This window comes from Haemaphysalis longicornis, unplaced genomic scaffold (genome assembly GCF_048455015.1).
Source record: "Haemaphysalis longicornis isolate Haplotype H1 unplaced genomic scaffold, Haemaphysalis longicornis Haplotype H1 scaffold_13, whole genome shotgun sequence".
Lineage (NCBI taxonomy): Eukaryota > Metazoa > Arthropoda > Arachnida > Ixodida > Ixodidae > Haemaphysalis > Haemaphysalis longicornis.
Genome location: NW_027526233.1, coordinates 96,593,418 through 96,665,506, shown reverse-complemented (window position 1 = coordinate 96,665,506; position 72,089 = coordinate 96,593,418). Strand labels below are relative to the sequence as shown.

General features: G+C 49.1%; 2 protein-coding genes and 1 long non-coding RNA gene across 3 annotated transcripts in view; all 3 read right to left on the bottom strand.

The window, feature by feature from the left end:
* Positions 1-199, bottom strand: part of LOC144164429 (uncharacterized) — a 3,079-nt gene extending 2,880 nt beyond the window's left edge. Inside the window, exon 1 of the mRNA XM_077694968.1 lies at positions 1-199. This exon is cut by the window's left edge and continues 2,880 nt beyond it. The gene's annotated coding sequence lies outside the window, so the exon portion shown is untranslated.
* A 19,638-nt stretch (positions 200-19,837) lies between these two features.
* Positions 19,838-42,977, bottom strand: LOC144163962 (neprilysin-1-like). The gene is made up of 5 exons (XM_077694602.1): positions 42,925-42,977; positions 41,413-41,554; positions 29,826-30,170; positions 23,259-23,960; positions 19,838-21,158 (listed from the first exon to the last, which is right to left on the bottom strand). Exons 1-5 carry the CDS (start codon positions 42,975-42,977, stop codon positions 20,106-20,108), a joined length of 2,295 nt encoding a protein of 764 aa, XP_077550728.1. The 3' UTR covers positions 19,838-20,105.
* Positions 42,978-67,012: 24,035 nt separating this feature from the next.
* Positions 67,013-72,089, bottom strand: part of LOC144164428 (uncharacterized) — an 8,643-nt gene continuing 3,566 nt past the window's right edge. The window contains exon 3 of the long non-coding RNA XR_013321195.1: positions 67,013-68,591. This is a non-coding gene — a long non-coding RNA (uncharacterized LOC144164428). The remainder of the gene's footprint in view (positions 68,592-72,089) is intronic.

The following is a 72,089-nucleotide window of genomic DNA, read 5'->3' as shown; positions in this document are numbered from 1 at the left end:
GTTTTCTTGACTGCGGTTCAGAATGATTAAACAAGAACAAAAGTTCAGCAACAAAGTCCGTTTTCTTGATGACAATTACTAAATTAAATCTAGAATTCAAGAAATTCAAGACTTTTCAAGGACTTGTAAAAAATTCAAGGTTTTCAAGGGCCTTGAAAACAGACTTCTGGAATTCAAGGGTATTCAAGGTTTTCAAGGACCTGTGCGCACCAAGCAGAAGTCACGCTAGATGCTTACGCGCTGAATCCATTACTAAAAAAGAAAACGATGCGTGCGCAGCAACCGACCACTAGGCATGTCTCATACAAGACGTTGCACAGTGCATGCAGCTTCTAAATGCGTACGCTTACTGCCGCCTAGATATTGTACGCGATAATGTGACCGAGTAGCAAAAATGCTTGTTAATACGTAGCATTCCAGGGCGAGTGGTTAGAACAGTCAAGCGTATAATAGCCACAAGAAATGTATTATGTGAAGGCGCAAAATAGCGTGCGAAAATTGTGCGCGCGCAAAGCGCGTGCTGTTTCCCCGGTTTACGCCGTAAACACGCGCCTATTTACTAAGCTCGCGCAGTTAAACGGGAGAATCTGGAGGCACAGTTAGACACGGAAGTTTTTTTTGGTCTGTCCATCCTCGACGTACGTATGTAGCCACCTCTAGTTTAGTTCTTGGATTGTTTACTATAGTTGATGACAGGGTAAGAATGCAGCTCCGCCCACAAGCGTTGTTTGGCCGCTAGCTGACTCTCCGCGGTTAGAAAAAATAGTTCGTTATATTGCAGCTGTTTATACCCATGATTACTAATATGAGCGGCTGACAGTATAACCATCTGATTATGATGTCGTTTATATATGTTTCATTCCGAAGAACGAATGATTTTCACAGGAAAAAGAAAAAGTCGTCCTCATTGAAAACTGGCTCAGGAGAAAAAAATTACCCACTAAAACAAAGGTTATTCTTGATGGAAACTATTTCCGGTGTATTTTATGCTTAAATCAAAGCTATCTGTGATTTTTTTTACTGTTCTACAACAGAAATAAACATATAAACAACGCGCACACCATTTTTTGGGTCTGAATAGTTCGAATTTCGACCGCTGCACGTCGCTTAACCGTCGTCTGCTTGGAGAAACATAATGAACATAATGGTCGTCGTTATATTTTGTCGGGCTCGTCGCAGTTCGACTATTTCTTCACTTCGCGTGTGCAATCATTGTCAAGAAATGTAGTCGGTACAATATCTTCCACAGCCATCATCACCGCTAAATCAAGCGCCATAAACGCAGGGTGGAAGAAAGGGGCGGTTCGTCGCCGCAATGGCTGGATGCAGTGCACGGACTGTGTAAGCCCAGGGTGAAAAGGAAAGCAGCGGCGAAAATTCATCGGTGTCTTTCAGAAATCGGCCGCGATATGAACGGGCCACGCATTGTTCTATGCGACTGTTTCGAACGTAGTGACGCACTGCAAACACCTATCGCGGCGACGCACGTAACCGTGGAGGTCGCGATGCCGCATAACGTGACCTGCCTTGCGAAATCAGCTGTAGGTGCGAAGAAACAAGCGTTATTTTATTCCGCTTAAACGAGACGACAACACCGTATGGCGCGAGCAGAGAACTGCGGGATGTGAAACGTTACAAGACTAAGCATTTCTACTTCACGAGACACGCGAGTGGCAAGACGCTCTACGTCAGTTGGTTAGACTGACAGTATACAGTGTCATGCTTTCAATCCAGGCGACCATTTCCGAGGTGTTTCCCGGCGATGTAATAAAAGAGCTGCCGGCGTTTCTTTAGTGTCATATCACCACCGCGCAGTTTAGAGTGGAATGATAACGCAGAGAACCCCAACTGACGGTGAAAATTGATAGAAAAACACCCTTAAGCACTAGCAGCCGCCTAAAAAAATTACTGTTGCGAGCTTTTATGGAACAAAAACGAATAGTGACCTATAAATGCATCCGTCCGAAGTTCGTTTTCAAGTTGTGCTACATTCAACTTTCATTGGCTTTACACTGATGTGCAGCAGCCTACCGTGAAGATATTTTTATTGTTGATGAGGCTTTTGAAATAGCATACATAAAGGAAATATTCGGTTCAACATGTAGTTGCTTTGCAGCCATGTCATGTCAAGCTTTTGTGGAAGCATTTTAATTCCTGATAATCTTCCCGAAGCCAATAATCTTCCCCTATGTACACCAAACAGTGACGTCGAACACTGACTGCCCCATGCGAAACCTGAACGAACAGCTATACAAGTGCACTCAATTCTTACTCCACCTATTTAGACAACCACACTCAACAGGCCCAATGATATGAGTATGAACGTGAGATCTAAGTGAATTATTTAAAAATGTGCTGACATCTCCATGCAAGCATTTCCATTTTATCCACTTCTGCAACCAATCAAGCACCAAACTGGAACAGGGAGAAGAAATATTTAATTCTCACTGCCCCTTGTCAAGGTGTCATGGGCTACTGCACAAGCATTTTCTATTCTTACCACACTTTCCAGTCAGCAGCAGCAAAGTGGCACCCTGAAAGCCTGACATTGGATCCATTTTGATTTGCTGCACCAGTGTTTTCAATGCCTAATGCAGCTCTAAAGCCAAAAGCAACAGTGTGTACGTGAAAAGCAGCGACTTCACAGCGTGAAGGTGTGGCATGAATTCATTCTAACGTACTACATAAGCATCTTCAACTCTCACCACAACTTCATGGCCAGAAACTACAATGTGTGTGCGAGAGAAGCAGCGATTTCATAGCCTGAAAGTGTGGCATGAATTTATTCTAACGTACTATGTAAGTGTCTTCAACCCTCACCACAACTTAATGGCTAGAAGCTACAATGTGTGCATAAAAGGCAGCGACATCACGGCTTGAAGGCCTGGCATAAACACATTCCAACGTATTTTATTAGAGCTTTCACTTCTTACCATAGCTTTCTAGTCAGAAGGAACAGTTCAACCTTGCAAAGGAGTTACATAGCATCTTGAAGAAGTGACGTAAAATCGTTGCGACCTGCTGAGTAAGTTTTTCCAATTTTTACTGCGTCTGAACCAGCTGGAAGCAACAGTGCGCACAGAAAGCAGCGACATGACACTCTGGAGGCCTGAAGTTGAACCATTTTGATATGCCCTATCACTGCTTTCTATTATTCTTGCAGCTGTATAACCAGAAGCAACAGTGCATGCTTGAAAAGTATGAACATAGCATTCTGAAGGGGTGACATACCTCATTTCTACATGATACACAAGTGTTAGCAATTATTACTGCAGCTCTTCAACCTGAACCACCTTCAGTCACTGTTTGAAGGCTCTCCACAGTTGCTGGAACAATAACATCTAAAAGTGGGAAGCGGTGTTGAATCTAAATTAAAGTATGCTCCATGATAAGACGTTCAAACATGTCCTCCACTCTGTATAATAACAGTTTATCATGACAGAGACACTGGAAATCTGAATGTCTGCCAATACACTGTAATCCCTTTGTTGAAACTTAAACTGCACAAGCACCAAAATGCAATCAGCCATCACTATGAAACACAGCTGCAATAGACAAATTTTTATAACTCATAAAGCCCATCACACAAACTGCATGAAAATAAAGGGAAGATAAACTATTGGTTCATTTCTACTAAACGCATTCAGCTATTTCAAAACAACTTTAACAGCTCACGACACTTATGAGAAATTCCACACTGCACACGAAATACGCAGCCTCAGTACATGCATAGTCAGTTTCTCTGATGCCACTCAGTGTAGCGATGGGAACATACGCACCATAAGCTTAGCAGGCATAATAAAAAGCTGCGCGCGTGTGTATTTTTGGCAATGTATAAAAAAACTACGTGGTCATGTTGCGGGGCCACACATTTCCGGCTTCCTTCAACGACGTGGTTCAAAATCCACCAATCATGCAGTTCCGATGTTTATTTAGCCCTCTTATACGTTTCAAAAATGCTACTGATGATTAAGACCAACCAATGAGTCAAGAAACGAAACGCAACCACATTTGATTACCTCAACAATACTCGCACTCGTTCATACTTTTGTATGTTCGATAATGTGCCCATTGGCACAAACATAACGCCATAGGCACCCGTCTCTCACAGGAAGGCAGTTTCATACCGATTTTCTTAAAGGGGCACTGACACAAAATTTTGAAGGCGAGATAACTTCGGAGATAGATTGGTGGGAATACATATACATCATCTGCAAAATATCAGCGGTGAATACAGCCTAGAACATATTTAAAATCAATTTTGAAGTGTGCGATACGCAACCGAGCGGCCAGCAGAGGACCACGCGCAAGTGTAAATAAACAACATCCAAACACGTCACGAGTTTGTGTTTGCCGCTTCCGCACTGCCGGCTCGCCGCTCCAATCGGAGGGCCGGAGGGCGGAGCTTCTGCTCTCGAGAACGAACGACCCGATCGTTGGCGGCGGAGGCGCCGTGATTTCGTCAGTTCATCGGGCAGCTGGCCGCGACCAAAGTTCTACAGCGGTTCCAGGCACTCTGTTTCTATTACTGTTTATTACCATTGGATGCGGAAACGCGCCGGAGGCACGAAAAGCCCACTGAGCAAGCCGCACGGTCGCTGTGCAGGCGGCGGCCACGGCCGCGAAGTGGCCCACGCCGGCTCAGGTAGCTCGAGTGATAGCTTGTTACCGCTGCACGAAATTGTCCCCAAGTCCCGACCATGGTGGCTTACATGAGAAAGGAGTTAATGATGCCATGGCGGGTTGCATTAAAAATTGTCATCTGCACCGCTTACGAGAGCGACACTCGAATATCCGCCGCAGTGCTAAGCCGAACACATCTGTAGGCGGACCTGTAGGCAGACCGGCCGGCTGCTCCCAGCGCGCGTCTTGCCACCCACCGTCTCGAGCGGCGCGCGTCGTTCGTTAGCCGCGGTAGCATTTGCACTCGCAGCGCCTGCGTCACATCCACGGTCGCTTTTTAATTAGGCGCTTCACGAGATCAGTACGGGGGGGCATTCGCAGAAACTGCCGTCGATGCGGATTCGACAGTGCTACGGCGGCTCTGCTCTGTAACTGTGATATCCCTCCGACGGTCACGTGGTCAGCTTTGTTCACACAAAATCCACAAAATCCATCGTTTCGCGGCACTCGCTGAAACCGAAACTGCGACTGGCCGCATTGAAAATGCCGCTAATTAAACAACCGTCGCACGCTGAAGCAAATGAGGTTTCTACACGTTATAAGTAGGTCACTAGCTACTTATCGCAACAAAAAAAACAAGATGCAAAATTTTTGTGTCAGTGCCCCTTTAAAGCTACCCAACCCAGTCTCGGATTATTGTGCATGAACGTTTACTTCTTCGCGAGTCTCTGCAATAATGGTTTAATCATACCTGTTTACGCCAGGGGGAAAAAAACGCCACACCGCTGCTCCGTTCGTACCCCGGCTGGCTAAAGCAATGCGCGAATCGGCAAGGAAAGATAAGATTTAGCAATCGTCTTAATAACGTGTTCGGCTGTACGAGCGGCCGAATCCGGCCAAAAAACACGCCGCACGCGTTTGCACGATCCGCGTCGGGCCGGACGGACACCACGTAGGCCTGCGCTCAACATCGGGCGCAGCCTACGGTCACAGCAACAAACGAAAACACTTGCAACTTGTCACCGCTACTGCCGTAGACGAAAGCAAATCGCATTATTTCTTCACAAAGGTTGCGTTACACCGACACAATTTCCACAATCACACCAGCAACAGATGCAGCTTCGACGCTTTGCCGTTCTCAGATCGAGTTCGTTGACGACGTTCCGAGTACGTAAAACAGCCCACCAGTGCCGCCACGATTTCCTCACGTACGTACAAACCACGACGCGGCAAGACACACACGGGCCAGGTGACGATAAGCGGCTTCTTGATGCACTACAGCACATTCGTAACACAAACCGCCTACAGAGCTGTTGGTTCTCGGCAACCTCGTTGTCGCTCGACAGCGCAGCAGCGGTAGAGTGTACTAGAAGTTTTAGAGTGGCCCGAGCGGCGGCCTCTCCCATTGCTCCGCCGGGTCGACTTTCGCGCAGAAAATAAAACCGGTATAGCGGCGGCGCTGCTGTCGTCGACAACTGAACAGCCGGCGCTCCCCGGCACGCTCCCAGCATGCGCGCGGCAATATTCGCGTTGCTCGCGGCGGTGTTTTGCGCTTGCGAAGGTGATTTATTTTGGATTATCGCTACACAGGCGATGAGGCAAGCGGTACTGGGGGGCTTCGGATTAATTTTAACCACATGGAGATCTTTAACATGCGCCGAAATCTCGAAGACACGGGCGTTTTTCGCTTTTATCCTCCATCACAAAAGCGGCCCCGCCGCGGCCGGGAATCGAACCTGCGCCTTTGGTCAGCTGATTTATGAAGTAGACGCAGAAACGTTATGACTCCGCTTGAGCAAACTTTAAACTAGTACGACCCGACATAAAATTATTGACCCCCTCCCCCCCCCCCTTCCCTAACGATACTTTCTCAGTTTTTATGCGTTTTCTGAAAACGTTAATTTCTGATATACAGTAACCTCTCGTTAACTCAAAGTCGTAAAATTAGCTGAAAATTTTGAGATAAGCGCAGAGTTTCGAGTTAAGTCAAATGCAGAAAATTTGTAGCCAGGTCCCTAGCTGAAATAACAGCTAGTGGTGCTAACAAAAGCACTGTTGCACAGCGAAGATTTCGTAATAAAGGCAAAATAATTCGCAGGAAAAAGAAACTTTTATTATTGCAGAAGAAAGAACTGTGTTGCGCTCGGCTGTTTCGCGTTCGCATCTGCACCCCCAGAAAAGCGTACCCGAGCTCCTCAATGCATCGCATGGATTGCTGGTCGCCACCGCTACATTTTACCTTGTTATAGAGCAGACGCAGCATGTATGTTGTTTCTGCCGTTGTACGCACGCACTTCTCGAGGCTCCTCCTCGTCCGCATGATCAGCTGCGTCGTCCACAGCAATGATGTACGCGCCAGACAGCATTCCAGTAACGGGGACGCGTAGTCCGCGTAAGCTACGTTCGGCGGGAGTAATCATTTGAACGGGGACCTTATCAGCTGCCAGCCGCGGACTTTGCCTTGTGTCCTCTCTGCCAGGATTTCAAGACATCCGTGGTCCTCCGAAAAAACGTTTTGAGATAAGCGGGCAAATGCGTAGCGCTGATGGGAAGTAAACACACGGTGCGAAAAAGTTTCGAGAAGATATTTTGAGATAGCAGAGTTCGAGTTAACGAGGAATTAATTTGACGGACAGGCGCCAGGAATGTTTTTCCCTTCCCCTTCTTGATTCAGCGCATGAAGCAAAAGCGGCGGGCGCACATTCTATATAGGCTGCAAAAAGTTTACTGTTTTTTTACGTTTCTATTTGAAACGAAAATACCAAGAGCCTTCTTCTGGGCTACCCCTGCCGTTGATGCTTGTGCTGTCGTAGTGGGCTTTCTTATTTTATTAACCTGCTATGTCGCATATTGCAGGCACTTGGTAAGGAAGTGTGTACTGAAAATGAAGTGCCAAGTCTGCATGACCAATCCTGCATGCCAGGGGAAGATACCGCTGTGTTTACTACCTCTTGTATTTTTTTTTTTTGGGGGGGGGGGGGGGGGGGCTTCTGAATCCTTCCGTGCATTTTTGAAAGTTTATTAGCGATCTCTATGGATGTGCCGCAGCCCTTATTCACAGCACACACCTTAACGGTGTTGGTTGCGACCAGCACGTGAGACCTTGACAGCAAATGTGGTTGGGTTATGTATACATTGTGACACAGATTCATTTCTATATAAAAGGTTTAATCAAATTCCGTGATTACATGCGACGGTGGGAGCAACACCCTAAACTTAGCCATCACTAATGATCGAGGGCGAGTTATGGAAATGCGTTGGCCAAAAATGTCAATTTAAACCCCCATGTTAGCGTTATTCCTGAACCTTTACCTGTGTAGACTTTGTGCATGATTTCCCGGGTTACATTTCATTTTCTGGGCTATTGAAAATGAAAACTAAATGTGTATTTTGTTCCAGTTCCGTTTATTTGAACCTCCATGGCGTTCTTGAACCTTTACCTCTATAGTAGACGTGGTCTATTTCATTTTTGTCGCGGTCAATATATTTTCTGATCTATGTTTTGCATTTGTTTTATGTGCGTGTAACTGTACCATCAGCATACTTGTGAATAAAATTTGCGTTAATTTGATTCAACTCCTTTGTAGACCTAATCAGGCGAAAGGTGGTGCGATTAATAGAACGTTGCGGGAATAGTTCAATGAAAGACGGTCATTGGGACAACTGAGCTAACCACTGGGCTAACCCCCTTTTAGTTAAAAAGTTATTTCGCTTGCGCGTCTCATTTTCTGTTCGGCCACCACGATGACCCGTAATTATCCCAAGCGGGCCACTGCCTAAATACTGCTATAATAACAACTCACGCAATAAAAAACAAACGCAACTTATGATATTAACCCGCATAACTGCAGTCCGAGCGTAAATTGCAAGACAATAAATAAAAAATTCTTCTGAGAAGCTATCATCCCAGTCCTCATATATTTTTTCATGTCATTTGCGTGGACCAACTATGTCCATCAAGCAGCACAATAAGGACACAATCATAAAGCAATCATGAACTGGTTCATACCAGGCAATTTCATGCAAAATACTTTTTTATGGGAAATCGGAATAGCGAAAATGTCGCTGCAATTACTTTATTTACAATCCGCTACGAATGCTGCAAAGGAAAATCCGTAATTTTCCTTGTTGTTGTCGAGCGGGAAAGGCAAAACTAACGCAAAATGAGCTGCAGCGTTTATTTTTCATTTCGTTACCCACAGTCCACTGTACCTACAGTATATTTAAGCAGTTGGACGACCGGCAGAACAAATTTCGAGCGCTCCGCGCGCAAAGAAGCAGCGTTTCCTGGCCCGCGCGCGGCCGTGCGCGCGGCCAGCCGCCGCTTCCGCTTTCAGTTGTCGTTGACTACAGCGCCGCCGCTATTTTCTGCGCGAAACGAGCACCTCTCCGGGCGGCCGGTCGGGCTACTCTAAAACTTCTAGTACACTCTAGCAGCGGTGGGGAAACGAGCGCGGCCATATTGGAAGTAGTTCTCCTTTCAAACGTACGTCGCAGGCGTCACACGAACGGCGAGACGCCATTGGTTGCGGATGAACACAAAATCCCTTTGATCTTGAAAAGCCGCTGCAGAGTTAAGCTGTCACCAACTATAGATGGCGTGGCTACCTCTAGTTTAGTTCTTGGATTGTTTACTAGATGGCGGTACTTGTATATGATGAAAAGATGCGCTTGGATTGTTTACTAGATGGCGTGGCTACCTCTAGTTTAGTTCTTGGATTGTTTACTAGATGGCGGGAAGCGTTGTAATAAAATCTGTTTGCTGTTGGCGCGCGCTCGGAGTCGCCCGATGGATAAGGCTGCAGATGTGCGAGCACGCGAGGCAGAAGCGCTCCGTGAAGCTGCGCGACGCCACCGCCAAGACAACGCCGCCTGTATTAACATTGCCTGACGCGTCGCGCGCTTTTCAATGGGAAGGGTAGGGACGCTTAGTTCAGGTACTGATCCGCTATGTGGCGCGTGCCGGCGGACATCTCGCCTTACGTCACTGCTCGCGAGTAGCGAACGCTGAACCCACTTCTACGACGTGTGTCTGTCAGCTTGCCTGTTGGGCTTCAAGGGCCGTTTCGCTTACATCTTAGCCGCGACGGGGCGCTAGTTCTGTGGCGCACTGGGGATCTCGTTCAACGTATCGCTCGCTTCATACTTGCTGCATTTTCCCAAAGATAAAGACGGAGGTGGACTGAAATAGTGTAAGAACATACTGATTGTCGGGCAGACATATAGCTAACAAAAAAACGATATTTTCGGATGGCGCAGCCATTATTTTACTGATATTTTTCTTTCTGGAGTATTTAGAGAAGAAAAAATTGCGTGCACGTTTTTTGTTCAGGCGCTCACTTCTACGATTACTTTCCAATAATATCACGTGCTTGTAAACTATAGAAAATTATAGGAAGCAAAAGGATAAGCAGTTGGAATCCCGCCACGTACGCTGTCCGGGCGCTTCTACAGTACAGTCCTCAATTTTAGAAGTGCGTACCGATGCGGAGTGCGAACAGCGGGGTCAAAACAATACCTAAATGCGGAGGGGATAGAGGTGGGATGCCCCACTCAGAAAATTTCAGGGCCTGTGATCCGAGTAGATAAGCGCGCAAAGCCCGCATCAGCCTGCGGCAGCGCCAGGGAGTTTGCTTCGTGACAAAGGAAGTTTTATCAGTGACAGACCAAGACAGACAGGCATGGTGAAAAACAAGAAGGCGTAGGAGCGCCGCCTCGGGAACGCTAAACAAACTTTCCACTATTTTGCATAGTTTCCGAGAAGCGGCGCTGGCTGGAGGACACGAAAGCACGCTGGAAGGCTACGGAGTGGGGAAGGGTAGGAGAGAGCAACAGGAGAGTGGCTGTTTGGCCATTTTTCGCTCACGCGTTAGGCACTGTTTATACAGGCGGCGTTGGCCAAGATCCTGCCGTACGAGAGCGGGAGGCCGAAGCGTGTCGTCTGGCTGCGCGACGCCGCCGCCAAGATCCCAGCGTTCGAGAACGAGAGGCCCAAGCGTCACGGCAACGGCGCGAGGACCCTGCCGTACGCGAAGCGGCACGGCTGCGGCGCGAAGAGGATCTCCAAAACGTCAGAGAACGGGAAGCGGGGAGAAAGCGCGCGTATCGGCAGGCAGACCCCGATGCAGTGAGAGCTCGTGAGGCGTTGCAAAACGCATCAGGCGAGCTCAGCCCCAAGGTGCCGACGCGCGGTTTAAGCGAGACTTTCTAGACGTTACGTTCGGACACAGATGTAGTGGGCGAAGTTTCACTGAAGAGTCACGGTTTTACCGATGATTTCCCCTCAGGAGCTTAATTCGCCCACTCATCATCATTCACCCCGTGGATATGCTGTGAATTTTTTTTTTCGGGGGATGGTACACATACCTGAAGTAACATGGTGTCTGCAGGTTGCAGCTCTGGGAATTTCGAGAAAATGGCACTCTTCACATCTTCGAGCGAAGGTTCCAAAGGAATCATTAGTGGACGATAGAAATGTTCAAAAAAAAAACTACACATTTCAACATTTCAGAACAAAGGAACGAGGATTCAGGAAATAATTCTATGAAAAACAGCCGAACAGTTAGGCAAAGAGGCCAGGACAAGTATGTGAGCGGTTTACATATGGAGACAGTCGTTCCATTTCACTTTTTCTAACCTAGTCGCCGAGTCATACCTCAACTTTAATATTCTTAAACAGGAGTTTCTGGTAATAATTCTAAAGCCGTTTTGTTTCTCTAGCTTTTATTTCTGATATTTAGTAGTTCAAGTTATAAGGATCAACCTTTTCAGGTTGCAAAGCCGACTGCGGAATCGGATGCTGCGCGGCCTTGGAGGAATATGCGTGGTAGATCTTATCGTCCCGGTTGCGCATAAGGAAGAGTGGGTCCTTCCACAGAGAGAGAGCGGCATGTCGTCTGGGGATGGAGGGTCCATTGAGGATGCGAAATTCTGCTGTGGAGCTCCTACGGTGAGCAGCGTTCCTGGTGGCCGCTGCTCACCAAACGGTTTCACAAGGTCTGCTTGTTAAACTCACCCGTATTTACTGCATCAGATGGCTTTGTTTATCTATTTTATGGCATAAAGGTTTATAAAATACCGCAAAGACGAACTCCGTAGTTTAGAACCTGGTGCGTAAACACTTTTCGCCTCCATTAGAAAAGTGGCCACCATGGCTGAGAATCGAGCCCGCTGTTCCAACATTGTTTGTAGACGTGACAAAGAGGAGACGACACGAGGTGCAGCTCAAACACCACATTTATTGCATCAGCTTCGGTATAAAACTACTGACAATGATAGCTGTGCCGTTATTCTACAGCGATGTGGTTTCTGGGGATAATCTCAGTCTTGAACCACATGCATCTTTGGGCTCAGTAGCACAACGCTTCGGCCACTGAGCCACTGTGGTGGTTAAAAAGCTGTCTTTTATGCGTGGCAACCAGGCTGCTTCCTTCGGTGACCCATGTGAAGCCTTCTAGAGTTATTTGACTCAAAACCGTGGTCACAATGATTGTTTTCAAACTGCAGCAAGTTGTCCCAAACCATAATGAGCAAGTTGTGCCAAGCCAAAAAACCGTTAGGGTTTTCAGCCTACTGAAGAAACTAGCGAATTGTGATGAGCTCAGAATTCAAAAGACATTAGAAGGTAGTCTAAATTTTGATATCGCATTAATATTTTCTGTGTTGGTCATTGCCTGTGACATATATATTATCCCCTTGCACGTGTCACTGCACTGCTTTTAAACAGTATGATGCCGAGTGAAACTCTGGGCTTCCTCAGGTCTTACAGCCATAAGAAAAGAGATGTCGGGAGCTTTTTCATGCTTGAAAGTATTCTTGCTGTGGTAGCCTTCAGCTTAAATTCCGCCTTCAGCTCATCATCAATTTTCAATAAAGTGATGCGGTTAGATACTTTGGGTCAGAAGTTTGTCAAGCAGATTAGCTGACAGTCACACAAATCCACAAAGCTTGGCTTTTCGATGTTGGTGGTTCATGTTTCAGGCAGCCTTTATGAGCTTGGTGATGGAGCCAATACTATGTTCATTGACTTAGTGTTACAAAAGGTGTGTGTTTGCTTTTTGGAGCACTGCTTTTGCAGCAGACATTTCAGTACCCCCCCTGAAATGTTGCACAAACATGGTGATCATGTTTTTCAAAAATGGCAAAAAGCAAGACGTACTTGAGGGAAATAAAATTAAATCATGTGCATCAAATTTTTATTTTCTGCATCAACAGTTCTGGATGTTTGCTCGTCCTACAGCTTGCTAGTCCTTCCAATACTGCACTCGTTTTCCGTTGGCAGTATTCTGGTGCTAAACTTGTATGGATCACACGACAGGATCAGGGTACCTTCTTGCAAGTGCTCCCACCACTACAGGGTGAGAGGACAGCAGATGCCCCAGGTAGCACGTAAGCATAGATGTGCAGCAAGTGTAACTTCATGATGTCCCGTTTGAATAGCTACGTTCTCGACGGCCCAAACGCACGTATTACCCGCCTGAAATGAAGTTTGTTTAATTTCCCGGCACGCCTCTTGGTGGCAAATCCAGACGGGGGCTCTGGGGGCTGGGACTCTCCCTCAGATGCTTACCACCCCCCCCCCCTCGGCCCCCTTCAGTTTCCCCTTCTATGCCCATCTCCACATGTTTATCTCCACCAGTCCGTTTTATCAGAGAACAAAATGTTCTGTGCATTAAGTCAGGCTGAGAATAGGCGTTGTCGTCTTCGCACCGCCTCACATTTTGTGCGCCCCGCAGTGGCTCATTTGTTCTCACTCTGCCGTTCTCGCTGCCAAGCGCTCTTAGAGCAGGGCACGGCTCAGCAGCACCGATTTAGCCAACAAAGAGTTAGCAAAAACTAAATGGCCAAAATCTCTGCAACTCCTTATTTCGTGGGCCATGTGGGATTGTCATGGAACAGCATTTTGCGCCTCAGTGCGTCAGGCTTCTGCACCATTTTGGATCTGGTTGCAGAGCCGGACTGGCACATGGGCCATGGCCCATGGAGCAGTTGTAGTCCCTAGAAACTTGCCTGATCTGGCATCCGAGGACCGCAGGTCATTTTTCTTTTTGCTATGAATGCCTTGTGCGAACACACTGGTCGAATGCGGTGCCCTTTCGCTCTGCTGACAGTGTCTGCTAGCGAGACATTTTTCAAAAAAATTTAGTTGTTGTGGTAGCTGTTTGTCATGCAATTATGTGCCCTGTTACTTTTTCTTGGGTCAATATTTTTTCAGGTTTTAAAAGTAAACAGTATTGTGCACGCCTGTGATCCCGTTCACTGCGGTGTGCAAACGTTGGAGCTGAGCGTATCTGCATGCGGGGGGTAGGGGGAGAGAGTTTTTTTTTCTTTTTTAACATAGCGCCTGATGGTTAAACCAAATGGCTATTTTTAACAAGACAAAAATATACAGTGCCAATTTCACTGGCACTAAATTTTTTCAAAAAATATCTTGCATTTTGTGTGTGCAAACAGAATTCCTTTAACGTTTAACGGTGTGCTATGTAATCCACATAGCTTCTCTGGGGGTATGTCAAGCTTGTACTTTTGTAAAAATGGTTGATATGTAGCATTAGAGGCAACTGTTATATCCGTACTTTCGTTTATGCTGAAGCGCAGTGAAGTGTTGTAACTGCTGCACTTTACGGAAAGATTTCGTGCAGGAAAAGGCGACTCTAGTGATTGCAGTAGGCTGTTCATTTGCTATTGAAATGCAAACAAAACTGTTGTGGCTTGTCTTGTAGCAGTTCAAGCATGTATGTTGACGGTTACATCTACCACACTTATGCAAACATTTCTGCTTTGAAAGCTTGTTTAGAAGTTTGCACTGCGATGCTAGGTTTGCAATAATGTTCTTAGCCATAAATTTTGATAACAAATGCTGTCTGTGATATTGTATTTCCAAGGATTGAAGATGGCGAAGGCAGGCGTGTGAATGAACTTTTTATGCCAGACCCCACAGCCAAGACGATGACAATGAAGGAATGCTACCTGGGAACACATCATCATGACAAAATCTTGCGTTAGTGGCTTGTTCTTGCTGCTAACGCTCCTTGGACGAGATGGTTATGTACTGCCGCTCTTGATATTACTAAACCCTAAGGTCACCTCCCAAACGCGTGTTTGCTGTACGTGTTAGTGCTGAAGGTGCAGGGAACCGATCCCCGTACCTCTCGCATTGCATTGTGGTGTTCAGTCTCTTAGCAATTTAGGTCAAACTGATAATTCTTCACAGTTTCATTCTGCTGGACTTGGATTAGTTTTTTTTCTACAGCGAAGTCTGAGGCGCTGGACTTGGATTACCGGTAGTTTTTTTCTATAGCGAAGTCTGAGGCAGCAGCAACTGATCAGACAGATGCACGTCTGTGAGAGTACAAGACTTTCGTTAACCCTGGTCTCACTGACTTGCACAGTAGCACATTCCAAGAGCTTGCTAAACGCTAGCTGCTATGAACTCGGGTTGATCTGTTGGTTGCTGGATGCACCTAAGAAGTTTGGGTCTTAAACCTGCCATTTCCAGGCTAAGTATTGTTTGTACCTATTTGTGTCCACTTTGTCAGTCCTCTGAGTAATGTTGCAAAAAGGATTGAAGGTGTGTGAATGTTTTCAGCTTGTGGACTGCATGGGTGCATGATTCTGTTAACCTGCTCCTGTATTGGCTGGCTTTAGGGTCCTTACAGAGTGTGGGAGCAAACAAATTGCTTTTCCATCATAGTCAGCTGTCGGCAGGTAATGCGAACAATATGAGCGCAGGTACTTCAAACGACATTGCAATCATCATCTGGGGGATGTAACGCAGCAACACTGACACTGGTTTCTTCACTGCGTAATGAAAACCAGTGGCCAGCCTAATAAAGGAGGCACTTAGGAGGCGCTTAGCGGACCTCGAATACAGGTAAGATTGGGATTTGTGTCCGCCTCCTGATTGGAGCCGAGCCTCGTAGGAGATGTGATGTCAGTCATGAGGGTGAATTTATAGAGGCTGGTAAATTCGTCCAATTTACGCCCTAAAGGGGACGTTCGAATGGAGCCCCACGCGGGGTGGGAAGAGTTTAAATCTCCAAGCAATAGGAGCGTATCTGATCTACGAGTTGCAGTATACATCTTATGGAAGGCGGGAAGCGTGGCAGTTGTTTGTTTGGGAAGGAGCAACGCATAAGAGACAGCGTGTACAAACATTAAGTGTTACGATAGAACGGAACTACGGGCCCCCTACAATCGCGCACTCATCTTTCTTGGCGGTGGGTTGGGTCCGTGGCCACCAATCACAAAAATTCTGAGACGCCATAGAGTGGTCTCTGGAAAATGGCGGGGGAGTGGCCACTCCCCTTAAGTTAGGCGTTCACTTGACCATGACGCAGGCATTCGGCCGGCATATCCCTGTGCGTCCTGTCTTATATATTTTTTTCTGTATGACTTCATTCTCGGTGGTAAGCATTGTCGCGTGATCTATAGTGGCCTAAATACGCTGGAATATGCTGCTGGCGCAGCAACCACACTTGTAAACAACAATTTTCACGCTGCATTTGACGTCTCGCTGGTGGGCGAAACGCTGCCCCCAAGGGGTTACCACTGCAGCATGCGCAGCGCCCGCTTGCTGTGCGGTGAAGCAAGGACAGGCGTTTCGTAGAGTTGCCGACCGATTTTGTAGCGTAAGCTACACTGACCGAGGTTGAGCAGTTTCGCGTGGCTCCTGGAGAGCCGTGCTGCGCCACCGCGGCACGTGGTGGCCCGGTCGACTTGATGATCATCCGAGGGGTGGCCGGGTGTGGAACCAATGGATCGTGAGTCGCAGCAACACCGGCGTGCACCTGTGGAACCAACCAGCTTAGCTCTGGGGCGACTGGTGACGCTGCGCCGGAGCCACTTGATAAATATACATGTGTCACATATTGCGTATGCCGTGTGTGTGTCATTGAGCAGCAGTAAGCATGATAAAAGAGCTAATCCTAGACGACCAGAAAAGGTAAGAATAACCAACTAAACCTTAAGTCACGCTATGTATATTCTGGCATACCGGAGCTAAGCGACTGAATTTTTTTCGGACCTGGAGAAAAACGAAAAACTGTGCGAAGAAAAAAGCAGTTCGAAAAATCTCTGAGCCATTATTCCAATAGGACAACTGGCGGTTCCTCGGGAAAGGCGGAAATATCCTGGAAATCCGAATTTTTGGAGTCGGAGCAAACGGTCGGCTGCTATGGCGTTATTGCAAAATCAAGGCGCCTAATGGATCAAAATTTTCAACTCTTGCTTTTGCTGTCGCAGAAACAGCAGCGGCTTACCACTTTAACACGGGCGTACGTACATGACCACAAGGCAGTACTGTGTGAGGCACATCCTTCCGTGGCGCCCCTATACATACATTTGGTATAGCTAGATTTTAAAATTAATTGCTGCAACGCAATGAGTGCGCGGACTTCGTCAGACAGCGCGCGAGTGCTAATTTAAATCACAGAGGAATAACATGTATAACAGGGGAAACACAGCCTATTGCAGAAAAAGTAGGCGAGAGGCAAACATTGTCACAATGAGAGTACAAGTGGACTACAATGCTTGTAGCTCCAATGGCGAAGAATTGGGTTGCGGCCCCTAATGGGCGGAGCGATAGCGGCCACAATAAATTTCTCGGGTGTGCAGTTAAATTCTCAATGCTGTGGCACCTGCCACTGGCGTTTCCTTGGCCAAGCGCTCCTGACGTTACCTGGCCGCGCTTGGAAGTGGCGTTTCCCCCCGGCTCTTGTTCGTACTCCGCGGTTTAAACGAAGTTGTTTCCTACCACAATCATTCAAACTCAGCAAAGCTACACACCATGCGTAATGGCCACATCGGGGTTGGTTGATTGTACGGTTTAACGCGCTGACGCAACGCAGGTGATGAGGCATGCCCTAGTTGAGGGCTCCGGTTTAATTTTGACCACCTGGGAATATTTACCCTGCGCCGAAGTCTCGCAGACAAGGGCTTTCTGCTTTTCGCCTCCATCAGAAAAGCGGCTGCCACGGCCGGGAATCGAACCCGCGACCTCGTTCTCAGCAGCGCAACGCCTTAGCCACTGAGCCACCGCGGCGAGTTAGTGGCACATCCGGAACCAGCAACAGGCTTACACGGTTGAGAGGCTCCTTTTTTTAGGACTCTGCTGATCGTGTGTACACCCCACAAGCAAGGGATCTTGGAATACGACTTCTGCAATGAATGTGGAGTAAGGCCTTATTACAGCCGAACGGAATATAACAAACTAATGGATATAACGAAGCAATCGTAACTGCAATTGAAATTCGCATAGAAGCCCATAAATTTAAGGCTTGGTGCTAATCAAGCCTCAGGTTCCTCGCAAGGTATACCGGACCTGTTTTTCCACAACGAGCATTTACGGACTATTTTGGTACCCGTCAGGTCAATGTCGTATGCGCGCGATGGTTTGCGCCGGATCACGAACGTGGTAATGCCACACTCGCGCTAGCTAGGGGATACCAACTCGAGCGCGCTAAAATAGCGGCAAGCGAATAGCTAGACTCACAAGGGTGCACGTCTGCCTGGCTCCCGGTGCCTCAATGTTTCTTCAGGCACTCAACCGGGATACGGAAGACCTGCTGCGTTGCTGCTTTGGCACTCACGATGCGGGTGAAGACGGACTCGAAATTGCCGCTACCGCTGCAGCTTAAAGCTCTCATTCGCGTAATGAAGACGCGCCAAAATCTATCAAGTACTCTTTCCCTGCGAAATAAGCCGCCAGCTCAAGTCCTGTCAAGTGGTTATAACCAGCCGGTTGGCGTTAATAACGTTCGTTTTTTTTTTTTTTGCTTTTATCGCTTGTTCTTTTTTTGTTTCCGCGGGCTGCTGTGAGTTTCGGTGGTGATTACATCATCTCGCATGTGAATTGTCGGTAGAAAAAGACATTGGCTCTATTGAAGTAATGGTTACGATGAAGTGATTATGACTACCCCACCCACTGCGACTTCATTATAACGAGGTTTTACTTTAAAAAATTCCCCGCATTTCCCCGAGGGGAAGAATGTGAAAGTGCGAATGCACGAGTTGAATTTGCGCGGTTCGGTAATGTTCGCGAAAGAGAGATCACACACACACACACAACTACAAAGAAAGAAAGATGCATTTATTCACAGACACCTATTTGTGTTGTCGTTGTACTTGATTGCTAGAGCGGATCTCAGCTTTGAAATTTCGTGTCAGTACTCCTCTAAGCAGGTGCATTAGCCCTTCTCACGCCCGATTCTTGGCCAATCCCGCACGTGGGTATGCGCCATGTCAGCGTCCAGGCGGCGCGCGCCCACCTCCCCCCGTTGCCAAGGAAGACGAGGAGATTCCTGGCCAATCCCCCACGTGGGTATGTGCCATGTCAGCGGCCAGGCTGCGCGCGCCCATCTCCACGTGCGCGGACATCGCCGGTGGACGCAGGTTCAGGGTCGCTTAAGAAGTGCATTGCACTTAAAACATGATGCCTCTTTCCGAAGACAACACATTGCTACCTAAACACCCGAAAGTTGACAACAGGGGGTGGCCTTTATAACTTTATCAAGTGGCAATAAAAGATAATGCTGCAAAATTTAGCGTTGCCGGTTTAAAGATTTTCCAAAATATGGTGCCGTAGCGCAGGTCAAGGAGCTGCGCATTCCTACGCCACTAGAAGAGCAATCCAGCGCCAGTGCACGCGAATTCCCGCTCCAGGAGCCCCGCATTTAGGCCCCGGCTCACGCGTTTACCAGCGTGGAGCGCCGCTGGAAAGCGCGGACGCTTATCCGGAAGCAGAGAAAGTTTCGCTTAAAAGAAAAGTATTCCGCGGTTCGAAAAGTCCGTTAGCTACAAAACAACGTTTCTACCACTACGCTACTGACACCGAAAAGCGTCTCTCTTTTAGCCGTGGCTGAAAAGTCTATGAAGTGTTTCAAGCAAAACTCTGCAGGGCGGTGGGCGTGCGCAGGAAGGGCTGGCTTGAACCTATTCGGCAAGCTTCTAAAACTCGGATGTTGTATGTCCCTTACTCAAACGCTCAGTAGGCACGCATCAATTCTCGTGACTCATTGTTAGCGCCGAAGTTTGCCCCGATAGCCTGTATGAAATGTTCTTCCACGGATTGTCATTCGGAAATATCAGAAGGGATTTTAATATTTATGGAAGTTAGACCAGCAACAAGCAGAAGCGCTAACCATTCACCACAGGAAGTCTTTGAAATGTTCTCTAAAAGTTGTTCACTATATTTGAATGAGGCACCAGATTTACAATAAAATATCAAAACATATAACTTTTCATGCAGGCACAGCTAATTAAGATAACACGGGAAAAGCACCACATTTCGGGCTCAACGTGGGAATAACAAGGAATAAAATCTGAAAGTTCTAGTTTCCGTCATCAGTTCGCCAGTGAAGACGCATTGTAGTAAATACAACTCTCAACCACTGAAGTACCGCAATCCAGCTACGATCTGTCTACTCAAGGTTAATCCAAAACTAATGCGTTCTAAGGCACTGACTGCAATGTCTAAACGTACTTCAAATCAACTCGCATTTATCTGTGGGATTCATCCGCGTACCGGGCGAGCAGTGAAAATGTTTTGCAAACTCCGGGACTTGGGAGAAAGGCAGATCGCAGGCCGAGTCCGGAGTACCGCCGGCGTCACTACCGCGGCACTTCAGCAGGCACATCGCTATAAACAGCATCTGAGTACCGGTGTAGTCCTTGAAATCTCGCAACCGCAGTTTGCAGCGTTTGTCACTGCGTGCGCTTCCGTCATAGGCATCAACCAGCGCGCCCATGGCCAGAGCCTCGACCAGGGCAGGAGAGACGTTCGTGTCTCCGGCCAGCGGACTGGACCGAAAGCAGTTCCTAACTATTCCATTGGATTTCAAGGGTCCGGACCTACGATATGCCTTTAGCGTAAGCACAGACAAGGCCTTGGCGACTTCCGCTCCGAAGCCCCCGAAGTTCACCCCAGGCACTTGTTCGAAGTCGTAGAGCGGGAATGCGAGGACGTACGGCAAGAGCTGGAAGTCGGGCAGGCCGTAGAAAGTCGCGCCGAACTGAAGCGTTGATAGGGATGCAGCAACTGCGGTAATTTCCACGTCGCTTTGTGTGTTGTATTCTCCGCTCGCTACTGCTACGGCCGAAGTGGTGTTGCGCAGGTTGGAAAGAAGCGCATTTTCGTCCAAGTCTGGGAACATCTTATCGAACTCTCCGCTTCCGCCGCCGCTCCACGCATTGTCCTCTCGTACGGCGTTCCCGTTCACCGGTCGGTTGATGGCGTGCAGGAGGCCGAACGGTGCGTCGAGAGAACTCCAGTCAGTGATGACGGTGACGTTGTCCTGGTAACCACTCCACCGCAGCAGGCGCTTTTGGAACGATCTCCGCACGGAGCCGGAGACGCGGCGGGCATCTTCAAGCGCTGACGCAGTGCGGTGACGCTGGTTGTACTGCGTGAAGAGGTGGCGGCCGGAGACGGCGAGGGCACGACTGAAGCAGAAGGCCCCGTGCAAGGTGTTCACTGTCTTCTGGTCGCCACCGTAGAAGTTTGCGATTAGCTGGTCGTTTGCAAATAGGGCCCCTACCTGTAAAGAGGACAATGTTTTGTCACACTGGAAAGAAGCTGCCTAATTGATTACAATACCACAGTTACGGACACTTTTGAATAGATTAGGTCTTCCTTGCTTAAATCATCGCTATTTCAATGCGCCTCCCCCCAAAACGTTGGCCATGTTTACGTGCGCTCGCACCTATTTACAGTGCCCAAAGGGCAACTATTAGCCTCAGCTCATTACGGAGGGAGAGTGAGTAATGAAGGCGGTAATTGCTTTGGAGGCAATAGCCCCCTGAAAAGTACCGCTGAAGACATAATACCGGTTTTGCCTGAACAGGTTTATTGAGGGGCCTACAGTACTAAAGCTTGGTTCTAAAATTCTCTAGCAATTTCAAGCAATTTTGATTGTATCTTTCCCTTAAGGCCGAATAGTGTATTACTTCTGTTTACTGACTCCAGAATGCGCTAATTAATCAACCGCGAAAAAGGAGAAGGTTCGTCACATCAAAAGTATGCTAGATAAATTTATCACGATGTGACATTACGTGTAAAGCATGTGAATTGAGCGAAATTTATCTAAAAATGTGTATGTTTTCAAACGTATCAATGGTGCGTCCTAAATAAAATGCATGTGTTTAGCCCCGCCACAGTAATACAAATGATCGAAGGATAATATATGTGCTCGAGGGAGTTACCCTGTAAACTAGTCTGCTTTTCTGTGCGTCGAGTTCCGTCACAGAAATCTCAGTTCCGCCTAAGACGAAATTACAAGTCTTCTCGTGTTTCTTATTAAGGTTTATACAGGAATGCTGTTAGGTGTCACCCGGTACAGGGCTACCCCATCCTGCAGTTGTTATACAATAGAGGTGAACTCTAAACATATTCCTGAGGAATCAGAATTCTGAATCGTGCAGCAGATTCACCTACGATCGATGAACACTTCATATTGCCTACAGCCACGCCATCCGCCCAATCATTCCAAACCTACGTACCCCTTAGGTTCAAAATTGCAGCCTTGGACAAACCTCAACCACCTCTCACGCCACAGGCAGGGCAACATGTTTTATACCTCAGTTTGAAACAAAGGCTGCGCTTTTCTATTGGGCGTTATTTCCGACGCACGCCCTGCGCAGCCATGTCCTCAAGGGCATACTTTTTGTATTCATACCACATCCTAGAGCGCTGTGTAGCCTGCGGGGTCGACTTAAAGTACTGGGTAAATAAACTGCCTGTCACCATGTTTCCTTCTGTTCGGATGCCTTCCCTGCCACATTTTAGCTAAGCGACTGCTGTGATGGCGCCTGTTCCGTGCAATTCTCGCGAGTACGAATCTCAAGGGCACACAAATGCCGAAACACCATCTTAGGAGCTTGAAAAACAACGAGGCCCAAGTTATCTTTGGAGCTGGTACACGTGCCTTCACACTTCACTGCCCTGATTAAGTTTTAACAAATACATAGATTAAAGTACAGCATTTTCAATGAACGAATGAAAAAGCGACAAGTTCGAAATAATCCACGCAATGAGAAATGTTATTAGGCAAAGAGATGTTTGCGTTCTAGAAAAGTTTCCGAATGTGCATTCACTCGTATGCGACTGCGACGTATGGTGGAGTAGCACTTTTTCATATTCTCATACAAATCCAGTAGAGCAGGGTTTCCTCCCCAGGACGTATATAAGATAGAAGTGACAACTGCAATGATCACGGCTGATGTCTGTCGTTTTGTCCCGGTTCCTGCATCATGGCTATATCTCTGCGTGAGTGTAACCAACCAGCCTAAGTAACCTTTACAATGCCGCCATTAAGCCCTTTAAAAGCAAAAAAGCAGCAGCTATATTCAGGCCTCGCAAGGAAATAAAAGTATAAAAACACGCCACCATTTCAGTGCAGCCAGTCTCTTGTGCCGTTATGGTAAACTTGTCGTGAGATTGATTCCTCCAGTCAACTACATTGTATCGGATCATTGTGGAAAAACAATAACCCATCAGCAAATAAACAGTGACGTTGCGCGTGTTACAAACGCAGCGCTTCTTGACAAACCTAACAATGCAACCAGGGATAATGTTCGGTTGAATTGATCCCAAAAGGTGACCAACATTTCAAGATCACGAAACCAAAGAAACCCTTTACCTGCGCGGTGCTCCAGGAAATAAAAAGGTGCATCTTGGCGTTTCCTAGTTCTTGCCAAAGCCGTAGGAAGGTGTTGACGTACTCAATGTTTACGGTGCGGAGTTGAAGGGCTGAAGGTGGCATGGTGTCGTTGAGGCCGAACGTCCTCAGCGCCTCTTCCCACGTGGAACGGGAGAGTCCCAGTTCGGGAATGTCCAATATGTTCTTGATTTGGGCTGGGACTTTTACCTCGAAAGTGTAGTAAGCCTTCCTGAGCCGGGGAACCGATATGTTCTCAACATAGACAACTTCCTCGAAGGACACCTCGTCAGTGTAGTTTCCTCCGCTGTCGAGAGGCGATGGCAGTAGGTGCTCGCGAAGGACGTCGAAATAGCTTCTACGATGCTGCGAATTCGCAGAAAAAGAAGTCTTGTTCAGGATCTCGATGATGGTCCTCCCGGTATTCAAAAGCACCGTCCGGGAGCTCTTTTCAGGGGACTGCCGCCACAGCGGCACGACTCGGAACATGACGTCCCAGCCCAACTTCAGCGAGGTGGCAAGAATCACGTGTGGTACGTCCACCTCGGTCGGGCGAAGCGGCCACGTTATCCCGGCTTCCCTGAGAGCCTCCCTGACGCCAGGCAGTTCGTTGAGTTTTCCTTGGAGCACGGCGTGGCAGCTGCGGTAGAGGGCCAACCCACGCTGAGCGCTGTCTTGGCCGGCCTTCGGAATAACATGTCGAAGCGAAACAACGTATTAATAAACAAGTAACAATAACGTGCCTTAGAACACGTCCATGTGGTATTTGCGAGCAAAGAAAATAAAATTTCTCCTGTAGTAACCACTTAATCGGCAACGTGTTATTCACCGAACAATTCACTTCCGATACTAAGATTACGTTCCAGCTTAAACATTTACGTTCCAATAACCTTTCACCAAGGCAGAACCATGACCTTGCGTCGTATCTTAGCTACACAGACGTGTTGACTTTCACGTATAGTGAATAGATTGTATAATTCTCCTAATAAAGCATGATAAGCCGATGTGTGACCACAACGTGGCGGTGCTCATGCATATGAAGATTTCAGAACCGCCCCTGGCGCTTCTCCCTCGAACAACTTTACCAACAACTATAGATGCGGCATCTCTCCACCGACTCTTTACTGCGAAGCAGTATATGTTTATTATTCACTATATGAAGGACATTTTATTCACTAAATCAAGGACATTTTGCTGCCTTCGTGGCCGCCTAGTCCCAGTTAAGCCATTGAATATTGTAAAGGGACGCCGCAACACTTTTTCAGCCCTTTCTAAATCCTAATTCCTTTCTTAACGTAGTCAAGAAACACTTACACACCTTAGAATAAGTGGTCCCAAAGTACCTCAGCCAAAACATCCGCCTCTATGCCCATAAGATCACTTAAAAACCTGCTCAAGAAAATACCCTCTCTTTACTGATGGTGGCGTTATTCGAGCTATTCAACTGCGTCATTACAGCAGCGTAGCGGCTATTGGCCTGTTTTCATCCAGTAGCTGCAATAAACGCTGTCACTAACCGCTTCTAAAAAATAGCCACAAAAGCAAATCAGAAACTGAAGGCGCAGATGCTGGGACCACCACATCGCGCCAAGCTTCTCAGTGCTGGCGATAACTATAGCTTTCGCAAGCTTCCAGATGTTAAGGAAATAGTGGAAGCATTCATCGGAACTTTTCCACAGTACCTATAAGGATCGACCATTTCGCGGGTAGAACCTAGATACAAAACGTTTGCATGCAGATTGCACGGAGGCTCGCTGCTGAGATGTTAAAGATACTGCGAAATCAAGGCTATCCAGCATTAGTACGTGTTTATTACTTTGTGGAAATGGTGTTACGCACTTCAGATTTGGTTGTTCACTTTAGATAATTCAATAAATCAATGGCGGGGCCAAAGGCCACCGAACCGCGTACGTATGTTTTTCACGTGACCAAAACGCACAAGTCAAAGGAGAAAATCGACACATACTAAAGGGTATAGGTCGATTATATTACATTTCCTTTAAAATCAATGTTTCCACTACAGTTACTCACACAAAGATTGAAAAACAGGCCGGTTGGTACCCCTCCACAAAACAAGTGACCCACATAACCCCTCTAATTATCATCAAATCTCCCTTACTCGGTTGCTTCAAAAATTCTTTACCACATAGTTTATTCCAATCTTGTTAAGTTTTTAGAATTCAACAAGTTCTTTCATCACTCCTACCACGGTTTCCACAAAATGTTCTCCCGTGAAACACAACTAATCACGTTTAATAGCAATCTGCATGTCCATCTTGATTCAGGTTTTGTGACTGACTCTATATTCTTAGATTTCGCCAAAGCATTCGATAAATAAATCACCAGCTGTTATTACATCAATTATTCCATTTGAAAATCGATCCAGTAGTTCTACAGTTTATTCGAGTATTTCTTGCTAACCGCACGCAGTTTGTATCCGGTAATGAAACTGACTCTCTTGACGTAGCTATATATTCAGACGTAGTTCACGCTTCTGTGCTCGGGCCTTTACTCTTTATAATATACATTATTGACCTTCTGACATTTCTTCTTCAGTTAGCCTTTTTCCCGACTGCTGTGTGCTTTACCGTAAAACGACTCGTAAAAAAACTCGTGACGTGTTTGGATGTTGTTTATTTACACTTGCGCGTGGTCCTCTGCTGGCCGCTCGGTTGCGTTTCGCACACTTCAAAATTGATTTTAAATATGTTCTAGGCTGTATTCACCGCTGATATTTTGCAGATGATGTATATGTGTTCCCACCAATCTATCTCCGAAGTTATCTCGCCTTCAAAATTTTGTGTCAGTGCCCCTTTAAAAAAACTCCCACCTCCCCTCGCGGGAACCCCTGTGTAGATGCGACGCATAGGCGGAGCGGCGAAGGGACCGCGTTTTATAGCGCGCATAACGTTGAGGGGACTGCGTAAGCCGGTCCCAGTCGATGACGACGTTGGCGTACTTGTAAAGCGGCGTGGACTCTAGATGTTCGAGCTAAGCGTGGATGTTGCTTCGCCGGAGAACGGCACACCGGTTATATGCGCAGCGCGCCCGAAGGAGAGGAAACCTCGGAAGAGAGAGTACTGCACATGCGCCGGCCCCAGCGCGTCTGCCGCGGCTATGACGCAACGTGCCGCGGCTATGACGCAACACAATCCAACACAATCCACTTTAATCCAATACAATCCAAATCCAATCCAACCGAATCCAAGCCAAGCCAAGCCAATCCCATCCAAGCCAATCCAAGCCAATCCAATCCATTACAATACAATACAATCCAAGCCAATCCAATCGAATCCAATGCCCCTCGCGAGTGAGTGTTCGCTATCGGAGAGGAGAGGGGGTGAGCGGCGGAGAGCGCAGCTGGCGCGGCGAGGAGAATGGGGGAGGGGCGGACAACGCCGACGACGACGACGACGACGATGCCGGAGGGACAAGGCGAGTGAATCAGATGCTCTGCATCTAAAAGCAACTTCTTATAACCTACGTTCGTCCTAGGCTTGAATACGCTTCATCACTTTGGGACCCTACCTACGTTACACTATCTAATAAAATTGAAGCTGTGCAAAACCGCCCCACAAGGTTCATTCTTTGAAACTATCACCGCACATCCAGTGTTACCACTATAAAATCCAGCCTTGACTTCCCTACTCTTGCCACTCACAGGAAACTGACTCGCCTTTGTGTGCTGCATAACGTGTATCACCACAACCCGGTACTTAAATCGCGTTGGATAAAACCTCCCTTCTTTATATGTGAATGCCTCGACCATCATTACAAGGTTGATATTCCGCGCCAGAACACCCTAACGTGCCCGCATTCTTTTTTACAACAAACGTGCCGTGATTTGATCAACCTGCGTGCGTCATTAGTTACCTTTAACAATGAACGCTTTCTGTGGGCACTCGAAAGCTTTATGTGTAGATTTTTCAACGCGTGTTTTTTTTTTCATTGTTTTCTAAGTTTTTTTTTTCTTAATTATTTGTTTGCTGCTGTTCGTGTTACTGTTCATTTGTGTATCCGACAAATTTTATGCCGATTTTTTAACAGTGTTTTTAGCATGCATTAGGCTGTAATGGTAATTTGGCGTGGTGCATGCTGGTTTGATTCTTTCTTGTTACTTTCAATATTTTGTAAGCATTGTGGTTATATGCTGTTTTGCTAAATTTGCTTTGCTTTTCATGCACATGCTTGTATTTTACTTGTCTCCTAAACTCCCTCCCCTCTATAATGCTTTATTCCCTGAAGGTACAATAAATAACCAAACAAATAAATAAATAAATAAATAAATAAATAAATAAATAAATAAATAAATAAATAAATAAATAAATAAATAAATAAAATGAAACCCCCTATCTGAGGTGAAAGAAGCTTCCTCCATTTCAACCTGAGTCAAAGTCAAAGTAGAATACCGAAACTCCTTCCACTGCTGTAATGGCGTGTACAGAAATGACATGGGCTTCATAACACGAGGGACCAAGGGGCGTTTCTGACCCAGGAAAGCTTTCATTCTTTAGACGCTTGACGCGCGTTTCGTTATCAAAATCTCCATTTTGTGACATCTAAGTGGGTTTTACCTATTTGCGTTTTACTCGGACGAATGCCGCTATGAATGAGCCTTAAAAGCTTCGCTTTAAGAGGACATGCCGCAGGAGCATGATTTTCGCAGTCCACGAAGGGCTCGGGCGCTATCGCGGCAACAAGTGTCATTTCCGCTTGCAAACATCAACACTGCATATATTGAAGCGCATTGCAAACGCCCGCAGGTGTCCAGGAAGACGACCCACGAGCAACCCCTTTGAAATTCCCCACGTAGGGAGCCGTCGTAGATAGACCCTATGTTTCCCAAAATAACTATATGGCTGTCACTGGAGACACGCGAGCGTGGAAAAGCTCACCGCTTACGAATGACCCTTGCGCGCTGGCGTACTTCAGTCGCAAGGCCCTGTTGCGGTACGACAAAAGGGTCAACAGCCTTACAGTATTGCTGCACGCACATCAGATAACTCGCCCTTTAACTTGGAATCTAGATGAAGAAAAATTGGTGCAGCTTGAACTAGCGCTGCGATGCTAGGGAAACAGTAGGGCTGCGGGTCGACCTAGCTTCTCTCCACACAGGCAGCAGATCCCAGGAGAGAGAGAGAGCAGAAAGAGCAAGTCAATGCACTTTCCTCGTACGGCGGGCGGAAACTCAAGACTATCGCCCTCGACGTTAACGGCCACCATGGCGTCGTCGCCGCAAACCGAGTAAAATCCGCTTACGTCACCTCCCTGCGATACACCCATGCTTCCCCGTTTTAGCGACCACGCCTCAGAATTCCCTAGCTCAACCGACAAAAACGTCAGATGGGCTACAAAACGGTCTGTGGCTCTACGGACGAAGGCCCGGTAACGACCGGCGCGCCATGGGTCCTCCATAGCGAAGACGATGACGACGAAGGCGACGACGACGACACCCCCCCCCCCCCCCCCCCCCAGACTTTGGCATACGCACCATTTCGCTATATGGCTTGCAGACGTGGTACGTGCGTCACTTTTTGTTGTTCTCCGTTTTGATTATGCAGACGAATGTGTAATCGTACCAAGCTGGGAAAGCTATTTGCTGCGTCTGTTTTTATAGCTTTCGTGTGGTTCCGCCATGTGCCATTACGTGTTTCACCGGCTTGATTCGCCTGCCTATAAATGGCGGCGTTTTGTAGCAAGGCTCGGATTCCTAGCTTTTGTCTTGACACGCGAGCTTTCCGCAAAATTCATTTCTTGTCTGCTTTGTTTCTTTGTCTTCTTGAATGCCTGTCTTCCTTATCAGATTTCTCACCCAGATGCAGTGTTCATCCTGCATTTATTTATTTATCATATACTGCCAGCCTACGTAGGGAGCCAAGGCAGGAGTGGTTACATATTTATGCATTCAGAACTGTGGTGCAGCAGAGAACTCGCGCGTATAATGAAACACGTGACCGAAGAAGGCAGCAAAAAGTTTCCTTAGCAGAAACAAACAAGCAGAAAAAATATCGTGTAACATTTCAGTTTCGTCTTCCTCTAACCGAATGTATCTTGTATTCTTTCATTCAAATTCTCTTTACCCTGGTCCTTGCCATGTGCACGATCATTGAATCACCCACAGCTCACGCTAACACGGGTGACCTATAAGTCGATAGCATTTGTTGCTACCCATTGGTCTAGCAACGGCTGTAGCACGTGACCGGGAAGGAATGGAAGAGACGGTAGGGGGGAAAAATGGGAAAGGGAAAAAAGTGTGCCAGAGGGGTGTTTAGGGAGTTACAGAAGCATCGAATTGAAAGAATAGGTGAGAATAAGAACAGGAGGACAGGACACTTTTATCTTTATTTTCACGAGTGACTTCTTTTCTACAGCAGCTTTATCAAATGATATGACAATGTCGGAATAGGGTGTTTTTTATTATTTTTTACCGAGTCTGTTCGCAGGTAGGTATAAATGTAATAAGAAAAAGGGAAGGATGACCGTAGCTTTAAGTTTTTTAGCTTGAATTTGCCACGGCACAAAAAACGCAGAAGACCAAGCGGGAGGTACCTTAGGCAGGGACGTCGCGTCCATGAGTCGCATCATCGTCTCCATCGCATCTGTTACGACGAGCTCGGGGAGGCCCAGCTGATTGCGCTGGTGCCAGCCGTTGCACACGAACTGCGTGAAGCTGTAGCACGGATTCACTGACTCGTCCAGCGTGTCAGCCAGGAGTCGTGCGTACTCGTGGCAGCTGTGGGATCGGCACACCTCTCGGTTGGAGCTGCGGCCAGAGAGCGCCAGGTAAGCAAGGAGGAGAAGGGAGGCAATAATGCTGACTGCCACGCCGAGCCCCACAGGGATCACCAGCGGATTCTGCGTCGTGAGTTGGCGAAGGACCTCCCTCCCGGACACCTGCGGCGCGGGAAAATTACAGGTTCGAAACTCCGTCACGACAACTCGGCTGAACGGCCAAGATGGTCAAGAGAGAACAGCAATCCCACAAGAGATTCGAAGAAAGCAAAAGAATCCTACGTTCGGTGGAGTTCACACAAACACTGGGTAAGGCTATTCAAAGGGTGGCATTGAGTCATGCATGCGCCGCGAGAAAGGCAAGCACATCCGCAGTTTCTGCTGCACGATTGACGGCCCCCCGTGCACTGTACTCCAGGCGAGATACCGTTTCTTGGTGAGTAAAAGTCGGGCACTTCCTGTGCGGACAAAGCGCCATCTACTGCTTTGCTTGAAACTGTTTTATGCAACTGCGAAATGCGCTTCATTGTTCTGACTCAGAAGCTAATTCTGTAGAATCGTGTGTTTCGGAACAAGTCCCAAAGGTTTGATTGCCAGCTGTGGGCATTTGTTTTTCCAAGACTGCTGATTTTTCTTTTCAGACCTGGTCTTAGGTCAATTGTGCGGTATTTTTCGTCAAGAAGGCTTCGCTCTTTTCTAGGTAGATCTAGACGTGGGGTCCGGCATATGAACACGGTGAATTAACGTTTTTGCATCGCACTGGAAGTGTTTCACTTGTAGCTATTTGCAACGGGATATCGCTCTTACAAGGGCAGGCTTCTCCGTGTTACTATTTCTGAGGATAACCTGACCCTTCTACCCCGCCGCGGTGGCTCAGTGGCTAAGGCGTTGCGCTGCTGAGCACGAGGTCGCGGGTTCGATTCCCGGCCGCGGCGGCCGCTTTTCTGATGGAGGCGAAAATCAAAAACGCCCGTGTGTACGAGATTTCGGCGCACGTTAAAGATCCCCAGGTGGTCAAAATTAATCCGGAGCCCTCCACTACGGCGCGCCTCATCGCTAGCGTTGCGTCGGCGCGTTAAACACTGTAATCATCATCAACCTGACCCTTCTGCTCCTCAAGGATGGGGCTCCATTTATTCATTCATTGCCAGGTGATTTAGTGGACGGCAGCAAAGGCAACAATGCGCCGGAGCAGCGTGTAGACTCTTAGCCAAAAAGGACTCAAAAAGGAGTAACTGCAGCTGTTAGTCCCCGCGAACGACAATTTCTTGTTGAGAGGAGTAACTGTTGGAGCGTGCATGCCGTGCGCATAATTTGCGGAGTAAATTTTCGTCCCCGCCGATCTAGAGTGCAACGGGAGGACGATAGGCAGAGCAGTACTCTCTCCGTAATGGCATCGCTGCTATGCTCGCGATCTGCCATATTCGTCTGTTCAGTTTCATATACTCGCAAACAAATGTAGCTGCCAACACAGGATATTTTATATAGCGTCCTCGGAACAAACATTGGTTTTAAAATGACAAATAAGCGCCTTTCTAAGAGATAAGGGGGCTCGTGGCACGAAGCGGCGATGTGCGATAGACTAACGCCACATGTTTACGTTAATACGGAGGGTCACGCACCTCGGTTGCCTAGATCTCACGAGCGATAATATAGGCAAATAAAAGATTCCCCACACACGACACAGTGAGGCCGGCGTTTGTAAAAAATCGCTAACCTTAGTCACTAAGGGTACTGAATGCACATGTTTGTACCGACCGACAAACGTCAACAACGGCGACAACGACGGCAAATCGTAAGCGCACACTACAGGTAAGCGCTTTGCTGTTAGCTTTGATTAGCGGGACATAAATGCTTTGCGTACAAAATTATGACAATGTATCAACAGCCATAAGAACCGGCTGGATTTTCCAGTCCCATCTACCAACGCTCGTTGAAGTCAGCAGCGCGTTAATTTGTTTCGTCTACACAGGAACATGAGCCCTGTACTTCTACAATTTCTCTCGCGCAGACAAAAACGAACCCATACATTGATACCAAATGAATTTGGGGTTAGTTGCGAACATCAAGAATTTGTTAGTTTTTGCTGAAGCGGCTGCGTCGTTAGAACACTCATCAGGCTCCTGCCGCGAAGAGGGCAGTCGGGTTTCTTTTACGAGGAAAAGCTATGCTTGTGAGCGTCTATTCGCAGTCGATGGTCAGCAATAAAGTCTAGAGTTAGCAGCGTGTAAATTGCTAGCACTTGCATCGCTAGGAATTCCGGCACCAGGAATAAACGCAACGAAAGCAAGTTCAGAGTACCAAACATTTTGCACTCGTCTACCCATTTTCTGCCCGCACCTTCATCTGGTCTCGTTGTCTAGTCTGTGCGGTTTTCCCTCGAGTACCTCACAACCGTATCGAGGAGAACTCTCACCAAGAATGTGAAAGAAATGCTATTCCCGGTACCCTGTATCGATCATTATACAGCTCTGTTCTGGGTCGGGATGTTTTATCTAGGGTAAAGAAAATGGCTGTCCCAGCGTCCGTGAAAACATTTTTCTTTAAGTTACACACCAACACCCTCCCTGTTAAAACTTGGATGGAAGAAAAAGGTTTGTTTCTTCCCTTGTCATCAAATTGCACATTATGTGGAAAGCCAGAAACAGTTTAGCATGTTTTCACGGAGTGCTGGGACGCCATTTTTTTCTGGGATGTCTTGCAAAGGGCTTTAAAGGAAGATTTGCCCGTTTCACCAGATGGTATACGGTTTCTGTCTGTACAAAGTGATAGCAGTGTGCCGTACGATCTTATCATGGCCCTAGGCCTGCATGCCATTTGGAGGTCGAGGATGGCCGTACGCCATGCTGATCCTGAAGCGCTCACTGTGAGCAAGTACTTTGCACAAAGTATAACCATGCTGTGCGAGATCCACAAGCTACAAGACCCTGACCACGAATGGCTGCCAGTTTTGGAAGAACTGTGTACTTTTGATGTTTATTTTAAGTTTTTCCGTCAGCCAATGCATGGCAGACGGTTTCTAATCTACCCTTGACTTGAAGTGTGTTATGAAAAACGGTTACAAAAAAGTCTCCTGGTCTAGTCGATAGCACGTCGGGTTAGTGTTGGGGGGAAGTGGTTCGATTCCCCGCCGGGGGATTTTTTTTTTTTTTTTGCCGCTCCTAGCTGATCTCTGAGTGGTTAACAGGACTGAGCAACCGTTCGTCCTTAACACGACGAATGGTTGGCGGAGTAACCATTCCTGTCCTCGCATTTACTCCCGTAGGGGACTAAATGAGCCATGGCACTCCCCTGTTGCTCCCTTTTGGCTAAGAGTGTATTCTTCTACATAAAGCGGTGCCCAATACCCACCCTGTGGACATAGGTATTACTGGAATAGTGTAACAGAGGCAACTTCCGAGCCGGTGCCGGGACACCGGGTTATTAATGTGTAGCATTCTTTGCCGTGAACCTCCACAGCCAGCACCATGTAAGGCCCTAGTGTTACACAAAAATGAAGATATCGCGGAAGTTCAGGCTGTAATCGTTATAATTGCGTAAATTATTGATGATTGATTGATTGTAGGGTTTAACGCGCCGACGCAACGCAGGCGATGAGGGCTCCGGATTTATTTCGACCACCTGGGGATCTTTAACGTGCGCCGAAATCTCGCACACACGGGCGTGTTTGCTTTTCGCCTCCATCAGAAAAGCGGCCGCCGCGGCCGGGAATCGAACCCGCGACCTCGTGCTCAGCAGCGCAACGCCTTAGCCACTGAGCCACCGCGGCGGGTATAATAGCGTAAATGGAGATGATTGGGTGCCCGGACTTTAAAAAAAAAATAACGATATAAAGAATACGGGAAATATCGCAACGTTCGACGACCTGCCTATATACAATATTGCAGGATTCGCCAAAGTTCCATCTGTAATCGTTAAAATAGAGTAATTGAATTTAACTGGTTGACAAATTTTGAAAATTCAGAACATAAGAAATATAAATACGGAAGAGCGCGAAATGTGTGATGCCCTGCATTTCCAGAAAAATACCGATTTCACGAAAGTTCCAACTCTAATCGTTTTAATAGCGTAAATGGAGATAGTCTGTATTCATAATAATAGGCCAAATGAAGATAACTGGGAGCTAAATATTTCGGGAGAATAAAAAATAGCAAAAAAAGGAAATATAGAGAAAAGGGCGCAAATTGTAACGCCTTCATTTCCACAATAACGAGGGTTCCGCAGAAGTTCAACCTGTAATAGTTGTAATACTAGGAATGTAGATAACTGGGCGTCCAAAATTTTCAAAAATAAAAAAAAATGGCAAATGCATAAAAATTACGGCAACGGGCGAAATGTGCCACCCCCTGCATTTCAACAATAATGCAGATTTCGTGAAAGCTCCACCTGTAATCGTTATAATAACGTAGATGGAAATAACTTGGCGGTCAAAACACAGCATAAATATAAATTGGACTATACAAAATTACGGAAAAGGGCGAAACGTGGTAGCAGGCATTTGCACAAAAATGCAGATATCGCAAAAGTTTCACCTGTAATCGTTGTAATAGCGTAACTGGAGATAGTAAGCCACCAAAAATTAAAAAAAAAACTAAAATAAAATAAATAAAATTACGTAAAAGGACAAAACCTGTGCGCCCTGCATTTCTTCAATAATGAAGACTTCGCGAAAGTTCCCCTCGTAATCGTCGTAATACTGGAAAAGAACTGGTCGAAGGATATTTTGAAAAAATAAAAAAATAAAAAATCGCGGAATTTTGAACCATTTAACGTGCTGTATTTCCACACTAAGGCAGATTTGTAGAAGATCCACTTGTAAGCGATATTTTGCGTAAATGCAGATTATGGGTCGAACAAAATTTTGAAACACTAAAAAATCAAACATATACCATTATAAAAAATAAAAAATAAAGCCGTTCCACTCAATGCTAAAGCTGTCGGAAGTGCAGAGCAGTGATTCGTCATAATGGGTTGTACCGCCATTTTGCGCTTACTGCTATCCCCCCATGCAAATCAAATTTTCCTCCTTCGCACTGCTCCCGCGCCCCCTGCTTGAAACAGTGCCAGCGGGTGTTCTGTTTGTGCTTTTCTCTCCGCACGTGCTGGTGTTGCACTGCCACATTTTAGATGCGACTGCATCTCATTCACTCGTCTTGTCCCTCCATACGGCGTTGTCCGTCCAAACCCCTCCCCCTACAGTATAAAAAAAATAGCGGCGCCCAGTTTCAATCCCACGACCCTGTGGGCGGAACGCGAGGTACACGGTGCTCTTCCCACTGCGCCACAAAACCGATACAGAATCGAATGCTACGAACGCGCCTTATATCCTTGACTCATTCAAACTACGTAAAGATTCTACTGATACAATGGGGCAATGATTAACATTTGCAATAAAAGAAAAGAAGCTCCCACTTACAGCAACAATGATGGAGTAAAGGTCGTTGCGACAGCGAAGCCCCAAGCATACCACTTAGAGAGATTGACCAAGATTGGCCAATAAAACATAATAATAATCATAAAACATAATATTCATACGCGTTCCCGACACGTTTCACGAGATTTCAGAATCAATCCAACGGAAACACCGAGTGAACCCCACGATGCGTCGCATCTACACAGGGTTCCCCTCGCTGGGAGGTGGGCGCAATTTTGCGTTTACTATTGTAAAAAACCAACCCAACGGGCGTCCGTAACTAAAGTAAACGCGGGCGCTGCCGGTTAATTACGTATGTTTTTTCTCAAATGTACCTATAGTTTTCTTTGCGCTGAATAACGAGAAGATGTATGACAAGCGCCAGCGTTTCACGAGTTTGTGACAAGATTTATAAATTCATCTTTCATATATGTTTTTGTCTATTTCAATTGAATTCCACGAAAGAAAAAGAAAGACTTGAGGGCGCAGTCGAATATACGCCGGTTTCATAACGCGAGGGCCCCGTGTCGACTCCGACTACGGGAAGCGTTGTTCCGCTATTTTTATTTCCTAAGGCGGCGGTGTTGTAAGTCTTTTCGGTTGGGCTTAATTTGGGGCGATAGGTTGCCGTTCTTTTGTTTCATTATTTCTGTCCAACTTTTTGAAATTTATACAGTGGTGAACTGGGCAAGTTGATATGGCGTCATTCCGGGTCGAACTTTTATGATTATATAAACCGCTTGGCTTGTGAAGCCTCTGGGGTACGCCGCGCACAAAAGGCGTTACTGGGATTGGATTTCATTCAATAGGTGACGGGTAAAAAGCGCAAAGGCTCATGGGTGCATTGTTTTCTCCGGCGGAGAGCCGCCACTTCCGGTTCGGGAGCTCTCCTGGCCTCCCGTACGCCGTCGGCTTTCACGCGCGTGTGTGCTTGTTGTTTATCTGTTTCCACCGGGGAAAAAACGCTCATGCATCGGGAATTTCATAAATAACAACAATTCACCCTACTAGGAGTTTATCTGACAGGTAAGCACCCTGTGACAGATAAACAACACGCACGCAGACGTACGGGAGGGCAGGATAGATCTCGAACCGGAAGTGGCGGTAGCAGACGACGTACCCATGAGCCTTTGCTCTTTTTACCCGTCACCTATTGGCGGCACTGGCCGAGGTTGACCAGTTTCGAGTACCTCCTTGAGAGCCATGCTGCGCAAGCGCGAGGATTGGATTGGACGGAATTGGCTTGGATTGGATTGGTTTTAGATTGGATTGGATTTGGATTGGATGATACGCAGCAGAAAGAACGATAATCAGCTAATCCTAGACAACCAGAAAAGCTAAGAATAACCAGGTGAACCTTAGCTCACGCTACGTATATCCTGGCATAGCCGGTTGGCTTTCGAAGCCTCTGGATTACGCCGCGGAGAAGGGACCGTGACAGGTTACACCGTGACGTCGTGGCGATATGGTTGGTTCCAGCAAGCGAGCTTGGACGACAAGGCCAGCGCCTAAAGTGCTCTGCACTTAAAATCGGATTCCAATTGTCGTCCCGTAAAAAATAGAAGTAGCGCCGCAACAGAAAGCCTAATAAAACCCCATTCAACCTCTTTTAGCAAGCCGCAACATAGGCTGTGGAGCTCTGCGGTCAGAACTGTCTCCAGCTGTACGACTGACTCCGCGATGCACTCACCGCATCGAAAGCTTGAAAACTGCTGAAACATCTGATTGGTCCTGGTGAATTCAAAAGAGATTTTTCCAGAAAATTGACACAAAACTTCAAGGTATTCCGAGCGTATATGCATGGTAAACTGCATCACAAAGACCTGCTCAGGCAAACTGCTTGCAGGGCACCTCATTACATGGGACAGCCCAACCCACATTTGGATTCACCCATTGGCACAGCTGACGCGACAGCTGCGCCTAAGAAGACCCACCAGAATACACAATCTTCGTCAGGACCAGAACACGAAACATTGGCCTACTTCGATGAATCCACTATCAGATCCGTTATCCACTACTGCAATAGGTGCTAGGCGAAAGGAACCATAACACTCAGTGAGAGTTCCGCTGAAGCGAATACCTAAACCAAAGTACCCGCCATCGGGAGCACGGGGTCAATGAATCTAACTTTGTGTATCGGCAAGCTGCCCGTACACGTCGTTCACAACCACCAGCAACACTTTCTCGAAAACACAAAGCAGTTCCCACCGACAATGTTCGGATTCCGACAGATCCTGCATAAAAAATGCGGCGATGCAACACATCGTCGTCAACATCCTTATAATCATCATCATCATCCGCAGCAGCACCAGCATACGTAGGTCAACTGCCGGATGGCGACCTTTTCCATTGACCTCAGAGCACACCTGGTCGCGCTGCCGGAGCCCATTCTCTGCCTCTGAATTTTCTTATTTCTTTCTTCAATCGAATTAACGGCATTCCCTGCTTCTACACCCGCCTGTCGGTAGTTACCCTCTTACCCTGGTGGTCCACTGGCTGTCATTTCGTGGCACTACGCTTGCAGCCCAAGTGCAATTTTTTTTTGTCAGTTGAACTCTAATAACTTCTCGAGTTCTTTCCCTGAACTAACACGCTCGTTTCCTGTTCCTGTTCATTACTCCTATCATACCTCGCTCCCTGGCCCGTTGAGTCAACCTATGTTGTCTTTTCAGTGGCTTAGTAAGCCGCTAATTTAGGGTGACATCCACGATCTGATCAAGAGACACACGACTGAGGTCATCCTATCTCTATATTTAAAAGGGGCCTTTGACAACATCAGTCACAAGGCCAACCTCAGTAATCCCAACAAGCTCGGGTGCTAAACTCGCAAGTGCATCCACGTCAGGCACTACGTCACCGGACGCCAAGCTGCACTCAAGATTGGAGGCACTCAAACAGAAACAATTCGCACCAGCGGACGCAGCATGCATGCCATATGCAGCGTTCCGGCCTAACCTACTATTTATGATTGCCTTCATTGGCCTGCCTAAACAATCGGAGCCAATTCCGGATTTACAACATGCCCTTTAAGCCAGCAATATAAAAGTGTAGGCCGGTATGTACTGTGTCGGTAAGATACGGAACCATCCCAAAGCGGCGGCTGAAAACGTGAACGAGTATGCTAAAAGCCTCGTAGTCCTCTGTGGCATATAGAAAACTATACTTCGCCTTGCGCTCATTGAGTGCGCCAGGTTAACCGATGTACCTTCATTGGAGATCATGCTCGACATGCCGTCATCATCCCGTCTTCGCAAATCAAAATTCTACGCATAATTTTCCAAGTATACGGGGACAACACCGCGATGATACAGAAGCAGGAACGTACGGCTGGCCATATTGCTCATATATTCCTCCGTATGACAACTAAGGAAAGAGGCATACCCGCCACGGTTGCTCAGTGGCTAACGCGTTGTGCTGCTGAGCACGAGGTCGCGGGTTCGATTCCCGGCCGCGGCGGCTGCTTTTCTGATGGAGTCGAAAAGCAAAAATGCCCGTGTGTGCGAGATTTCGGAGCACGTTAAAGATCCCCAGGTGGTAGAAATTAATCCGGAGCCCTCCACTACGGCGCGCCTCATCGCCTGTGTCGCGTCGGCGTGTTAAACCCTACAATCAATCAATCATCAAAGAAAACAGGCATGAATGAGGCGCATGCGATTCGCCCCGTCCATGGGTTCGTCGTCGCGATAGATAGATAGATACAACTTTATTTGAGCCTTGAAGTCACCGTTAAGGCGGCCTCCGACGGGGTGGTCCCTTATTCACAGAGCCCATAAACGGCCAGCACCTCCAGGCCCCGGGCCACTTGGGCCGCGTGGGTCGTTGCGGCGGGGCTGGACCGTAGAATCTCCCATCGCTCTTTGGGGGAAGGAAGTAGGGGGGTGTTGTTTGGGTATGGGATTTGTGGGATGGGGGCTTTGAGTGACGTACACTCTGCAATCACGTGTCGCAGGGTGCCTTTTTCTTGGCGACAGAAGGGGCATGTGTCGTCGCGAGGATCACCGACGTGAATACTAAACTTGACTAAATACGATGACAAAAGCAAACACGATGCTCTAATGCGGAAGGCCTATTAACAAGCGCTACACATTTGCATACTGTTACCCCAAGACTGGGGTACACAGTACTGTGCACGGTCTCATTGGAGGCCATTTGCTCAATCAGCTGACCGCGACGGATAACGGTAGTGCCCTCATGCTTTGAATGATTGGCATGAACATCCCTGGTCGCCCTCTTGAATCCACGGACGATCTCCAAGGTAAACTACGTCAAAATAAAAGACTGGTCCCGTTAGCTACTAATGGGCTACGCATGGGTTACCCGGTGGGTGAGCTAACCCGGCTTACGATCCGTGGGCCATCCCTCTCTCAGCAAGACAGAGGAGCGCTCATGACATCTACTCGAAAGTGGCACGTACCCCTGCCAGCCCGAGCTACAAATCTTCTGGCCAATGCAACGCTACTCGCAGTACCGATTCTGCAACGTGCCCTGCCCGATGTATCACACAGTGATGGAGTGCTAGCCTATCCCCACGCTTTCCTCCCTTTCTAATCCCTCGATTGATCAATGGGAAGGAGTACTGGCCAGTTCGAGAGCGTCGACAATAAGCTTCACCTGATACACCGGAAAAAGAAGGCAGGACGCACAAACGCGGAACTGAGCTGAGGGAACCGACTACTTTACTTTTTACGTCTAATTAGGTTTGTTTAATCTATCGAGCACTAAACGAAGGTGAGGCTATCCGAGAACAGCGAACACTCCCCACAGGGCCAGTGGGCCCCACCTCTTATTCTACGCCCTTGATTTTGCCGGCTTTCTACAGAATTGGAACGATTTTGGCCTTTTTTCAGGGCATTAGCGCACTTCAAAGTTTGCGGAATTCGCACAATATTCCTGCAATCCTATTCAGTGCAATAGCTACGCCATCGTCTCAAATAGTATACCGACCTACACAACCACTTCCTATGTCTCCGTTCTCCCAACTCTTTTCTCAAAGTTGACCTTAAGTAGCAATTAGTGCGTCGACAAACAAAGGAGTCATTTATAAACTGTTTACTGGCATAACGCTGCTCGCTCACAAATGCGTTCGGAAGTTTTCGGATAATTTATTTCTACATTCATGTTGTTCGTCACGTTACGAGTTTCATTTGTTAGTGCATACCTTCTACCGTAAACAGCAAGCCTAATGTTGCCCTCGAAACTCGCTAGCTCATTTTGTGCATTTTGTACATTATTGCTTGGTTCGTTGTGGGAATGAACGCTAATAAACTGGCAACTTTGTAACTAACCTTTAAAATCTCGCTATTGAATTGGCGCCTTTGTTTTCGACACTAACATTCCTGCGTTTGTCAGTAACTTACTTGGTTGGACCTAATATTATTCACGTTTTCTTTCAAGGTTCTCTTCCTCGTCAGCTACAGCTTATCCTGTATTAGTTTTTCATTCACTAGGGCTGCGCAGCCTTCGTACTCATTGATTAATGCCGCAATGAGTGGAGAAGAAGTAAGTCAAAACTTTTGTTTCTGGTTTCTTCTTGGGCGCATATCTGGTTTCAAACTACTTACTAGTTTTGCCACTTGCGTTTGGGATCCCGCCGACATATACTCTTCCCCCACTTGTTATCACTGCTATCGGCGTTAGCCCTCGTGACAGTTCCGTTTACGCCGACGACGCTCGGTTTTCTCGTTCAATGAGACATCTAAAGACTCTGCTTGATTCCTTCAAGAACACGGTGCTGTTTAACCAACAGGTCTAGCGACGACGCGGAGGCTAGCACGACTTCGCCGGTCTCATGCGACTACTGGACTTCTCCCTGGGCGTCGCTGCGGTGCAGCCGACCCCAACAGAACGCGACATGTGGTTGCGCCCTAACGTTTCAAACAGAACCATACGTTTAGCGACACACGAATGGGCCACGCTTAAGGAAAGTGAAAAACTTTCGTGGTCCTTCTATATTAGTTGTAGGTATGAGCCATTCCACGATATTGTTCTTACCGGCTGATCGGTCGGAGCCACACTAATTTGTCCAGAATATCGTTCCGTGTGCAAGAGCCGCAACTGCGTGTAGTCGATCGACACTTTCCGCAGCTGCACCTGCGGAACTGTCTCGGCGCTGGTTGTAGCTCCCTCTGAAGACCTGCGCAGAAGCGGGAAGGATCACTAGGTAGGTGGTGATTAGGTTGTTCATACAGAATGCATAACCCTGACAAAACAATTTAATTGGATAGTGTGCACTGTGTCGCGGAAGGCCGTCTGACGAATGCAATCATGTTTCCTTCTACATACGCACTCTAAATTTCGTTCTGCAGTTATTTCAGAGTTCCCCTACGCGCCAATAGAGAAAATGAAGAAACATTAGAGTTATAGCAGAGCGGAGAAGCGATTCCGGTACTGTACCCTGTAGGCGATCGGCGCTATAGTGCACGTGCGCACAGGCGGAAAAACTCTTTGCGCGCATGCGCAGGTATAACGGACACCGTTCTCGAAACCGGTTGTAAGCTATACTATACTCGGTGACAACTTAAGAACGGCACCGGAAGTTGCCGCTGTGCCTTATCACCGTAGCCGGATGTTTCTCCGCACGGCGCAAGTATGGCGTTACTGGGAATATTTTGAACATGGCGTGAGCCCTTCCCGTGATTTTTTGGACTTAATATGCTTATAAACGACTCCAGTGACGACAAACAAACTGCGTGAGCCAGGGCAGACGATATCACGCATTCATAGCAAACCCTTTTCAAAACGCGCGCGCACTGACGTCACGGGTCCGGCGCTTTGGCGGAGTGATACACTACATGAGGTGGTGCCGTTCTTGAGTTGTAACCGGGTATATAAACTTCTATTTTGGAACGATCATAAGCCGTGTTCCGAAGTGATTTCGTGGCGAAGTAATGATCAGAATGCACACGCTCTGCTTCGTGCCTAATGCGCTTCATTAACATTCAAAGCTGGGCCCACATTTGAAGAGGATAGAATATCAAGGTTGTTGATGAAGACTTTATCTTTTGCTTGACCTTGCTGAGAATTACTCGCCACAGAGCCAATCCGCCACAAGCCCAATCTGAATTCCTTTAAAAAAATGTCTGCGGCGTAGCTCAGCTGGCATTGCATATGCATTGCAAAAGCTTGGCATAGCCTGGTTCAGCCTTGGTTTTGCTTGGTAAAGCTATGAAGCAGACGCATTGCCGGTTACATTCAAACCCGGCCATAACGAACCCGGATAGAGCGAATTATGCTATATATCGAACAAAAATAATTGTTACGGAAATACATAAAAAGCATATTCCTTATAACGAAGTTCACATCCGATATATCGAACTCTGCGCGCCTAGAATGGCCGCCGAAATGCATGGTCTCGGAGCGACGATTGAGATGTGGATTGGCCGCGACCACGGAGAAAGAGTTGCGACTTAGACATAGCGCCTCGCACGGAGCGACATGACGCCCGACACTTTCCGTAACTGTTGGGCACGTGACCTTGACCGAACGAGTGCGGACGCGTCTCACCTCGGCTCCGTGAAAATGCTTTCTTTTGGTGCGGAAGAATTTCGCCCAGGCATCTAAATTTGTGAGTACTTATTCAGTTAAGTCTCCGGCACCGTCCGGTGAAGGAATTTTAAAATTCCGACCATTTTTCGGCATTTTACGCCAGTTTAAAGTTTTGAAGCGGTCGGCCGCCAGCTAACCCTATCGAGGCCGTGAGGCCTAGCGACGACTTCGGCCGCCATGCCGGGCTCCACGATGGCGGAGGGCGACTCGTCGTCTTCGCCGAATGCACCGAGTGACATGGAACTGTCATCGGACGTCAACCGCGAATTTGTGAGTTGTGGCGCAGGCCGCACTGTGGTTCGGGTGCGCGGGACTTCGTGCGACGAGTCGACGTCGGGTCCCTGCGCCGGGTGGACGGTCGCCACGCGACGAAGCCGTCCCAAGGAACAAAGCCCGCCTTCCTCAACAACAGCATCGACGCCGGCTAATTCACAGCGAGCCGCGCAAACCGGTAAGCGTTCCCATCTTTCGAGAGTGCAATTCGCCGAGAAAGTCAATAAGACCGTCGCAAGATCAGCAAGGATGCCGCGCATGCCCGCCGAACATGAGAAAATCGTGGTTAGGCCTAGAGGCGGCATGGTCATCAAGAACATCGAGCCCCTTGCGTTCAACCGGGCTATGGCGGCCGCCGCCAAGGTAGACTACAATGCATTAAGACGGATACCACATACCCGAACGTCGGACAGAACATCTTGGTAATCAGTACCCCCAGCCAAGAGCGAGCAGTGGCCTACGCCAACGTCAGAGCCATTTTCTTGCAAGGCAGACAGTATGAAATTTACGCCTACAGAGCGGCACCGGAGAACACAACGAAAGGCCTAATTTATAACATCTCGCAATCCTATTCCCAAGCGGAATTAGAAGAGTGTGTCATAAATGAGGCAAACCCCACGGCAATTGCAATCAAACGAATTGGAGAAACGAGAACGGTCGTTGTTCTCTTCGAGGGCCAGCGCGTCCCCCAATTTGTGAACTTCGCAGGCTACATGTCGCGCTGCAAGTTATACAAACAGCACCGTGAAGTCTGCCGCACTTGCGGTCAAGTAGGCCACGGCAGAGATGTCTGCCCGCGCCCGAACGTGACTATCTGCTTCGCCTGCGGGATCGTCAACCCCCCCCCCCCCCAAGATCATGAAGCACACTGCCAGCCCAAGTGCAAGCTTTGTGGCGGGCCGCACGCTTCGGGCACGGGCAATTGCCCAAACAAGTACAAGACTCCTTACATTGAGAGGAAGCGGGAACACGAACGCAAGATGGAGGAGAGCAAGATGGCTGCCAGCAAAGGCAAGGTCACCTTCTCGAGCGGAAACTTTCCACCGCTGGGAAAGCAACAACAAGGACAACCCGGTCAAGGCCGCGATAAGAGCAAGAGCCCTGGCCGGAGCAAAGAGAGAGAGCACAGCGGCACCAGAAGACCTCCTCTCTCAGGAAAGTCATGGGCAGCCGTGGCTGCAAATAAGCAACGTCTGCGCACTGCGTCAGCCGACGCTAAAGGTCACCAGACGGCGCGACATCCCTCCTTCCAGAGAGAGGGAAAGAAGAACACAGAAGTTGCCGAGCTGAAAGCGCTCGTCAACCAATTGCAGGGGACGATCGCAACTCAGCAGAAAATGATCGAAAAGCTCGTGCAAGCTGCAAGGACACCGCAGCTGCAGCAGCAGCAACAACCAATCTTCGGTGGGGCGAAATCCGGAGGTTGGCAGCTGGGACAGGTCCCACAACCCCCAACTCTAACCCCTCCCAAGACAACTGCGCCGGTCAATCTCCAACCACTGGCCAAAATGAGGAAACGCGCAGTCACCATCCAGCAAGGTGACGAAGAATGCGAAGACACCATGACGTCGGAATGCGGCAACGTCATCGACGAAGGCCGCGAAGATAACAACATTAATTACGGCGCCCGGATACGCAAACAAGGACAGCGTGTCGATAGGCTCGCGGGTCAAGTAGATAGGCTCGCGAGCCAGTTCCGGGCCCTCGATGCAAGAATGACCACCCTCGAAGATAGGGTGAACAAAGGCTTCGCCAGATTGGAACAGCTCATTGTAGAGAGATTAGGCGGCGCAAGCCCCTGGCAACAAGAAGAAACAATGTCTCCTCATAATGGCCCCTACGCATAATCTGGGCTCCATTAAGATATGGCACTGGAATGCAAATGGATACCGTAACAGACGGGCGGCACTGCAATTACTGATACAATCGATGATTTCACCTCCAGATATCATCATGATACAGGAAACACACATGGAGGAATCTCCAAAATTGCTCGGTTATCGCGCTCACGCGGTACCCCCCAGCAAGAGACCGGCCGCCAAGGGCGCCGCGCAAGGCGTGTGCACTTTCATCAAGAAAGGCATCACCTTCGTCGAGGGCGGCGACATCTTGGCCAAGGAATCAATCCTAGAATCGTGCCCCACCGAGACCGTTGTCGGCAAGAAAAGAAAAGGCAGCCTTCTCGTGGTAAACGCATACAGCAATCCGCAACACCGCAGCCAAAGATTCCGCACCATCTTCCAGAAAATACTCCAGAAGGCAGCGGGGTCGCCCGCGGTCGTGGCAGGGGACTTCAATGCTCCACATCAGGAGCTGGGGTACCCTCGCACTACGGCCAAGGGCAAATCACTCCTCGAAGAAGCAGAAGCAATGGGTTTCACCTTGCTCTCAAATCCGCAACAACCGTCAAGAATTGGCACATCCACCGCCAGAGATACCACCCCGGACCTGGCCTTTGTCCTCCTCCCGCAAGGCGGCAACGTCACCTGGGAGAACACCGGCACAAATCTCGGCAGTGACCATAACATCATTGAAATTATCGTGCCCCTGGGCATGCCGGTATCGAAGATCCCGCAGCGCAAACAGCGCCTTACTGACTGGAACGCCTTCCGATCGCAAGCGCTGGCGCCGGAAATCGAGACTTTGGACGAATGGACCAGCCAACTGGCGACAGCCGTGGCACGGGCCACTGAAGAGATTGAAGGAGATTAGGACCTCCCCAACATGGACCCCAAATTAGCACACCTCATAGTAGCCCGCCGCTCGCTGCAGCAGAGGTGGAGGAAACAAAGGCAGAACAGAACCCTGCGCAAGCGAGTGGCCCAGCTCGGTCGAGAAATCGATAAGTACAGCCGCCAGCTATGTGCGCAGCAGTGGCGTGCCGTCTGCAATGAGATGGACGGACAGCTTCACGTCAGCCGGACGTGGAAGTTGCTCCGACACCTCAGGGACGAAACGCAAAGCAAATCATACCAACAGCACCGGCTGTCGCAGATTATGCACGCCGCCATCAAAGAACACGGCGAGAGCGAGGTCTGCAGACGCCTCAACGACAACTATCCCCCGGCCACGGCTCAATACTGCCACCCCGAATATATTACAACCGCTGCTGGAGAGAAGGATTCGTGCCCAAGCAATGGCGCACGGCCCTCACGGTTCTCATCCCCAAGCCGAACAAACCCCCGGGGATCGACAACCTCCGGCCAATCTCCCTCACCTCCTGTATAGGCAAAGTGCTGGAGCACGTACTGAACCGAAGATGGACAGAGTTCATGGAAACAAAGGAGCTATATCCCCCCACGATGCTGGGCTTCAGAGAGAAGCTCAGCACGCAGGACGCGATGCTCATGATCCACAAGGACTTGCTGGAAGCACCCAGCAAGGTGGATAACCGCGCCATCCTCGGATTAGATGTCAAGAGTGCTTTTGACAACGTCCTCCACTCAGCCATCCTCAAGCAAGTCGAAACGCTCGGTCTGGGCAAACGCACGTACGCTTACATAAGGGCCTTCCTAACTGACAGAACCGCGCGGCTACAAGTCGGCGAACTGCAGCTGGAAGAACGCAAGCTAGGCAGCATGGGCACACCACAGGGAGCGGTGATCTCGCCCTTCCTGTTCAACCTAGTAATGATTCCGGTGGCCCGCCACCTCAGTCAACTAGAGCACGTCCGCCACACAATATACGCGGACGATGTGACGATCTGGGTCAAGGGAGGTCCGACCGGCCGCATCGAGGAGTGCCTCCAAGCTGCCGTAAGGCAGGTAGAAGAAGGTCTCCGAGGCACCGGCCTCCACTGCTCTCCCCAGAAGTCAGAACTACTGATCCTCCCCCCATCGGGACGCAACCGCAATTCGGCCGAAGCGGAAGCTGCGAAGATCAGCGTCCAAACGAGCGACGGCGCAGACATCCCCCGGGTATCCGAGATCCGGGTCCTAGGTATGCACATCAACACGGGCACGGGTAACCACGCTGCCCTGACCAAGATAACCACGAAGATCGGAATCGCCTCCCGGCTAGTCAAACAAATCACCTCGAGGAGATCCGGGTTGAGGGAAGAGAACCTTCTCCGACTTCTTCAATCCTTCGTGGTCAGCCACGTTGCCTATGTGGGCGCCTTCCACAGATGGCAGCAACACGAAAAAGACAAGATCAACGCGGCCATCAGAAAAGCCTACAAGTCTGCCCTCGGCCTGCTGGGATGCACTAGAAATAGTGCCCTAGCCGGGCTGGGGGTGCACAACACCTTGGACGAGATCAGCGAGGCCCAGCGCATCTCTCAGCTCGTCCGCCTGGGCACTACAACGACGGGCCGGAGCATCCTCCAGGCTGCTGGCATGAACCCGCTAGGAACCGCGGAAGACGCAGACGGCCCCCCTCAAGGGAAGATCGACCGACAGCTCCTTCAGGGACTGGTCGTTCATCCCCTACCGAAGAACATGCACCCCACCCACGACGTGGAACGACGCACAGCCAGGGCCAAGGCGCTGGCACACACCTACGGAGACGACCGCCATGCTTACTTCGTGGACGTCGCTCGAGTTCCTCGCAGACGACAGACGTACGTGACTGCTGTCGTGCGGGCCAGCAGCGGACAGCTGGTTAATGCCTGCAGCGTGGAAGCAGATTCGCCGGAGCAAGCGGAAGAAGTCGCCATTGCTCTGGCCCTCAAGAGCGCAAACGGGATAGGGACGATCCTGAGCGACTCGAAATCGGCAATCAAGAACTACGGAAGAGGGAGAGTGGGCCCGAAGGCGCTCAGACTTCTTCCCAGGAGACTACCAAGCCATGTGTACCTCCGCTGGTTCCCGGCCCATATGGGCCGTCTTCCCGGAGGAGTACCGAACCGGAACGAAGAAGCGGACGTCGCCGCCCGTGAGCTCGCACACCGAGTGGCGACACCCCCCGATCTTCAAGTACGGGACGGGCACCTCTCCCCCAATGACGAGGAAGATGCAGAAGAAGAACAAGACCCTGTGCTCAGCTACGGTGAACTATTGCGGTGGCACCGGGAACAGAGGAGGACCTTCCCCCCTCCGCACCCGAAGCTCACCAAGCAAGAAGAAGTGACGTTACGCCGGCTACAGACGGACTCCGTCGTTACCCCGGCCCTTGCGAGACACGTCGCTCCCGGGCTCTACAAGAGTGATCTGTGCAGTGTATGCAAGACGGTTCCCGCGACTCTCGGACATCTACTGAGTGAGTGTAGTGATAGTGACACTAGCAACAGCAGTGATGGCGTGAGGCCATGTGTGCCGGATGAAATCCCGGTGGACTTCATGGGCTTGCTCCGTTCGGGTAACCACGAACTGCAACGTGCAGCCATCCAGCGGCTCGAGAGGGCCTTGGCTAGGCAAGAGCGAACGGAGGAAACTCCTAGTAGTTCGAGCCCGGCCGGCATCTCTTGAGGTCTAACAAGACAGGGACCCCCTGCCCTGCGCGGTTTTGGGGTGCTCCCGCACGCAGGAATTATGAATAAAGTCTTTTCTCTCTCTCTCCGTAACTGTTTCCGACGCGCGGGACTCACGACGGAACCCGCGCAGTCAGCGAGTCCGAACCAAGACAGCAGCATCGGTGAACTGTGGGAAGAGCTCCCCAACATTCCCGATGAAGTCGCGAGTGAAACCAGTCCGACGCTTATAATGAAGCGCTTTCGGCAGTCAATGTGCTCCGCCAATGCTTCTTAGATTTTGGAGGACGCGGACTCGAACTGGTGCAAACAATGTTTCGTGTAGAGAATGCTATGCTATAGTTGAAGCTGCCAAAACGAAAGTGAAAACAAAAATTACCGCTTTTTTGTTTGTTAAGTAGGCAGTTCAGGCGGAATGTAGCTTTAATACTTGCAATAAATGGATTATTTTGGGTATGGTAACGGCTACTTTACTGTGTTCGTTTTTGCATGCGGGGATGGTGGAGTTGAGGAGGGGCAAGGGGGCTCCCGCGGATTGCGAACTTGTAACGATAAGTTCGTTATAGGCGGGTTCGGCTATATCGAACTATTGGATATATCGAACTAATCGCGGTGCACATTGCAATTCGCTATAAACGGGTTTGACTGTACTTTTCAAAGCAGTTCCTTGCCGTGCAATGCCCACAGAAGGAGGCCCGGCCAACAAGGCGTTCGCCAGGATGAACGCGACGCTCATTTATCACGAATGCGCTGTTCCTCTTCGCTGGGCGCGAGATAAGTCATGTAGCCCGAGACGACCCAGCGGTGCATGCCTAGTTGGAGGGGGGGGGAGAGGGGGTCAGCTGCCAATCAGCTGATCGGCCACAGCGGCGGCGGCGGCCCCCGTCGTGCTGAGCAGAACAACTTAAAACGGCGCTTCGTGCGCAGCGCCATAAGCAGGCCCGGCGAATCACGCGATGCGCTTTCAGGGGTGTGTCACGGGCGGTGTGTCTCCGGTCAAGAGGTGAAATTCCGCATCTGCCGCGAAACCGTTGGACGAAAAAAGTAAACCAAAGCTTTGATTTAAAAAGCAGCTGCTGATTACTGTACCCTAATGCGGAATTCGGGCGCGGCACGAACTGTAGGCTTCGCGGTAACAGCATATAGCCGCTGCGTCCCAGACAGCGATCGCGGGATAAGCAAGCACACGGCGGCACGCGCTACTCTGCCTTTATCTTGCAGCGCACAGCCGAGCATGTTGTTGCAAATCATGTTCGAACCTCCCACGCAATTGTCAAGTGAATAGTATGAACCACGAACGGAGGGGGAACTCTGGCGAAAGTATGAGGGGGAGGACGCTCTTTGTCGACGACTGGCGGAAGTTTGATAGGGGACAGTCAGGCATGCTAAGCCGAGCGACGCGCTGGGGGATGACGCCATTGCAGCCAGTGGCCTCCTCCCCCTCAAACTTTAGCCAGATGGTGCTCCTTCGTTTTCTTTTGCCTTAGTTGTCTGGTTCGCTCGCTCGGTTACGCGGACAACGCCGCCGCCGCCAAACTACTGCAGCGGGCGCCAAAGCGCTGCACACTGAAACTCAAAAGTTGGAAATTTCCTCATTAGCCCGTGCCTGTCGCTGTACTGCACGCCTACCCTTAGCTGCTGCCTCACTAATGCACACGCGTGCATTGCGGGAAAGTATCGTTCCACTACAATTAGGAAAATCTGGTACCCAAGTAGGGAGGCCCTAAAGCTTTGTTAATACACCAGCAATACTTTCGGAATCCCAATGAAGCTCTAAATTTCCAGCCAATTTAATGCTGGCGTTAATACCACGAAGACACATGCCTGAGAAAACATTTTTTGAAGGAGACAGAGCATCTAACGTCGATATCAGAAGCCACAGCTGTGATTATAAGGTGCATTCGTAAGACCAGATGTACAACTTGATGGAAGCGTTACAGCCTCAACCCCTTTTGATCGAGTTCGTAACAATAGACTAGCGTATTTTCAGAAAGCCACGGCAGGCTATCTTTGACTACTCAAACGCGAACATTTTGTCTGTGTGTTCGTCTATCTCTTGGTCCCCCGATTGAGCCGATAGGCCAAAGATAAACAAATTCTTGAACGAGACTTTTATACAGACTCCGTTTTACTTCTACTAAGTCTGGAAACATGGTCAATGTTTGCCAAAATTGTTTAGGAAAAGGGAAACACTAGGAATAATTGAGGAAAACATCCGTATTTAACTGGTGCTTGCAGGGTTAATTAATTTAAAACTAATATGTGCACGATTCGTGCGATTGCAAGTAAAAAAAGTGTTTAAACCAGTGTTTTACCGGAACACCGGAAAGGCTCGTACCGCTACCGCTTACTCGTGGCCCCAGCGCCCACTCCCAACCGTCTCAAAAGATGGCGCTCAAGCAGTGCGACCACCGGTAAATTGAATCATACAAACACCCAATGGACAGGACAGACAGCCACATATATGGAGAGGTCAGCGGATAAGACAGATGAGGCCGTTAGTTAAGTTGCAGGGGCGACAGAAGAGGATTGTCTTTCCACGGCATTTGTAGCGACGCGAAACAACGCGTAGTCAACTGTATGAACATTCTTGAGAGGCTGATATGAATGTAGGGAGGGCGCAAAGCCCTTATATCAAATAGCTCCGTAACACGCCATACATCGCTACAAAACGGTTAAGTGGAGACTTTTCACGCTTCCAATGCTATGCATAAATGCATTGATAATAAAATATTTGTGTAATGGCAACATATCGCACGGAAATATCTTTTTTATTGCCCATTCTGACGCGTCGGAAGAACAAAACGTTGTTACAAACGTCTTTCCTCAATAAGCCCCCAGAGAAATGCCTAGGCGTTAAGGAAGCTTAATATTGTTACTAATTTAAGTCATCAGAAAGCCACGCATTTTCATAAAGAGAAGCTTACTGCCTGGAAAATAAGTGTTGCCATTCGGATAATTATGCAGGCCACCTATCACCAACAGGCATTTTTAGCACCATAATTTCAGTGCCGTGAGGGTAGCGAAGGGTATACGGCAAAGGAATATTAGTAGTTTAAAAACATCAACATGCGCATCACAGACACGGGCGGTGCGCGCGAGGTATTAAGGTCGGGCGGCCTGCTCGCAGCAGTCATTAAGATAATCAGCGCTTTCTTATGCACTTAACTTAACCTAATTGAAACCTCCGAGTGTTAGCATTCGCAGCGCAATCTCGTTGCGGTACATTTGAGTTCCAAGTTTAACTATCCGTGCACGTTTTCCAGAGAACCATGCCGCGGGCGCAACGAGACATTTCGGATATTGAAGTGGCTCGGGTAAAGGTTTCCATGCTGCAATGAATAATCTGTCACTTTCATTTGTTAATCTACAAGTTCGGCCGGCCTTGCCAACATTACTTAGGCCTGAGTGGGCATTAGGATAAGGAAACATCAAACAAGAGGGGGACAATGAACAAAAATTGCACAATAATCTGCAGCCTGTTAACGACCATTCTGATAAAGATTATGCTAATAGGAGCTCACCACTCTGACCGTAGTGATTCCGTCACTTTAGGAGCGCTGTCTGGTCGGTCTTCCCGCGGGTATTGCAGCTGAGATGGATGGTGCGGGTTGGCGTCGCGAGTACGGTGACCGGACCCGCCTCTAGAAACGGAGCTGCGGGAACGTGTGGCACGCCTTCCGGGTTCTTGGCTGTGGCTCCGCCTAGAGGATTTCCGGGACCTGGGTTTTCGCTTGGGTTCCGAGGACATGTTGGGACAGTGAAGCTCGGACTTCAGCGTCGCTACCGGCTGGGCAGTCGACGCAGCGTTAGTTTCCGGTGCGCTGTGGCGATTGGAGCGCACCCGTCCACGTATTAGCGCACGTCGGGAGGACGCAAATTACGTTGGAGGAGCCAAGCTAACTGGGCCGAGGGAATGGCGTCGGGCGAACAGCTCGTGCGAATGCACGTTCCCTCGTGGGCACCGTACTCACAGAAACGACGTTGAAATGCCTAAACTTCGTGAGCGGCCAGTAAAGAGAATGCAGGGAAAAATTAGAGCTTCATATTTCCTGTTCTCCCGTTATTGTGTCCCATTTTGGGTCTTTCTGTTTTCATGGTCAATAAACAAGCAACGACAGTGTACTTGCATTAACCTCGTAAAATGGGGCAGAGTATGCGAGGAAGAAGAAGAAGGAGAAGATTTTAAAATTTGCCCGTATGAGGCCTTGCTCCGTCCTCGTTGATTACACGGCTTGCAACAACTCCTACGTTTACCACCAATGCTCGTATACATACGTTGATGTTGGTTAGGCACACTCTATGTAAATTTGCAAGCTTCAAACTATGACAACTTTCCCTGACTGCGAATAAGCTTGCAAAGGAAGAGGAATGAAATGAGTACTGCAAAAAGTAAGACATGTATACCAGATAAAACAAAATCACGCAGGCACAGAGAGTAGATGGTGAAGAGGATGCAAATAAACAAAATACTTACGCACGCGCGAAGTGGAAAATTTTGTCAGAACAAGATTTCCACTGCTGTTGTGATGATAACATCATCACGACGTGAGGGAAGTGTCTACATGGCTACGTAACCAGGCTCTCACGACTCGGTCGCAACAACCTCATGAGGCTGTTACCACTTCACCCTAGTAAAGCAGTCTGTGCAGTGAGGCTTTCGAGAAGTGAATGAGACAAACATCAGCTCTGAAACACACCCGTTCCTTTAGGCTTGACTTTCGGGAAATTTCGCGATATCACCGCAAGAGTGAAGAGAAAGAAACGAAAAGTAGCTTGTGCCAGAGAGTAGGTCATACATGGTTCACCTGCAACCTTCGTCTTCCATTGGTAGCGTTTGCAGCCACGGAATCTCATGACTTTTATGATCTTTACCAGGGCGCGACCACTGTTGTCCAAAACGGGTGAAGGTAACGCGTCTCCGACTAGCTGTGTTGGGAAAGACGTGAATCAAGAGATATGCGCGAGCAGAACATTTCTGAAGAGTATGAAGGGGAGACGCAGGAGAAACATTAGCCGTCTTGAGAGCATAGCTTAAGTCCCAGAAAGACTGTGAAACTGCTGAGGGAATTATGGGCCCGGAAAGGCCCAGATGCATCGTCGAATAAAGGAACACGGCCTCGGGACTCTATAGGTAATACGGAAGATACGATTGTTTGAGGACGTGATAGAAGGACAGCTTGCCGTACAGGCACCGTAGTCTAAATCACAGCACAGCACCGGAAAGGTACCAAGGTACAACTCTCGCGGATTACAGTAGACGTGGAGCGTAAAAGAGCTGCATCGCTAGTGCCGCAAGCTCCTGGAGTGAAGGCACAAGTAGATTTCTAGGTAGAGAAAAAGCCAAATACACCCGCGAAGGGCGTTTATTCAAAGCGGTCCCAACGTTTCGGAGCCTACTCGGCTCCTTCATCAGGGGTGACTGTGTACGAGAAGAAGCAGCGGCAATATAAGGTATCTTCTTTTTCTTTTTTTTCTTTTTTTCTTTTTACTGGGTTCTTGCCCTTGCGCGTCGGAGGCCGTGGGTGTACCTGGCTCCGAGGGATCTATTCAGGTCTTGCAGGTTCCCTTGTATGTGCCAGGACTCAAGGAGTACTCTTGGTGAGTAATTCGTTTCGGTGCCAATCCCCTGCGCGGGGTCAAAGTTAATCCTGTGGTCAACGCTTTCCCACTGCTCAGCAAACGCACTGCGCTGAGTGCCCGACTTGCGAACGTCGTTTTTGTGTTTGAGGAGGCGTTCCGGGAAGTTCCTTGTCCACCCAAAGTAACTAGCGGGGCATTGTGTGCAAGCAGTTTTGTAGACGAACCCTTGTGTTTTTCTTTTGGCGGCCGCTCTTTAGGTCGAGGTATGAGACCTCCAAGCGTTGACACTGGCTTGTGGGAGGTGACAATGTCTTCCTTGCGAAGAATGCGGGAATATGTTTCACTCGTTTCTTTAACATGGGGAGGGGAATACGGGTGGGTCGGCGTGCGGAGAGGGGGGGGGGCAGACGGCGGAGACAGGAGTGGGGTTGTAGAGCGGCGGAATCAATACAGAGGAATCTTCTTTCTTACTTGCAGCCCGATCGAGGGAGACGGCGTTTGACGCGTCGTATGAAGTTGCTAGTGTATCCAGTTGTCTTCAGGCCAGCGATTACGGCTTTTTCTTCTTTCGTCCGGTCCTCTTCTGTTGAGCATACAGTTCTGGCTCTAAGTAAGAGAGCTGAGACTACGGATGATTTGTGGGAATTTGGGTGGCAGGAATCGAATGGCATGTAGCGGCCGGTATGGGTGGATTTTCTGTACACTGGGAAATTTAGTCGAGCTGGCTGCCTTTTTATCAAAAAGTCGACGAATGTTAAGGGGCTGTTCGTTGCTTTTTACATGGTGAACTGGATGGCTGGTTCAATCAAATTTAGGAGCAACAGGAAGTTGTCTGCTGTTGTTTCTTTGATTATACAAAAACAGTCGCCTACGTACCGTAGAAACACCTTAGGCTTTTCAGGGAAAGTTTCCACAGCGGTCCTTTCAATCTTTTCCCGTTGAAAGAACCGCTCTGAACGAAAGGGAAAAAAATTGAAAGGACCGCTCTGGAAAATTCCCCCGGAAAGCCCAAGGTGCTTTTCCAGTACCTGGACGAGTGCTTTTGTATCCTCAAAGAAACAGCAGCAGACAACTTCCTGTCGCTGCTAAATTCGACCGAACCAGCCATCCAGTTCACCATGTAAACAGAAATGAACCGCACCTTACCATTCATCGACGCTTTGAAAAAAAAGACAGCCAGACCGATTAAATTTCGCAATGTACAGGAAACTCACCCATACCGGCCGCTACATTCAATTAGATTCCTACCACCCAAATTACCACAAATCATCGGTGGTCTCTGCTCTCTTACTTAGAGCCAGAACTGTATGCACAACAGAAGAGTACCGGAGGAACAAAAAAAGCCGTAATCGCTGACCTGAAGACAAATGGATACACTAGCAACTTCATACGACGCGTCAAACGACGTCTCCCTCGATCGGCCTGCAACCAAAAAAATTCCTCTGTATTCACGCCGTCAGTCTACAGGCCCTCTCCTGTCTCGGCCGTCTGCCCCCCACCCCACCCGTATTTCCCTCCCCTATGTTAAAGAAACGAGTGAAACATTATCCCGCATTCTTCGCAAGGAAGGCGTTGTCATCTCCCACAAGCCAGTGTCAACGCTTGGACGACTCATACCTCGACCTAAAAAGCGGCCGCCAAAAGAAAAAGCACAAGTGGTCGTCTACAAAATTGCTTGCGCCTGTTGCCAGCGATCATTAGTTTCTTTAACTTCACTTCACTTGCACACAATGCCCCGCTGGTTACTTTGGGGGGACCAGAAACTTCCCGCAACGCCTCCTCAACACAAAAACGACGTTCGCAAGTCGGGCACTCAGCGCAGTGCATTGGCCGAGCACTCGGGAAAAGCTGCCCAAGGGATAAACTTTGACCGCGCGCAGGTGATTGGCACCGAAACTCATTACTAACCAAGAGTACTCCTTGAGTCCTGGCACAGACAAGGAATCCGGCAAGGCCTGAAAAGACCCCTCGGAGCCATTCCCACCAAGTAAGCCCACGGCTTCCGACGCGCAAGGGCCAGATCCCAGTAAAAAGAAAAAAAGAAAAAGAAGATACCTCACATAACCGCTTGCTTCTTGTCGTACACAGTCACCCCTGATGAAGGAGCTGAGTTGGCTCCGAAACGTTGGGACTGCTTTGAATAAACGCCATTGGTGGGTGTATTTGCCTTTTACTTAAGTTTAACCCAACCAGACATAGTTGTGTCGAAGATGTTCACATTCAAGGTTTCTAGGTAGTACTCACTTTCGGCGTAACACGAGAACCAAAGCTACGAGAACCCTTCGTAGTAAAATTTTTGCCACAACCACTCGAATCTCATAGCGAATTTCTGTCGGCGGAGAGCAGCGTCCTTACAGTAGGAGCGCGAAACCGCGAGCTGAATGATTTCGATCAAGCGCGCAGTACGGGAAACTACTCGGTAAAGATGTCGTGACCGAGGTTTTGACTTGAGGCTCAGACCAGGGTGGGGTGACGACGGGGGCTGCACAGGAACCAGTAGGCGAGAATCTCTATTTACATTGACAGCAAGAAACGCGGCAAGGGCACTGCGGAGCTTGCAACGATTTGGCGCCTGCCCGGAGTTTGCGTAAAAGATAGAAAACAAGACAGCTGGATAAGACGCAACGCTGGGACTCCACGCCGGTCGCGTCAGGGCAACCGAACTCATGACGGCGATTATGGCAGCCACCGGAATTACGAGAGACGAGGCCCTACGAGACACCATTTGCCCGAACGTCCAGCAAAACATTATCGTCGTGAGCACGCCGTGCGAGGTCCGCGCGGCGAAATACGCAAAGCTACAGGCGCTACGCGTGAGCGATCAGGAATACAAGGTCTACGCGTACCAAGCCGCCCCCGACGGCACCGCCAAGGGGGTGATACACGGCATAGCTAGGGAAGACAGCCTAGAGGAGATCAGAGCCAACGTCGTCAACGAGTACAACCCGCTAGCGCTGGACGCACACCGCATCGGTAACTCCTCGGCGGTCATCGTCCTCTTTCAAGGCCTGAAGGTGCCGTCGACGGTCAAGTACGGCGCAGTATTATTGCGGTGTAGCCTGTACAGACAACACCGCGAAGTGTGTACTACCTGCGGCAAGCTAGGACACCGAAGGGACGTGTGCCCGCAACCGCACGTACGGGTGTGCCTCGCGTGCGGCACGCGCGACCCAAGCGAGGGGCACGAGCTCGCGTGCAAACCGCACTGCAAGCTGTGCGGAGGGCCCCATTCAACCGGCGCACCGGGCTGCACGAATAAATTCAAGACCCCGTATGTGGTGAAGCGCCGGCAGTGGGAACGCCGGGAGCAGGCCCCCGAGAACGACGACCGCAGTTTCCCGCCATTAAACCCCGCGAGAGGACGCGGGCGCAGCCGCAGTCGCGCGCGAATTCGACGCCACCTGTTCCGCCTCTCGAAGCGCAAGGGGGAGGAGCCGCAGCATGAACGCGCCACGATCACGTGAGCGCGTGGCGTGGACTGCCGTAGTCAAAGAGACACCTGCTCGCCGCGCCCGCTCCAAAACGCCGCGGAGAGACCGCGAACATTTAGAAGTCACGCCGCGAACGAGTCGCCAATCCCCACCTGAAAAGAGGATGAACGCGGTAATCGTGTCACTGCGAAACGAAAACGCGCAACTGCGACAGCAATTAGCCGACATCAACGAGAAGCTGCAACGTCTCCTGGCCGCACAGCAGCAACAGCCGCAAGCACAGGCCCACCCAAAGGGGGAGCAGGGACGGGTCCCACTTCCCCCGTCGCTTACGCCGCGACACCGACCCCAACCGACGCCGCCAACACCGGCAAGCCCACAACCAACGGAGACGACCGTAAGCCTACCACCATCCTCCGAGACCGCCATGGAGGCCCAAGAAGACGAGGAATCTCCGCGAACAAGAGACGACGAGCAAGAGGCACGAACCCAAGGTGGAATAAGTGTTGCCGTCCGGTTACGACGCTGCACCGAAAGAATAGACCGCTTAGAGAAGAGAGTCGACGCTCTCGAGCATCGCATGAACGCCCGGTTCGCGGCAGTAGAGCGCCGCCTCGATGCGCTACAAGAGTTCCTATACAGGAAGCTAGGCCGCGATGACGACGTGGCAGTAGAAGACCGCAGCCCAACCGTCAACCCAAGGACATCGCCATGACCAGACAACCCCGGACCAACTCGACGCTCACAATATGGCAATGGAACTCCAACGGCTTCCAGTGCCGGAAAGCAACGCTACTACAAATCATCCAGGGCGCCGAGAGGCCCCCGGACATCATAATGGTGCAAGAGACGCACACGGAGGACGCCCCGTCCCTCACGGGTTACAGAGCACACGCAAGCCCCCCGAGTGCACGAGACTGCGGGAAGGGGGCGGCGCAGGGCGTCTGCACCTTCGTGAAGAAAGGGATCCCGTTTGTGAAGCACGAGGGCCTCCTCGGCCGCAGCGCACTGGAATACTGCGCAACCGAAGTGGTTCTAGGGAAGAAGAAGAAAGAGTCCATCCTCTTGGTGAATGTGTACAGCAATCCCGCGCATCGCCAGCAGAGATTCCGCACCATTCTGCACACGGCGCTGGCGACGGCGCCGAGGGACACGATCGCGATTTGCGGAGACTTTAACGCCCCCCACAAAGAGCTCGGGTACACCCGCACGACGCTGAAGGGCAAGGAGTTGCTAGACGAGGCGGCCGACGCGGGGTTCACCTTGCACACATACCCCTCGTCCCCCACTCGCATCGGCACGTCGGTCACCAGAGACACGAACCCGGACCTCGCGTTCGTCCGCGTCGCCAACTCGGTCAGAGGCGGAGCAAAGTGGCGAAACACGGGCCAGAACATGGGTAGCGACCACTTCGTAATAGAGATCGAGCTGCCGACGACCGCGCGACCCCGGGACAAGCGTCGCCGCCAGCAAAAGATCACAGACTGGAACCTCTTCCGCGCGCGCGCCGAGGAGGAGTCCACGCAAGACATCGCGGACATCGAGAGCTGGACCGAAGACATCATCCGCCTCATAACGGACGCAACGACGGAGCTCGAAACGGACGAGGAACACCCCGGCATAGACAGCCGCCTGGCAAACATGTTGGAGGCCCGGCAGTCGCTGCAGAAGAGATGAAGGGGAAGGAGAAACAATCACCGTCTCCGCAAGCGGATAGCCACGCTGGGACGCGAGATCGAGAAGTACAGCAGAGAACTCTGCACCCAGCGCTGGCACGCGGTGTGTAACGAAGCGGACGGCCAGCTCCACAAGGGGAGAACGTGGCGGTTGCTGCGTCACCTCCTGGACGAGACCGGCACCAAGGGCTACCAGCAGCATCGCCTCGCGCAAGTCGTGCACACGGCCACCAAAGCGCTGGGAAGGGAAGAGACATGCAGGCGCATCGACGCGAAGTACCTCCCGAGCACCCCCAGCGAACGCCACGGAGAGTACGCGGGCGCAGACAATCCCGTTCTCGACCGCGACATCGAGGAGTGGGAGGTCAGGGCCGTGCTGCAGACCATCAACTGCAAGTCGGCGGCCGGGCCGGACCGGGTAACGAACAAGGCCCTGCGGAACCTCGGCGACGGGGCCATCGCGTCCCTGACGAGGTACTTCAACCGCTGCTGGCGAGCGGGAGCGCTGCCGCGCCAGTGGAAGACGGCGAGAACGGTGCTGATACCCAAGCCGGGCAAGCCGTCCAACATCGAGAATCTGCGCCCGATATCCCTAACGTCGTGCGTGGGGAAGATTCTCGAACACGTGCTGAACAACAGATGGCAACGCTACCTCGAGACGGAAGGGCTCTACCCCGACACCATGTTGGGTTTCCGGGAGAGGCTCAGCACTCAAGACGCCATGATCCAGCTACAACACGACATCCTGGACACGTCCGTCGGCACCCAAGACAACAGGGCCGTGCTCGGGCTGGACTTGCAGAGCGCGTTCGACGAAGTCAAGCATTCCGCCATCCTGGAACAGGTCGGCAGGCTCGGCCTGGGCAGAAGATCCTACAACTACATCCGAGACTTTCTCTCGGAGCGGACCGTCGAAATACACGCGGGAGACCTCCAGCTGCCGCCGAAGAAGCTCGGGAGCACGGGAACCCCTCAGGGCTCGGTGATATCGCCGCTGCTCTTCAACCTCGTGATGATCGGGGTGGCGCGCAGACTCTCGGGGATCCCACAGGTCCGCCACACCATCTACGCGGACGACATCACGCTGTGGGTCCCCGGGGGTAGCAACGGCCACATCGAAGACGCGCTGCAGACGGCGGTGGACGCCATCGAAGACCACCTCGACGGTACGGGCCTGCGGTGCTCGCCGCAAAAGTCGGAGCTGCTGATCGTCCCGCCGCCGGGCAAGTACCGCAAGAGGGAGGCCGAGGACTCGGCGAACATCAGAATCAGAACGAGGGACGGCGCCGTCATCCCCAGGGTAGACACGCTCCGGGTCCTCGGCATGTACCTCGAGGCCAGCAGAAGTAACAAGACCACGGTCGACCGCCTCGTCACCAAGATCGGCGCGGCGGCCAGACTCGTCCGACGTGTAGCGACACGGCACAGCGGAATGAAGGAGGCCAGCCTCCTCCGACTGCTCCAATCTTTTGCGATGAGCCACGTCGCCTACGTCGGCGCGTTCCACTACTGGCTACGGCAGGAGCGGGACCACATCAACGCAGCCATCCGCAAGGCTTACAAGACGGCCCTGGGCTTGATATGCAGCACCAGCACGGCCAGGCTACTCGAGCTGGGGGTGCACAACACCCTCGAGGAAATCAGCGAGGCCCAAACGACAGCGCAGCTCGAGCGCCTCGCCTCCACAAGAACGGGCAGGCGCATTCTGGAGCACCTCGGGATGGGACCGAAGACCACGGACTCGCATCGGCACGAGACGACACAGCTCCAGCCGGAGGTGATGCAGCGGCTCCGGATCCTCCCGCTACCCCGCAACGTCCACCCCGACCGCAACCGCGGCCGCCGAGAAGCGAGGGCGCGCGCCCTCGCCGCGACGCACGCAAACGACACGGGCGCCCTGTACGTGGACGCCGCCCGGTACCCCGACAGACCCGACGCCTACGTCGCGGTGGCGGTCCGCGCCACCACGGGTGAAGTGTACAGCGCCTGCAGCGTCCGCACCCCGTCCGCCCGCCAGGCGGAGGAGACGGCGATCGCAGTGGCGCTGACGGACCCGCGATGCACCACGGTGATCAGTGACTCGCGCTCGGCCATCGCGAACTACGCCAAGAACAACGTGTGTGAAAGTGCTGTGCGCGTTGTGAGGTGTCGTGCAGTGATCAGTGAAGCGGTGCCGGCCACCCACCTTCGGTGGTTTCCGGCGCACACGGAGATCACAGACGTGGGCGGCGGTCTCCCCAACCGCAACGAGACGGCGGACGCCGCCGCGCGAGGACTGACCAACCGCGCGGCGGCGGCGACGGCGAGTCCGGCCGGCGGCCACCGAGCTACCGGCGGGGCCCCCCCTCCTCCTCCGAGCTCCGCGGCGAAAGACCACCGAGAAGACGACGACGACGACGGGTGGGACCCGGAGCCCCTCCTCACGTACGGGGAGGTGCTGGAGTGGTACCGGCTCGGCCGCCGCACCGCGCCACCGCCCCACCCGGGACTCACGCGTTCGCAGGCAGTGCTGTTACGCCAGTTACAGACACTATCGGTAATCACGCCGGCACTCGCACGCCACGTGTGCCCGGACGTCTATGTCAGTGATGTGTGCAGTGTATGTGAGCGTGAACGCGCAACTTTGGCCCACATCCTGTGGGACTGTGCAGTGCATCCTGTAGAAGCAGCCGACCTCTACGGCCGGTTGCCGGACACCATCGTCAGTGCCGCGAACTCACCGGACCTGACATCACAAACCTTCGCCGTCCAGCAGCTCGAGGCTGCTCTCGCCAGGCAGAGGCGGAGAGAGGCACCGACGGGGGGGAAAGGGACGAGTTCCCGAGTACCTTTCGCGCGCCGCTCTCGCCGACGCCGGCGGGGCCTAGTCCCGAGGGCGACGTAAACGCGTCGGGGGGAGGGAGCGGCTCTGTGTAGCCCGGACCTCCCCTCTGCTGGCATTTAATAAAGTCTTTCTCTCTCTCTCTCTCTGTCTTCTCCCTCAAACTGCGGCGTGTAATTTGTTTGTGTGCAAAGGTAGCAAGAGAAAATTTTTAAATCGAATAATAGTAGGAACATCAAAATATTCATAACAAAATTGAAGCGATATGATAAGACTCTGGCTAGGTAATATTTCTAAAAAAGTAGGAAACGGAATGTTGCCTAAAGCGGAATTTAAGAGGCACTACAACTAAAAGAGGAAGGCGAATGTCGTACGATTCCGAGCTGCGCCTTCCCACAGTCTAAAATATAATTTACCTATCTGCAAATTACTGCCTAGATATACACGAAAACTACACTGGATTGGGAAAACTTCATTGGGGCCTGAAGATAAAGTCCTATCGCTAGGTGTTCATCACTTGGCCCGAGTCGTCACCGCAGATGTAGCCAGCCCGGTTAGGGGACCCCGCTCCCGTCACCGGGTCTCCGGGGTCTCCCAGCCTGTCCAGCGGCAGGATGACTGGATGGAGAACATGAAATTGAAGATTTTCTTCCGTCCGCACCACCTCCTCGTAGGCAGGCGGCATCCTTCTTGTGTTTGATTCGTTCGGGTATGCGGGACAATCCCAGACAGTGTGATCGAGTGTTGCTGGGGCTTTGCGACACACCCGACAGGGGGCATCAGGGTATTTTTCAGGGTACATCCTGTGCTTTAGGTAGGGATTGATTGATTGTAGGGTTTAACGCGCCGACGCAACGCAGGCGATGAGGCGAGCGGATTAATTTTGGCCACCTGGGGATCTTTAACCTGCGCCGAATCTTTAGGTAGGTGTTCGGGACCATCTTTGTTTGGAGTTGCCTAAAGGAGACCGCCTGCTCCCTGTTCAAGCCTTTCCAGGGCGGCGGGAGCATGCGTCTGAAAAGTCGATCGGCCTGAGTAATTTCTGGGTAGGTAGTCATGCGGTCTCGTGTGCTGTGCCACAAATGCTCTCCGGCACTTTGCTTGGCGCGCTTAGTCAGCTCTCGCGCACGAGGGTGCGTGGTTACATTGTAATTCTCCGCACATTCCGACCCCATACCTGCATAGGCAGGAAACCGCTTGCTTCTTCTCTTCCCAATCAGGCTTGGTTGTCTTCGCAGTAGTTTCTTCGTTACGGGGGAAACCCTGCCCCTGGAAACGTTTTTGGCAGCTTGCCTAGAGTCACTCAGGACTGTAGTGCCGCCTGGATCTTTGCTGGCCAGTGCGATCGCCACCTCCTCTGCTTCCTCGGGTCTGCCACTCGCAACGCCGGCCGCTTCTCGGACGTGCCCTGGGCTCACAGACTCTATTACCATGTACAACTAAGACACCAAACGGCCGCATTCTATAATTAGCTTCGCTTGACATCTACTTTCTCAGCGCAGAATGCGGACGGTTTTTTTTTCTGGACAATTCCCGATGTAACAAGTGTGTCAGGTGACGCCACTATATAGCAGACAAATACTATGCTGTGCATGATGAAAATCTCTTTCTGGCATTGTTTCACGAGCACGGTGATCCACAAACCCTCTTCTAGGAGAAGAGATGTTTTCTGCATGGAAATAACATTGCCCCCAGGTTAGGTCACGGCCGCTTCCCTGCTCTATGGATCATCGTATAATATGAATGCCATAATGAAGCCTACAGGTACTATCGTTGCGCTGAAAGAGACCAGACGACACCACCCCTGCTCACCTCCTACCCTTCCCTGCTCCCTGCGCAAGTTCCAACCGCCCACCATACACCACCTTTTCTAAGATTGTGCCGGTTTCTCTGCAAAACGTCGCAGGTGCTTACCACCTCACATCAAATCCCTTTAACATAAATAACACCTTAGACTGATGCGAAACATTCGTAATGACTGTTTGCGAAATTACCGGGCGCACCAGTTCAGACAAATGAAAGAAATAAACTGGTCCATCCGTGGGTTGCACTTGCGTATATTCAACCCCGTTCGAACACAGGCTCATTTTCTCCCCTTCCACCGCACGAGAGCCATTTGACGTCTCCCTTCCAATTAACTTCAATATTCATTGCAGGCGCTCAAGCGTCCTTAAAAAATACGCCTTTGGGAAGGGTAAGTGCCCATTTAAGACCTTTAAAAAGAGGGTGCTCAGGTCTGAATCAGGCTCGACATTTGTAAACGTGGATGTGGGGAAAAAGAAGAGTCCGATATTTCTGTTTCCTCGTACACTGATATGCATGCAAATGAACACGTAGGACAATGTTTCGTTGGACTAACTCTACGAGTGTATGATTCAGCACAGCCGGATCAGAGGGCTGCGTAGTGTTAATCCTCATGAGAGGGAACACTCACGCACACCTCCAGGCCGGCCGCGTGTTCATTGTTACCATGGCTGTTCAGATGCAGTATTACAGGCAGGGAAGAATGGGATATTTTTTGTTTGTACACTGGTATGCAGACATCCACGAGAGAAACACCGCAGTCGAAGCAAAAAATATTGCTAGATGCATTATATCTTACATTATGACGCGAGGTAATTGCGTATGCCTGAAGAAATTGCGTATGCCGGAAGAAAAAACCCGGGTGGAGCTGCACACGCTTAGGTAGGCATTAATATCTGGATTATAAAGAAAACTATGCGTTGGAATTTGCGCCCTTCTGTTTGCCGCGATAATGGGTTCTTTGCACGTAGTGAACGGAAGCCTTGGTTGATACACTACCAGCCGTACACACTAAAAATTTTTACGCCCAAAAGGGTGCTTCAGCTTGTCGCCGCAGGAGCACCCTAAAAACTGAATATTTTACGCCCTTTAGGGTGCTTGGATTTTGTCGCCGCAGGAGCACCCTCTGTGAAGCACCCCAGAAGACAGGTGCCTTATAAACACCCTTTTCCGCCTAAAAGTATCCTAGGGTGCTACTTAGCACCCCAATCTGTAGGAGCATTTTCTGCAAAAGCACCCACCTAAAGGGGTACAAGAAGGGTGCGTCATCCTCGGTTCATAAATGGCGCAGCAGGTGTGAAACCACATATTGCACAATATCACACACGATTATGGTATGAAACATTCGTGCTTTCCAAGCTCGGTTCTGTGAGACATTCCATTGAAGCTCAACATCAGCTGATAATTTCCTTGAACTTGTGTCACCGATTGTTAAAACATCAATTTAAAAAGTCAGGAGCCACATCTCAGTACAGTTATAACTTTAGAGGTAGTTGATTACCCAAAACTTCGTAAAAAACCAATTATATGTTCACTTTGCCGAACTGCAGTACACATCCTTCGAGATTCACTGCAGAGCCTAACCATGCTGTGCAGTGAAAGCAATTAGGTGTGCAACACTTCAACCACACAAAACTTCCTTGAACCTTAAAACCCTTGGCTTCTAGTATTGCATCAAACTTCCAATCAAGGTAGCTACCTGCAATGTTTAGTGCCTTATTCTTGAGCTGAGCAGGAAGGTTCAATATCAAGGAAGACCAAATGCAAAATGTATAGTTTCCTCCGTAATGCGGCTCATAATATAGTTCCCTCCGTACTGCGGCTCATAATCTACTTATAAAAGTTGGGTACACAAACCATTTATTTTCGTTTGCATTATTCTTTTTGCTTTACGGAAAAATATTCATATGGTACAGCACTTGCAAGGTTTGGTGGTATTTGGAGTTTTATAAACATACCTTTAGACTAAATGACCCCACATAGCAATAACAAGAACTGCAAACATCACAGAACAATGCATACAAGTTCCCTGGTGAAGCCCATGGTTGAAATGTAATTCCATTGTTCAGAAAACATTATTTTATCATGAGGCTAGCTTGTACATGGTGCCTTGCATTATGTCCCTGCCGGTGGATGTGGGGTCATTTGTCACTGTTGCAAATGAAATGCGAACAGCCAGGGCCCATTAGTTTTGGCTAGTATTACGAGGTGCCTCACGGTAAGCATTCTACGTCGATAGACTTTTTTAGAGTTGACTAGAACTGAAATCAGCAAAAGATTCTCTACAAAACATTCATTCTATCCGCAGCTTTAGGGTTTGCTATTTCCATAGTTGGGTTTCTTCTGCCTTTCTTAACAACATTTTTCTTTTGATAAGAAGGTGCACAACCAAAAGCAAAAAGCTTTTCTGTAAACCTTTGGTAGCTATATAATTGTTACAAAATATTTTACTCTAAATATGGCAGCTTAAACTGAGAATATTTGCATTTAAAAACATTAAAATAAGTTTAAATTGATCATAAATTTTTAGCTGTTTTTACGCAAAACTGTACATGGGATATGAAGTGCACCACAAGGAGGGCTTTGGATTAGCTTTAGCAAATTTGGGACATTTAAGGTGCACTGAAATCTCTACACATGCGCTTTTTCACTTTCTGTATCCACCAGGAAAATGGCTGCCAATTTAGACAGCGATTCTAAATAGTAGTTGACGTGCATTTCAAAATAATCACAAACATTATAGCCACAAAATTAATTTTTACAAGTTGTAGACATTGCCCGTTACACCAGACATTGGACTACACTGTCAAGAGCTTTGACATCTACAATGACGTCTACAAAGCAGGCTTATACTGGTAGAATGTTTCATACCATAATTACTGTGTGTTCAGAGCTCACGTGTGAAGTATGGATACTGCTGCTTCAGCAAGAACCGAGGATGAGCACCCTTCCTGGTTCTGAAAAAAAATAACAGAGGAAATGCCTTAAGCAGGATTCTGAAACGGGGTTGAATGAAACAAGAATGAACAAGAAATTCTTTCAAAACATGTAAAGCAATGCAAACAAATATTTATTTCAACTTATTTCTACAAAAGACCACCTCATGAAGACTGGTGGTGGGGTATTGGCTCAAAAAAAAAAGCAGAGAGCACTTATACAAATGCTACGGGAGCCTTCGCAGCCAACAATTGTTTGAACACACCTAAACTAATCACTGTTCAATAAACTCATAAAAAATGTTTGAATGCATAAAAAACCAGTGGTAAACACAGGAAACAGTTAAAACAGAATGACGGCACAAGTTTGTCCCGTCGTTCTCTTCTGTGTCCTGGGTTTTCCTATGGTTTTTCATCCATTCAAACATGTACCAGCTAGCCCAGTCCAACGCCTTGGTATCATAAAAATATGGATAGTCAATCCTTACACAAAGTTGAAAAAAAAAAGAAAGTATAAAGTAGGTGACAAAATTAAAACGACAGCAAATTGGTTGGCTTTTAATTTTAAATGATAATATAAAAAATAATGGCATGAATGAAAGTGAGCAGCACGCGAAGTACCTTGTTGCTAGCCCGACATTCCACTTTGAAGCAAAATGTCCGCTTTCAACACTACATAGGCTAAACATGCAATGAGGCATTCCTTTAGGCACACAAAATATACCATAATTGTTAAAAAAGCTACGAATTAGTTGAAAAAACCTGACCACGACAAATTGGAATTAGTGACTAGATACAGTTTCAGAAATACACAGCGACATCATATAAAAATATATGGTTCCCATACAAAGATTGATCATAACAAAAATTCAGGACATTTATCAGACTGGCATCAATGTGCAAAGCAGCTTAATGAAGGAAGACGTTCTTCACTAAAAACATGTTAATATTGGGAGCTCATGTGCTTCCCTGCAAGTTGGGTGTGTAAACCCACTGACATCTTAACTAACCCGCCTGAATCATCACTTGATAGACATTGAGGAATTTTACGAATTGGTTTATTGTAGCCAGCTGTCTAGTTTATTTCCCTATTTTTCTTGGCATTTCGTGTCTAATTCTAAATTTGGTGACTAGATAGCTTTTACTATGGTCATGCACTGGTGACAACGAATATTTGATTTTACTTTAAAAAAATTTCAGTTTTGTTTTATTGCTCACCAGCCAACGATCTGAAATATCAGAGGTGCTTAAAACGTATGTTGGCATTTCCTTCCTGCAGTGTAGTACAACTAATCATGACTTTTACCATAGTTTGTTCACAAATCGTAATATGTGGAAAGTATTCAGCTTAATGAAAATGTCATTTCAGAAGCATGCACAATCAACACGGCCTCAATGACTCTCATGACGTGGTCCACTTGTTTCTGTCACAAATAACCTGAGTGCAGACACATTCCACCGAAGACGAAGGTAACATGCCCTCTTGGGTGATGAATATTTAAAAAGCCTTACGAGTAAATTTGCTGCTGAGCACGTGAAATTGTGGCATTAAAACAAAAGATCCCTCTGCGGCATCTTTCACTTGGAGGAGCGCTTGACCACAAACTTTGAGAAGCTGGAAAATGCTCCATGAACCGCTCCAGCCAGCAGAAACGATGCAGGACACAAGTTGGTAGGCGGACCGTTGGCATCCTGCGATTGTGAAGATATTTCTGTTTAGTAGATGCTCTTCTTTTTGTACCACTGTGTATTTCACCTTTAAAGGGAAGGTGAAGCGGTTTTAGAATTAAAAGAAAAGTTGACTAGCAGCAAGTACACATTGAATAGTTCATGTGCACGAAATATTTTCGCAATACATGCAATAGAAGCGGCGCAATGAGCAAACAAAAGTGGCCCGATGCCCCGCCCCCATCTCGCCGCGGGATGCCGCAAGACCGAAGAGCGCGGGCGAAAACCGGCTGAAAAACGTCATACCTGGACTTCCGGCCGGATTGGCCGCCTCGGCCATGCTCTTTTCGCCGTGTTTCCTTGTGAATGATACTTGTTGTTCTGGTTGATAGCACTCATTTGTACAATTTTCGTGTTCAAAAAGAATGCACGAACGCCAAACGAGGCATACGTTATCATGCCGTATTCCTAAGCAGAATAATGCCACGCCGGGATGCTTGATAACATACGGAAGCAACAGCCGAAGTGGCTGTGCTTTATGACAGAGAATATACCGCTCCAATGCGGTTTTTTTTTTTTTTTGATGCGACGGACGTGAATGTTCACATTAGATTCTAGATTTAGGAATGATGGGGAATACTGCTGTACTTTGGCCGGGATGTTTCGTTCCATTCCAGAAACCAAGTCACATTTGTTCAGGAAATACTTGTTTCGTTAAACGCGTCGGTTTTCTTTCCCTATGGGCTCAGGACAGTGTTCAAAAAAACAATTTTTTGGCGAAACTAAAACAAGGGGCCAATCGTGATAGTTCTCTCCCGGCTAAGAGGTAAACAGTATTCCTACAAAGTAAAAGAACCAAGACAACCAGATTACTTATTTTGCAAGTATACATGTCACGATAAGGTGACGTTTGTCTGGAATTAAAAAAAAAACACCACTCCGAACCACCACCGTGCCATAATTTGTGTTGACTGCGGGGGCCTAATTTTTTGCCCAAGATTCCGTGTGGTTGCATATTATAACCTGGCAAGCACTTGTTGTCACTGAACCTCAAGTGTGCTCCAGTGATAGTCGGTGATATATATAATGATGATACTAAAAAAAATTAGGAGCGAAGAGTAAATATACGGCCTCTGTCCGACTAGCGCGGTAAATGCTTAAATCTAGAAATGCTGAAACAGGCCAACGATTCATTATCACAAACGTTTGGTGATTGTTATCTAAAGTAACGTAACTACAACGTAACTGCCTTGTCCGACTGGTCTGTTAATTGTAACGAGGTGACCGTAATATTGTAGCAGAATGCGCAACGCACAAGCGAAAATCAAGCCCTACTATAGCCAATAATGCTGAGCAGGCACTAGTATGCTGCGGTGTTTTCAGAATAAATGCATGTGAAGCAGTAAGACGCCATTCATAGAAGTGCAGCTAGTAATCGCGGAGGCGCCGTAGCGCCGCTGCCGAAATGGCGTGCGCGTGTGGGTCTGTGTACGGGGATGAGTAACGGGGCTGGGGTGGGCGACAACGAACAAAGGAAATGCGGAAGCAGAGTCTGCTTGTTGGCTTATGCGTTTACCGGCAAGATGTGTCTCGCATATACGTTTACTGCGCATGAACGTTATTTTTTCGCGCAGTGCACGTACGTGCTTTTCTCTGGTAGTTATAAAACGCCCATTCATCTTCGGCATAAATGGTTTTGTGTATAATAAGAAACAGTTAAGGCAGTACCTAATATTAACACAAGGTATAAAATCCCCCTATGCTGGTTGCCTAATTCAAAAATATTTTGATGGAACCCACTAGTCGACGTCACAGTCACTGCTTTGGGGTGCTCTGTCGTGTAAAGCAAATTTAAGTTCCAAGATATTTGAACCAACAGCAGGGGAAATTATAAAACAAACTTCCAGTCATGTGCGAAAATTAAACTGCAAGCTAAATTGCCGCAAAGGCAACCGTGCGATCGTTCGCAATGCTTCCGGCAACCCGCGCGGCCGAAGGGTGTCCTCCTTTGACGTCATGACGGGCGAAACCAATCAGGGGCGTCAAAAGACGAACAGCGCGCGTCTTTCAAATGGGGCCGCGCTTTTTGCAAGATAAATGCCTCTTGGACTCATGTACGATAAATTTCAATGTGATATTCGGAATCAGCGCGCAAGAAACTATATAACTGTTAATCTAACTCAAATGTTTTGGAAAGCGCTTCAGCTTCCCTTTAACAAGCAGCTGAACTCCTTAACGTTCGCATAATAAAATGCTGCAATGCGGAACAGTTAGCAGGGTTACCTCAATTTTGCTTTTCTACGAATTAACACAATGTAGGTAATCTGCACACAACTACAATCAAACTACAATTTTCACCTACTTCACTGCTAACATCAGCGTTTGACTGCTCAAGCACAAATACAGGTTAGACATGTGAGCAATCTGCTAAACGTATCCCCACAAACTGAACAATCAGGCATCAGAAATCGGCAAGGAAGGAGGTGTCACGTTTAAATGGCACTTTTTTTGTTTAAAACATAAACAACACCTGGAAGCTTGAAGCGTGAGAGGGGGTCTTTCACGCTGACGATGTCAGAACATAGCTTGCTAGTGGGCACCTGCACGATGTGCACAATGTGTTTCTTGAAAATGCGTGCGAAAGTTTGATTGATGTGTAGGACGAGAATTGCAGCACGTTTTGACACAGGCCTTGTGGACGCTTCTGCCTGCTAATGTCAATGTGGATTCTTGCTAGTCGCCCTCTTCGCTTCTTTCTGAATATAATGCTTTAGGCATTATATTCAGGACAACGACTGCATCAAAACGTGCAGCAATTACCTACGTCCCACACATCGGTGAAACTCTCGCACACATTTTCAAGACACGCAGTGCATACATTGTGCATGTGCCCACTAGCAAGCTGCGTTCTGACATTGTCAGCGTGAGAGACCCCCTCTCACGCTCCAAGCTTCCGGGTATTGTTTATTAGATTCCATGCGCTGAATGCAAATCAGTGTACATTGGCAAAACGGGCAATCTGCACAGAAGATTAATGCAGCACTGGAACGAAGTGAACAAGGGCCATGCAAAAACAAGTCCACTGGCAGAGCACCGTGAGAGGACGGGACACGTGGTCGACTGGAACAAGACAAAATTACTGACAACTGAGTGCAATCTATCTTCTCGATTACTGCTCGAGTCCCTCATTGTTCAGACGACGCCCAACATTATCAACATAATGGATGGCAATCTGCACCATATCTATGCAAACTCATTGCGCCGCGTAATGCCCAATATATAGCTTCGTTTTCCACGACACATGCTCACCGTGAACAAGCAACAAACCGTTAAATGGCTTTCTTGACTTGGTCAGTGACCTACGTTTCATCACTGCAATAATGCTTTTACCTGCCTACACGGCATTCCGTCAAACACTGGACTACACCACATGAGCCATTGGCGTTCTTAACCTGCACCAGAGTATATAACCTTTCACTACTGCTATGAGATAGACCCATAAACGCACTTCAATATGGCCTT

What these genes read in the sequence shown, in the direction of transcription:
- LOC144163962 (XM_077694602.1), bottom strand. Translation starts at nt 42,977, where the DNA reads ATGCCTGGGCGAAATTCTTCCGCACCAAAAGAAAGCATTTTCACGGAG. An exon ending in AGCATTTTCACGGAGCCGAG is followed by an intron (nt 41,555 to 42,924) that starts GTGAGACGCGTC and finishes GCTTCTGCGCAG; the next exon opens with GTCTTCAGAGGGAGCTACAA. An exon ending in TTTCCTGGAGCACCGCGCAG is followed by an intron (nt 21,159 to 23,258) that starts GTAAAGGGTTTC and finishes TCCTCTTTACAG; the next exon opens with GTAGGGGCCCTATTTGCAAA.